Genomic DNA, 72,089 nt, shown 5'->3' with positions numbered 1-72,089 from the left:
GTAGTACTAAGAGACACCCTAGGGGAACTCCTGTATTCCAGGAAAACTCTTCTTTACTTCCATTGTGTAGTTGCAGTGCTATTTCCCCTTGATAGTCAGGATCAATCACCCCAGCCAGGACAGTAATCCCCATCTTTGCCTGTTGATTCAGAGGCATAAGAAGCCCAAAGTGGCCAGATGGCAGTCTTAACTTCCAGTTCAATGGAATTATTGTTGTGTTTCCTGTTGAAAGCACTCCTTCTTTTGGAACAAAAACTTGTAGACCAGCAGAGCTTAAGCTTGCAGAGACAGGGAGTAAAAATTTTCCTAATGGATCACTAGGAATGATAGTAAATGATGCCACTCCTGTTTCCACCCTTTGATTCCTGGACCCATGAATCCTGGCTATGGGAGAAACAGCACCATAGAGTGGATACAGATTCAGAGCATATACAGCCTCCTGGAAAACACTGTCCCAGCCCTGCAAGGTATTGCCACCTAGTTGGTGCCATAGTTGAGTCTTCAACAGGCCATCCCACTATTCTATCAACCCAGCTGCCACTGGATGATGGGGAACATGGTAAGACCAGAGAATTCCATGAGCATGTGCCCATTCACTCACTTCATTTGCTGTGAAGTGGGTTCCTTGGTCAGAAGCAAAGCTGTGTGGAATACCATGATGGTGGATAAGGCATTCTGTAAGTCCACAGATGGTAGTTTTGGCAGAAACATTGAGTAAAGGGAAGGCAAACCTGTATCTGCAGTATGTGTCTATTCCAGCAAGAACAAATTGCTGCCTCTTCCATGATGAAAGTGGTCTAATGTAATCAACCTGCCACCAGGTAGCAGGCTGATCACCTCAGGGAATGGTGTCATATCGGGGACTGGGTATGGGTCTCTGCTGCTGGCAGATTGGGCAATCAGTAGTGGCTGTGGCCAGGTCAGCCTTGGTGAGTGAAGCCCATGTTGCTGAGCCCATGCATAACCTCCATCCTTACCACCATGATGACTTTGTTCATGAGCCCATTGGGCAATGACTGGAGTGGATGGGGAAAGAGACTGATTGGTATCCATCAAATGGGTCATTTTATCCACTTGGTTATTAAAATCTTCTGCTGAAGTCACCTTCTGAAGGTCCATCCACATACCTCTTCCCCAGACTTCTTTGTCACCAATCTTCCAAACATGTGCCTTCCAAGTCTCTGACCATTCAGCCAAACCATTAGCAACAGCCCATGAATCGGTATGCAAACATACCTCAGTCTAGTTCTCTTTCCAAGCAAAGTGAACAACCAGGTGCACTGCTTGAAGTTCTGCCCACTGGGAGGATTTCCTCTCACCGCTGTTCTTCAGGGACATCCCAGAAAGGGGCTGCAGTTCTGCAGCTGCCCACTTTTGGGTGGTGCCTGCATATCATGCAGAACCATCTGTAAACCAGGCTTGAGTTTTTTCTTCCTCAATCAACTGATTGTAAGGAACTCCCCAAGATACCATAGCTGTGGACTGGGAAAGAGAAGGTAAGGTGGCAGGGGTGGGGGCCATGAACATTTAGGCCACTTCCTCATGTAACTAACTTTTGCTTCAGGACCTGCTTGAGCTCTATCTCATATATACCATTTCCATTTTATGATGGAGTGATGCTGTGCATGCCCAATTTTATGGCTTGGTGAGTCGGACAATACCCAGCTCATGATAGGTAACTCAGGTCTCATGGTATATTGGTGGCCCATGGTTAAGTGCTCTGTCTCTACTAAGACCCATTAGTAGGCCAACAACTGTTTCTCAAATGGAGAGTAGTTATCTGCAGAGGATGGTAAAGCTTTACTCCAAAATCCTAAGGACCTGCATTGTGATTCCCCTATAGGAGCCTGCAAAAGGCTCCAATCAGCATCTCTATTTGCCACTAATACTTCCAGCACCATTGGATCAGCTAGATCATATGGTCCAAGTGGGAGAGCAGTTTGGACACATCTTGTTTTGGTCCCCACTCAAAATTAGAAGCTTTTCTGGTCCCTCAGTAAATAGGCCAGAGTAGCACACCCAAATGAGGAATATGTTGTCTCCAAAATCCAAAGAGGCTAACTAAACATTGTGCCTCTTTTTTGGTCATAAGAGGGGCCACATGCAACAGCTTATCCTTCACCTGAGAAGGGGTATTTTGACAGGCCCCACACCACTGGACACCCAGAAATTTTATTGAGGTGGAAAGCCCCTGTGTATTTTCATTGGATTTATCTCGTGTCCTCTGCCATGCACATACCTTACCAATAAATCTTGAGTAGTTGCTACTTCTTGCTCACTAGGTCCAATCAACATGATAGCATCAATATAATGGAACAGTGTGATGTCTTGCGGAAGGGAGAAACATTCAAGATCCCTGCGGACAGTATTATGACATAGGGCTGGAAAGTTGATGTACACCTGAGTAGCACAGTGAATGTAAACTGCTGGCCTTGCCAGCTGAATGCAAACTGTTTCTGGTGGTCCTTAGTAACAGCTATTGAGAAAAAAGCATTTGCCAGCTCAATAGCTGCATACCAGGTACCAGGGGATGTGTTGATTTGCTCAAGCAATGATACCACATCTGGAACAGCAGCTGCAATTGGAGTCAGCACCTGGTTAAGCTTATGATAATCCACTGTCATCCTCCAAGACCCATCTGTTTTCTGCACAGGCCAAATAGGAGAGTTGAATGGGGATGTGGTGGGAATCACCACCCCTGCATCTTTCAAGTCCTTAAGAGTGGCATTAATGTCTGCAATCCCACCAGGAATCTGGTATTGCTTCTGATTTACTATTTGGCTAGGAAAGGGCAGTTCTAATGGCTTCTATTTGGCCTTTTCCACCAGAGTAGCCCTCAATCCACAAGTCAGGGAACCAATATGAGGATTCTGCCAGTTTCTGAGTATGTCTGTTCCAGTTATGCATTCTGGAACCGAGAAAATAACCACAGAATGGGTCCGGGGACCACTGGACCCACTGTGAGATGGACCTGAGCTAAAACTCCACTGATCACCAGACCTCCATAAACCCCAACTCTGACTGGTGGGCCAAAGTGACATTTTGGGTCTCCTGGAATTAATGTCACTTCTGAACTGGTGTCTAATAATCTCCCAAATATTGGATCATTTTCTTTTCCCCAGTGCACAGTTACCCTGGTAAAAGGCCATAGGTCCACCTGGGGAAGGCTGGGAGGAAGATTAACAGCATAAATTTTTGGCGGTGTAACAGGGTCCTTCCCCAAGAGTACCCGGCCTTCCCCTCATTCAAGGGACTCTGGATCTGTAAACTGTCTCAAGTCTGGGAATTGATTAAGGGGCTGGGACTCTCTATTTTTGTAATTCAAGGTAGCCTTTTGTTCACTTGACCTAGAGTTCTTCTGCTTATACAGCGCAAACAAGAATTTAGTAGACTGCCTATCAATTTTATGGCAAGGTACTCCATGATCTACTACCCAATGCCATAAGTCTCTGCAAGTCAGATTATTTTGACTGCTGCCTTGAGCCTATTTTCCATTATGGTAGCCATGCCCACCTTGTCTCTGACAATTAACTGCTGCCATGTGGCTTCTGCCAACTTCCAATCCAACTATCTCCATTGTGTTTAAAGATTCCAGCTCAGTCACAGCAGTTCCTACAGTAATATCTGACCTACAGAGAAGGGTGACTACAGAGCTCTTCAGGGATGGTGGAGCTAGTCTCACAAATTTATTCCTCACAGTCCTGATACAAGGTGTGTCCTCTGGACATTCCAGAGGTGTGTGAGCATGTCTTCCATGATAAATCCACTCTAACATTCCAATCTCTCTAAGCCTTTGAATCCCCTCCTCTGCATTATACCAGGGCAGTTCTGGCATTTCAACCTCAGGTAATGCCAGCCACCTTTTGAACCATGGTTCAGCCAACCACCCAAACAAACTGTTAACATCCTTTCTAACCCCTCGAGTTTCAACATTGAATGCAGAATCTCTGCTTAGTGGGCCCATATCAGTAAATTCACCTGATCTAACTTTATATTCCTTCCACCATTATCCCACACCCTTAATATCCATTCCCACACATATTCCCCTTATTTCTGTCTGTATAAGTTGGAAAACTCATACAGTTCTTTTGGAGTATAGTGTACTTCCTCATGGGTCACAATTTGTGCCTCACCCTTTGGGGCCTGTTGGGACTTTAGTTATAAGTCTTGAAGCAAAGACTGGTGGTGGGGGTGGGTCACTAAAAGAATTAGAAGTATTCTTCAAGTCATTTACCTCAGCGCATTCTGTTGCAGTTTCATCTCATGAAACGGGATTAATCTCTCCAGACAGAGGAGTGAGGGCTGCTTCCTCAGGGGAGGTGATTACAGGATTAGCAGGCACTGAAGGGTGGAGGTTGGATGGCAGGCTCCTCAGGGCAGACTGGAGGTAGGGAAGCTATTTCCTCAGGGCAGACCACTACAGGTATATTTAATAAAGACTCAGCAGACTCCAGGGTTCCAATGTCCTCACTGCCATTATTATCAATCCCCATATGCCCCCATTCCAAGTTTCAGGATCCCATTCTTTTCCAATCAATGCCTTTACTTTAACAGCAGACACCTTGAGAGGTTAAGATTTTAGTTTACGTTGTAAATCTGCTACTCACACAATGAAAGTCTGCATCTGGTTTTCAGAAATCTCAAGTCTGCAGCCTCAGGAAATAAGATTTTCTTTCAAGGCACACATAGAAATGTTTACGTCTGTCATATGGTGCTTAAGTTTTAAATTTGAAGACTTTAGCTCATCCCTTTCTCTTGTAACTTTATGCAGCATATCTAAGAGCAACCAGCCAACATCATTATACCACTTAATTCTGCAAAACTCTGTTAAGGTGTCAAAAACACTGTCACCCAGAGCCTTGCTTCATACAAAAGTATGATTAGGAGAATCAAATGGTGATATTTTTGCGTATCTCCATTGCCAACTCACACCATGGACGGTCAGTGCCATCTCGATTACTGAAATGGAGTCATGAGTGCCTTTGAATCTAATCAGAGTAGAAAACCAATTGTAAAAGCCCATTTTAAGATTCTGTTTCTCAAGAACCACTCCCAGTACCAATTTGTATTAGTTAGGATTCTCTAGGGAAACAGAATCAACAAGAGATATCTATAAATATAAGATTTATAAAATTGTTTCGCACAACTGTGGGTACACGAGTCCAAATTCCATAGGACAGGCAGCAGACTGGCAACTCCAATGAAGATGTTTGATGAACTCCTCAGGCACCAAATTGGCAACTCCGATGAATGTGTTCTATGAGCTCCTCAGGCAATGAACTAGCAACGGCGAAAAACTCCTCAGGAAACACTTTCCTGGTCAGCCAAAGAAGTGAAGGTCCTCTATCTGTCTCGTTTAAAAGTCTTCAACTGATTGGATTAAATCCAGCTGATTGCATTCTCTCATTGTGGAAGACACGCCCTTCATTGATACAATCAGTCACAGCTGCAGCCAATTGACTGATGATTTAATAAACCAGCCACAAATGTCCTTGCAGTAACGGTTAGGCCAGTGCTTGCTTGACAAGACACCTTGGTACCATTACTTGGCCAAGTTGACGCATGAACATAACCATCACAGGGTCTTCAGTGGGATTGAGCCCCTATTGCCCACAGCACTAATTTCTCATGAACGCTTCTTTCTCATCTCAGCTTCTCACACTTTTGCAGTGGGATCATCTACCAAATAAACTAATTTATCCATTTCTAAGAATCCAGACTAAGCAACTTCTAATCAGCTATTGTTCTCCATTTTCTTATCATAAGAGTTGCCTTTTATTGATCACTTATGTGCCAGGTAACATGCTAAGCACTTCACATAAGAGATCTCATTTAATCTTCACAACACAGATTGAGAAGAGCAAACTGAAGGTCAGAGATGTTAAGTGACTTATCCAAGGTCACATGGCCTATAAATGGAAAAATCTTCCATTTGAACTCAGATCTATTTTATTCCAATGTCCACTGTACTATAACTATGTTATATTTTTTCCCCCAAGGTACACTTTCCAGACCATAAAAGTTATAGCTTTCTGGGCCAGTCCTTAGCCTGTGCCATTAATTTCTTCCATAACCTTTCCTTGCTCTGCTCTGTATTACAGGGAGCCAACTCCCATAGGTTGCATTCCCCAGGCTCCTGAGTCAGCTGGCTTCTTTCTGGGTTCAGGAGATGGGAGGGACCAGCAGGAAGTTGGAGGCTGGGAGGAAGAAACAAGGGTATTTCTCCCTCTCTTTCTTTCTCTGTCACTGATCACATCTCCAGCATATATATATCTTCAACTCCAGCTAGTTAGGCATGTCATAGTTCCAATTTCCCCTGCCGTTGTAGATTGCTAAAGCTGATGAAATGCAGTATACCAGAAATGCGTTGGCTCTACAATGGGGATTTATTAAGTTACAAGTTTACAATTCTGAGACTGTGAAAATGTCCAAATCAAGGCATCAACAGGACAATGCCTGGACTCCGAAGACAGGCTGCTGGCATCGTCAGCTTCTTTGTCACATGGGAAGGTACATGGTGCATCTGCTGCTCTCTCCCTTCTCTCCTGGGTTTCATTGCTTCCAGCTTCTGGCTTCAGTGGCTTCCTCTCTGAGCTTCTGTGTATTTCTCTCTTTTAGCTTTTGTCTCTCTTAGCTTCTGTGTGTCATCTTCTCTAAGCCTCTCTGGCTCTCTCTCTGAGCTTTTCTGGCTTTCTTCTGTGTCTTCTCTTTGTCTTTTATCCTCTTATAAAGGACTCCAGTGAGAGGATTAAGACCCATGTGGAGCAAGCCTCAACAGAAATAACCTAATAAAAAGGTCACACCCATAATAGGCCTACACCCACAGGAATAGATTAGCTTAAATAACATGATCTTTTCTGGAGTATATACAGCTTTAAACCATCACACTTCACCATCTGGACCCCCAAAAGATATGTTATATTCATATGCAGGATACTATTCACAATATCCCAAAAGGCTTAAATCATTTCAGTAACAGTATTAAGTACAAAGTCTCATCAAAATCAGTTGTAAGTGTGATCTGCCCTGGGCACAATTCCCTTCCATCTGTGGACCTGTGAAATCTAGAACAAGTTATGTGTTTCCAGTATACAGAAGAGGAACAGTCATAGAACAAATGTTCCCATTGCTATAGGGAGAAATTGGAAGGAAAACAGGGGCCACAGGTCCCAAACAGTTCCAAAAACCTACAGGGCAAACTCCATTTGATTTCAAGGTATGAGAGTCATCTATAGAATGATGCCTTGTCCATGGGTCTTGACAGAGCAGTAGCCCAACCCTTTCCAAGGGCTTGCATAATGGCCCTGCTCTCAGCACCACCCTCATCAAGCATCTGGGTGGTGGCCAGACTCTCTGCAATCTCTGGGGCACAAGCTCAACCCCTCATAACCCCTCATCATAATATGATAATAGCATATCATAATATGCTGTTATGAGCATATCCCCAGGGAATATGCTCCATGCTCTGCGAAGCCTGGGGCAGCAGCACTCTTCCTGAACTTTGGGGTGGCCAAGCTCTCCGCAATCCCCTAGGCATCTAAGAACCGTGGGGTAGTAACACTCTTTCTGAGCAATTCTGTGGAAACTCCAGGGCAAACTCACCCTTTCCACATACATGGGTGGGTCTGTGCTCTTGGCCCAAGAAGTCTTCACTCCAGACTTCAGCTTCCATCGTTCTGCCTTTGAAGTCATTTTTCCTTTAATCTGTCCCTTTTCTGTCCTTTAAATCCAGGCTGGCAGTGGTTCTGTTCATATAGATCTCATAAAAAACTTGGTTTCACATGCAGCACCCAGGGGTCCCAACCATCTGACAATAGGACTTTCCACAGATCCTTCCTGGATAACTGCTCTTCCAATCCTGACTTGCACTGAAATGACTGGATCTGTGTTCAGTTAAACCCTCATGTGGGGCACTATTCACTGGGGACTCACTTTCTAGAAACTCAGAATTTTCCAAACCATTGATATCTGGCTTCTTTGTGTCCAGTAGTTTAGTCTCAGCTTATCACTTTCTTCTTGCATTTTACTATAAGCTGCAAGGAGAAGACAGGCTGCATTTTCTATGGTTAGTTTGGAAATCTCTTCAAACTTGTCATTTTTTATCATATTTTTTATTGTAGACTGTAACACATATACATAAAAGTGATAACTTTCCAAGTGCAATTTAATAAGTATTAGAAAGCAAATTTCAAAGAATATTACAGGTTACAATTCCACAGTTTCAGTTATTTTCTTTTTTTGAAATACAACATATATACAAAAAGGCAATAGCTTTCAAAGTATGATTTAACTAGTAGATATATAGGAAATTTCCAAAGTTATTATGGAGTTTTAGTACCATAGTTTCATTCATTTCCTTATTGTGAAATCTAACATATACTACAAAAAAGGTATAGCTTTCAAATTACAATTTCACAAGTAGCTATGTAAAAAATTTCAAAGGATTCCATGGGCTACAGTGTCACCATTTCAATTTTTCCTTCTAACTATTCTAATACCCTAGCAACTAAAAAAAGAAAGTTATATATAAAGAATCAGTATTCAAAATCCTTTGTTAAATTCCATCTTGTCTGTTGTTACCCCTTCCTCTAGTTTAATCACTTTCCCAGTTTCCAGGAATGTCTAGGCAGTGACCACCCCAACCTGCTCATGTTGAAAAGGGGTGTCAACTTTATGAGCAAAGGGGACATACCTAGTTGATGTTCTTGAAGAGGCTATCACCTCTGGGTTTCGGGACTTAGCTGCATAGGGGCACTCTGAAGGATTTATGTTTCTGATGTATAAACTTAGTGAGTTTTACAGAGTATGGTATTTCTATTCATTATAGTGCCCAGTATGCAATGTGCAGATTTTTCCCATGTGCCCTTCTGTTGTCAACTCTCTGTGCCAGTGCCATACCTTAAAAGTATATCATGCTATCTATATTTGTGGTGCTGATCTGTGAGATACATGCCTTTAAACAACCCCTTTCATTCCTATTCACCTTCAATACAGCTCTGACACTTATAATCCCATTAACAATCTTCACCCCTATCCATTACCACACATTTGAATTCACCATCATTAACATATCTGAACATATTAGACTATCATTCCCCCTCATTAGCTACTGCCTATTGCTAAGTCCCCAATATTCTTACATTATAAGACATTGATTTTACATTGTTCATATAGTTCATAAAAATGGTAACATACAATATCTCTCCTTTTGCATCTGAGTCATTTCACTCAGAGTTATATCTTCAAGTTTCATCCATATTGCCATATGCTTCAAGACCTTGTTGCTTCTTACTGCTGCATAGTATTCCATCATATGTAAATACCACATTTTGTTTATCCACTCATCTGTTGAAGAACACTTGGGTTGTTTCCATTTCTTAGCAATTGTGAACAATGGTGCTATGAACATTGGTGTACAAATGTCTGTTTGTGTCACTGCTTTCAAACCTTCTGGGTATATATCAAGAAGTGGAATTGCCAGATCACAGGGTAATTCAATATCTAGTTTTCTGAGAAACCGCCAAACTGTCTTCCAGAGTGGTTATACCACTATACAGTCCCACCAACAATGAATAAAAAGTTCCAATTTCTTCACATCCTCTCCAGCGTTTGTAATTTCCTGTTTGTTTGATGGGAGCCATTCTTATTGGTGTGAGATGATTTCTCACTGTGGTCTTGATTTGCATCTCCCTAATAGCTAGTGAAGATGAACATTTTTTCTTGTGATTTTTAGCCACCTGTATTTCCTCTTCAGAGAAATGTCTTTTCATATCTTTTGCCCATTTTATAATTGGGCTGTTTATACTATTGTTGTTGAATTGTAAGGTTTCTTTATATATGCAAGATACTAGTCTCTTATCAGATACATGGTTTCCAAATATTTTTTACCATTGAGTTGGCTGCCTCTTCACCTTTTTGACAAATGAAGCTCATCACTTTCAAATGCTGCCTTCCATCCAACATCCAAACTCAGTTTTGTCAAATTCTCTGCCATTTTATAAAAAGGTCACCTTTCTTCCAGTTGGCAATGACACATTCATCATTTCTGCACAAGGCCTCATCGGAAGTTTCTTTAGTATCTATATTTCTACCACAGTCTCTTCAAAGCAGTCTAGGCCTTTTCCATTAAGCTCTTCACAATTCTTCCAGAATCTTCTCCTTATCCATTTATAAAGCTGTTCCAGCATTTTTGGTATTTGTAATCTCAGCACCCCACTCTTCTGATACAAAAATCTGTTTTGGTTTGCTAAAGCTGATGAAATGCAATATACCAGAAATGGGTTGGCTCTATAATGGGGATTTATTAACTTACAAGTTTACAATTCTGAGGCTATGAAAATGTCCAAATCAAGGCATCAACAGGACAATACTTGGACTCTGAAGACAGTCTTCTGGCATCCTCAACTTCTCTGTCACGGGAAAGTACATGGTGCACCCGCTGCTCTCTCTCTTCTCTCCCTGTTTTTGTTGCTTCCAGCTTCTGGCTTCAGTGGCTTCCTCTCTGAGCATCTGTATGTTTCTCTCTTTTAGCTTTTGTCTCTCTTAGCTTCTGTGTGTCCTTCTCTCTAAGCCTCTCTGGCTTTCTCTCTGAGCTTTTCTGGCTTTCTTCTGTGTTTTCTCTTTGTCTTTTATCCTCTTATGGACTCCAATGAGAGAGTCCTGGAGCATGCCTTAACAGAAATAACCTAATCATAAGGTCCCAACCAAATAGTTCTACACTCACAGGAATGTGAGTGATCTTTTCTGGGGTACACTGTTCCAGTTTGCTAAAACTGCCCTTACACAAAATACCAGAAATAGATTGGCTTTTTAAAGGGGATTTATTAGGTTACAAATTTACAGTTCTGTGGCCATACAAGTGTCCAAACTAAGGCATCAACAAGAGGATACCTTCACTGAGGAAAGGCTGATGGCATCCAGAACACCTCTGTCAGCTGGGAAGGCATGTGGTTGGCATCTGGTGGCCCTTTGCTCCAGGGTTGTGTTTCAAAATGGCTTTCTCCAAAATGTTTCCAGGTTTCTGTCTTTGTTAGCTTCTCTCTGTCAACTCCTGTGCATCCTTGCTTGTTCTCCCAGGGCATTTTTCTTTAAGTATCTGGGGGTCCTCTCTTAACTTCTCCGAGGCAAACTCTGGGCTTCATCTCTTAGCTTAGCATCTCCAAACGTCTTTCTGTCTGCATCTCCAAGTGTCTGGGGCTGTGTTGGCTCCAGTAAACTAATCAAGACCCATCTTGAATGGGCAGGGTCACGTCATCATGGAAACACCCTAATCAAAAGATCCCACCCATAATAAGTCTTCCTTCCCCCTCAAGATTGCATAAAGAGCATAGTCTTTCCTGGGGTATGTAACAGTTTCAAACCAGCACAACATATAGCTTCAAACTGTCACTCTCAGGGACTCTGAGCTCTGGAAACACTGATTCATTCCTTTGTCTCTCTAGCTTAGGGATGGGAGCAACTTTTTGCTTTTGCAAATCTCTGGGTTGCTTCATAGTCCTCTGTTTAGCATCTCAGCTCTTCATGATGTGTGTAACCAACAGAAGCTAACAGAGACAGAAGACTAGAGACATTTTGGAGAAAGCCATTTTGAAACACAACCCTGGAGCAAAGGACCGGCAGATGCCAGCCACATGCCTTCCCAGATGGCAGAGGTATTCTGGATGCCATCGGCCTTTCTTCAGTGAAGGTATCCTGTTGTTGATGCCTTAGTTTGAACACTTGTATTTAATTCTTTGAGTGGTTTCTGTCTTTCCAATTGAAACTGAATGGTACAATTTCTAATCCTATATTTCATAAAGTGTGGCAATTACTCCTCTGATCTCAACCTGTGTAATGCAGGAACATGTCATTGATAAAATGATAATCAGCTCAGCATCAGCCCCCAAATTCCATGTCAATGTTTATCTCTAATTAACATGTAGTTTTTCAGTTTCATTTTATAGCTGGCAAGTCTGCCAGTGTCCTAGGCTGAGTTCCCTAGAAAATAGAGTCTGAGTCAAGGATTAAGTGCTGATGCTGTACTGGGGAGGTGCAAATCCATGAGTGAGGAACAAGGGGAGTTAAAGAGAGAAGGATGAGGAGCAATGCAAGGTGATGCATAACTGTGCTGGTGATGGCTTCAGGATAAAACCATAAGGGGACCCATCAGGTTGCTGGGCACATCTATTGACTCTGCTGGGCACCACAGGACAGGCTGTGTGAAGAAATGAGGCCTGCCTGGCTTCCTCTTGTCTCCATGTCTCCGTTCAACAAAGTTTGCCTCATGTAGAATCAATAACTCCACATTTCTGGATTATACCCACCAACCCCTTCAGACACTCAAAAAGCCTGATGCCATACTTTTGCAGGGTGGTGTACCATATGAGTACAAAAGAGGTAGAAGAAGCCCGAGACTCCTGCATATAGCTATCTGCATGGAGATGGTCCTCCATTGTGGAAGCTGCAAACCTGGGAGTCAGGTTGAATGGAGAGAACCTGAGGGGGCACATAAGATATTTTTGATACCAGTTCCCAAACCAGTTCCTAAAATTTCTTTCTTTTTCCCAAAGGATAGGATTGGTCATATACAACTTTGACATGGTAATTTTGGAGAGAAATCCAACCAGTGGAGGGGTGGATTCATTTGTATGTAAATATATAAATATTAGGGCTTAAGTGTTTCAAAAGCTGTAGTAGAAATTGATAAGTGATGTGCTGGTTTGAACGTATTATGTCCCCTAAAATGCCATTATCTTTTGATGTAATCTTGTGGGGCAGACTGATTGGTCTTTTTGATTAGGCTGTGACCTTTTGACTGGATGTTTCCATGGAGATGTGACCCACCCAACTGTAGGTGATAACTGATGAGATAGTTCCATGGAAGCATGGCCCCACCCATTCAGGGTGGGCCTTGATCCGTGGAGCCATATAAATTAGCTGACTAACAGAGGAAACTCAGAGCAGCTGTGAGTGACGTTTTGAAGAGGAGCTACAGCCAAGAGAGATACTTGAAGAAAGCACAGGAGCTGAAGATGAGCGACATTTTGAAGACAGCCGTTGAAAGCAGACTCTTGCTCCGGAGAAGCTAAGAGAGGACAAATACCCCAAGTGCAACTAAGAGTGACATTTTTGAAGAACTGCAACCTAGTGAGGAATGTCCTGGGAGAAAGCCATTTTGAAACCAGAACTTTGGAGCAGACACCAGCCACGTGCCTTCCAAGCTAACAGAGGTTTTCCGGACACCGTTGGCCATCCTCCAGTGAAGGTACCTGATTGCTGATATGTTACCTTGGACACTTTATGGCCTAAGACTGTAACTGTGTAACCAAATAAACCCCCTTTTATAAAAGCCAGTCCATCTCTGGTGTTTTGCATTCTGGCAGCATTAGCAAACTAGAACAAGTGAGGAAAACTGCTTTGCGGTATAGATTTGTAGTGTATCCCCTTATAGATCCCAGCACTGTGAACTCAGTATATCTCTTCCTCTCCCAGATGAGAAAGCCAGTAGAGCTGATGTGACCAGTATGAATCAGGCAAAACCTGAAGCTGTGGGTGGGTGGAGACCCTAGATGGTACCTACCTATCATGTCTCAAAGAGACTGCTGAAAGTGAAAGCCAAAGAAGCATGTTCCAGCAAGTCATAAAAGCAAGGGTGCCCTGAGGGTCATTACTCTGCAGTACTACACCAAGGGGAGTTAGGCACCTGAGGTGGAGGAGGGAGAAGAGTCCACAGCAGGTCAGAAGAAGTGAGCTATAGGGCTGCCTGACTGCACCCTGGAATCAGAGGACTGGTGTCCATGGGGGGGCTTCCTGGTTGGTGTATTGCATGGGCAGGCCCAATACAACCAAAGGCCCAGGTAGGAATAATTTGTAAATGAAAAAATAAATAAAAGATCCTTCCTAATGATGGATGGTGGTGTTTATCGTCATCATTATTATATAACTTAGGTCATTTCTCTCCATGGAAGTGGCTACAGTTGAACTAGATCCTGGTTCATTCATTCCACAAAGATTTACTGAGTGTTCACTGTGGGCCAAGCACCATCCTAGGCCAAGGATATGCAAGGAGGGACTGAGATGGACGTCGTCTCTGCTCTCTTGGCCACTATCTTTTTTTTTTTTTTCCTCATTCATTCTCTCTTTACTTTTTTTTTAATTCAATTTTATTGAGACGTAGTCACATACCATAAAATCACCCACAGTGTACAATCAACTGTTCACAGTACCATCATATAGTTGGGCATTCATCACCACAATCAATTTTTGAACATTTTCTTTACCCCCAAAAAATAAAAATAAAAAAGAACACACAAAGCATTCCATTCCCACCCTATTTTTCATTTAGTTTTTGCCCTCATTTTTCTACTCATCTGTCCATACACTGGATAAAGGGAGGGTGAGCCACAAGGTTTTCACAATCACACAGTCACACCATGTAAGCTACATAGTTATGCAATCGTCTTCAAGAGTCAAGGCTACTGGGTTGCAGTTCGGCAGTTTCAGGTATTTGCTTCTAGCTATTCCAATACACTAAAAACCAAAAAGGGATATCTATATAACACATAAGAATGCCCTCCAGAGTGACCTCTCGACTCCATTTGAAATCTCTCAGCCACTGAAACTTTATTTTGTTACATTTCACTTCCCCCTTTTGGTCAAGAAGATTTTCTTAATCCCATGATGCTGGGTCCACTATCTTTTAGGTACTGTATAGTTTGGATTATTTTCCCTAATGCATTGTTGTTAGTATAAAGTTGATCTGATAAACATTTTCCTTTTATCCACTTTCACAAGTTATTCCAAAAGTTAGGTCCCTTAGTTTAGCATGCCCCTTCCCCCTCTCCCAAAAGAGAGATTGCTTAGTCTCATTCATAATGACCAAGATTACAATTAAATGCTATCTTTTTAAAAAATGGATCTTGGTTTACCATTAACATCTTGATACGAAGAAAAGAGGCTAAGTTTTAAATTCAAGGAGACCCGGGCCCAAATTTAGTTCTGCTGTTTACAAGCTGGGTAAATTTTAATTTCTCTGAGCCTTGACTTCCTTATCTGTAAAATGCGGACAATGATACCCACCTGAAAATGTGGTTGTGAGGATTCTATGAGATAATGTGCACCTAATAGGTAGTCAATAAATGTTTGTAAAGTGAAATCACACTGCGTTTACCTTCAGTTTGTGCAAACCTGTGATCTAAAATACCACAAAATTTGTTGCTTAAACAATAGGAATTTACTGGCCCAGGGTTTTGAAGCTGGAAAAAGTCCCAAATCAAGCTGTCATCAAGGTGATGTTTTCTCTCTGAAAACTATGGCATTCTGGGGCTGGCTGCCGGTGATCCTTGGGTCCTCAACTTTTCTGTCAAAAGGCAATGGACATGGCAGCATTTTCTCCTTTCTCTTCCAGGTTCCATTGACTTCCAGCTTCTTGCTCTTTCCTGTGGCTTTCTCTCTCTATGTCTGAATTTTTCATTCTGCTTATAAAGGACTCCAGTAACCCCGATTAAAACTCAGCCTGATTCAATTGGCTACACTGTAACTAAAAATAACATCTTGAAAAGTTCCTATTTACAATGGGCTCATATCCAGAGAAATGGATTAAGACTAAGAACATTTTTCTCTGGTATACATAATAAAAAATAACCATTTAAATGGCATATTTCTTGCTTTTCCGGATATATTTCGTAACAATAATTTTTAAAGAAATTAAACATTTTTTTTAAAAGCCTTAAGAAAGTGTCACATCAAAAGGGGACACACACTTATTTTCACTATTTTTGGTACAGGGAAAATGTTCAAAACATAGAGTGGGGTGATGAATGCACAGCTATATGATGGCACTGTGAACAATTGGTTGTACCCTTTGGATGATTGTATGGTATGTGAGTAAATCTCAATAAAATTGAATTTTAAAAAAAATTCAATTTTAAATTCACAGCCTCTCAAAGAGTCCAACACAGTCAATTTTCCTCCAGTATTGAGTGTTTCTTTAGTGGAACACCAGATGAAGGAATTAGCTTTTATTTTCAGGCCATGCTGTTAAAAAAAAAAGTATAACTTTAAACACTAGAATTATGCTTATTGTAGCAAGATGGTCACACCCTGAGAATCAAAGCAAAAGTACAGCAGATCCCATCTCAAACTAAACTGAGCAACCTATTCATTGAGTGCAATGGAGAGCAAAGTAACTGGCATTACTTAAATTGTACCTTCTTTTTTCAAGGTAATCTTTACAGCTGTTCAATACATCTAGTTCTGCTAAAACTTGCCTTGGGAGGTGTTAATGGTCTTTATTTAACCTTGTTCTAGAATCCCATCTCAACCCCATATCTCCAAACTGGTTGCCCCAATTCCTTTGTGCTAAAATTCTTAAATTGTCAAGTTAAATTTTTTCAAAACTTTCTCTAGGGTCCATTTGGATGCAGTACAGCAGAGAACTATGAAGCAGTTGTCAGTACTTATGGTTGTTTTGCTCAGCCTGTTTTGGTCAATCTTAGAGAAGTGAATTTTTTTTATAATTAGAAATATAGATATGAGGTAAGATATAGATATTTAGATAAAAGATGTAAGAAGTAATCTTCACAGTATTTTTTGGACATATACATTGTAATCAAAGAAATATAATAGGCTTTTAGGCCACATATAATACATGTCAAATCTTCCTGTCTGTCTTTATTTGCCAGGGCTGCTATGACAAAATACCACAAACTGGTTGGCTTAAATAACAGGAATGTATTGGCTCCAGTTTGGAGGCTAGAAGTCTAAAATCAAGGTGTGTGCAGGTCAGGCCTTCTCCAAGTCTGTAGTGTTCTGCTGGGGGCTTGCTGGCAATCAGTTTCTGCCTGTCACATGGCGATCTGTCTCTCTCTTTCTTCCTGTGGCTTGTATTCCTGCTACTTAGTCATTGGGATCTCTGTCAATATTTCCTCTCCTTATAAGGACCCCTGCCATATTGGATTAAGCCTTGATTCCATTTGGCCTCACCTTAATAGGATCTCCAAAGCTCCTATTTACAGATGAATTCACACCCCAGGACTTGGGGTTAGGACTTGAACATGTCTTATGGGGGATATGCTTCAATCTCCAACACTGTCTTAGGTATATGTTAGTAAGGGTGAAGCATGATGTTAGGAATGGAGTATTTTGGTCCTTGCCAGGATTTTCTGGAATCAGATATAGTGTATCATAGAGTGTAGGTAGTAAAAAGGATAGCAATTCTCATTTAACAGCTTTCTTTCTTTTACCTCTTGACCATTGTCAAAAAATGCATTGCTTTCGAAGGAGCATCTGGTAAAAGCAAAGTTAAGACGTCAGCATTGGTAAGAGATATTAAACACTATTTAAATTCAGGCAAATATTTTCAATTCTTCTCAGTACTCATTTGTAGGCAATGTCTTTAGCTGAGAAGAGATGGAAATGTTTTCAAAGACTTCCATAATTCTATGAGCACTGAGTAAAACTTATAGATAAAAATTTTTATATCATTTCATCTTATGAAATGGTTAATATTTTTCCACTTCCTATGAAAAATATAATGACAGGTTAACTACTGGGCTGGTTATTTTCAGCAGTATATACATTTCTCTATCACCAAATATGCAAGAAAAGTTTGAACATAAATGAAATTTATAGAGTATTTTTAAATTTTTACTCATAATTCTTTTTATCCCCAAAGCATATACCAGAGTTCAATACATACAAAATCACATTTGACAAAGGAATAGTGTGCCTTTTATCATATTCCTTACATAATAAATAACATAATTTTTAGCTACACATTACATTGTATTATAGTAAAGTAAGTAACGAGAAACTATATTTATTCTAATTTTTATAACATTGTAAAATTGATAAATTACTTCTATTAGATCTTACAACTTTTAATCTTGACTTGTCTGCTTTTGTAATCTATTTCTTGTAATATGTGTTTTGTAATTTATTTCTCAGTAGGTTTTAATATGCCTCAAAATAAGAATTAGCATACTCATTAGAACTGAAAAAGCAAAGTCAAACTTTTTCTGAAAGAAAGCAAGTCTGACTTGGTAGTTTGGTTTAACAAAGGGGACAGCCTTTTCTTGTTAGGTTATGGGGAAGACACTCCCCACAAACTGAAAGGGCTAAATCTGCAGTTCCATTTAAAACCTGTGATAAGATGAAAGCAATTTATTTTAAAAACTGTCTTGGTCAGAGACTACTGAAATTAAGAATATTTCCATTTTTATTTATTTTTCTGAGTGTGTTATGTTGTATAGGTGCCTCTAAGTCAGGAAAAAAAACTTGGTATAATTAATAGTCATTTTATCAGACTTGAAAAAGCCTTTTGATGGTATTCTTTATCAAAATTGATGTGAATTATACTGAAGAACTATAAGGGTAGGGTAACAAATCCTTTCCCAAGTCAGGTAGCTTCTAATTCTTTACTTTCAAAGAAATTGAAGGAAGACAATTAAAAAGCCATTGTATAGGGGGGCAAGATGGCAGACTGGTGAGCTGTAAGTTTTAGTTACTCCTCCAGGAAAGTAGGTAAAAAGCCAGGAACTGCGTGGACTGGACACCACAGAGCAATCTGACTTTGGGCATACTTCATACAACACTCATGAAAACGTGGAACTGCTGAGATCAGCGAAATCTGTAAGTTTTTGCGGCCGGGGGACCCGCGCCCCTCCCTGCCAGGCTCAGTCCCGTGGGAGGAGGGGCTGTCAGCTCCGAGAAGGAGAAGGGAGAACGGCAGTGGCTGCTCTTATCGGAAACTCATTCTACTGATTCAAACTCCAACCATAGATAGACTGAGACCAGACACCAGAGACTCTGAGAGCAGCCAGCCCAGCAGAGAGGAGACAGGCATAGAAAAAAAACAACACGAAAAACTCCAAAATAAAAGCGGAAGATTTTTGGAGTTCTGGTGAACATAGAAGGGGGAAGGGCAGAGCTCAAGCCCGAGCTCAGGCCCTGAGGCGCATATGCAAATCCCGAAGAAAAGCTGATCTCTCTGCCCTGTGGACCTTTCCTTAATGATGCTGGTTGCTTTGTCTATTAGCATTTCAATAACCCATTAGATCTCTGAGAAGGGCTGTTTTGTTTTTTTTTTTTTTTTTTTTAAAACCTTTTTTCTTTTTCTAAAACAATTACTCTAAGAAGCCCAATACAGAAAGCTTCAAAGAATTGCAATTTGGGCACGTCAAGTCAAGAGCAGAACTAAGAGAGCTCTGAGACAAAAGGCAATAATCCAGTGGCTGAGAAAATTCAATAAACAACACAACTTCCCAAGAAAAGGGGGGTGTCCGCTCACAGCCACCATCCTGGTGGACAGGAAACACTCCTGCCCATCGCCAGCCCCATAGCCCAGAGCTGCCCCAGACAACCCAGTGTGACGGAAGTGCTTCAAATAACAGGCACACACCACAAAACTGGGCGTGGACATTAGCCTTCCCTGCAACCTCAGCTGAATGTCCCAGAGCTGGGAAGGTGGAGCAGTGTGAATTAACAAAGCCCCATTCAGCCATCATTTGAGCAGACTGGGAACCTCCCTACACAGCCCAGCAGCCCAGAACTGCCCTGGGGGGACGGCACTCACCTGTGACATAGCACAGTCATCCCTCAACAGAGGACCCGGGGTGCACAGCCTGGAAGAGGGGCCCACTTGCAAGTCTCAGGAACCATACGCCAATACCAAAGACTTGTGGGTCAGTGGCAGAGACAAACTGTGGCAGGACTGAACTGAAGGATTAGACTATTGCACCAGCTTTAAAACTCTAGGATCATCAGGGAGATTTGATTGTTAGGGCCACCCCCCCCTCCCCGACTGCCCAGAAACACGACCCACATACAGGGCAGGCAACACCAACTACACACGCAAGCTGGGTACACCAATTGGGCCCCACAAGACTCACTCCCCCACTCACCAAAAAGGCTAAGCAGGGGAGAACTGGCTTGTGGAGAACAGGTGGCTCGTGGACGCCACCTGCTGGTTAGTTAGAGAAAGTGTACTCCACGAAGCTGTAGATCTGATAAATTAGAGATAAGGACTTCAGTAGGTCTACAAACCCTAAAAGAACCCTATCAAGTTCAGCAAATGCCACGAGGCCAAAAACAACAGAAAATTATAAAGCATATGAAAAAAGCAGACGATATGGATAACCCAAGCCCAAGCACCCAAATCAAAAGACCAGAAGAGACACAGCACCTAGAGCAGCTACTCAAAGAACTAAAGATGAACAATGAGACCATAGTACGGGATGTAAAGGAAATCAAGAAGACCCTAGAAGAGCATAAAGAAGACATTGCAAGACTAAATAAAAAAATGGATGATCTTATGGAAATTAAAGAAACTGTTGACCAAATTAAAAAGATTCTGGACACTCATAGTACAAGACTAGAGGAAGTTGAACAACGAATCAGTGTCCTGGAAGATGATAGAATGGAAAATGAAAGCATAAAAGAAAGAATGGGGAAAAAAATTGAAAAAATCGAAATGGACCTCAGGGATATGATAGATAATATGAAACGTCCAAATATAAGACTCATTGGTGTCCCAGAAGGGGAAGAAAAGGGTAAAGGTCTAGGAAGAGTATTCAAAGAAATTGTTGGGGAAAACTTCCCAAATCTTCTAAACAACATAAATACACAAATCATAAATGCTCAGCGAACTCCAAATAGAATAAATCCAAAAAAACCCACTCCGAGACATATACTGATCACACTGTCAAACACAGAAGAGAAGGAGCAAGTTCTGAAAGCAGCAAGAGAAAAGCAATTCACCACATACAAAGGAAACAGCATAAGACTAAGTAGTGACTACTCAGCAGCCACCATGGAGGCAAGAAGGCAGTGGCACGATATATTTAAAATTCTGAGTGAGAAAAATTTCCAGCCAAGAATACTTTATCCAGCAAAGCTCTCCTTCAAATTTGAGGGAGAGCTTAAATTTTTCACAGACAAACAAATGCTGAGAGAATTTGCTAACAAGAGACCTGCCCTACTGGAGATACTAAAGGGAGCCCTACAGACAGAGAAACAAAGACAGGACAGACAGACTTGGAGAAAGGTTCAGTACTAAAGAGATTCGGTAGGGGTACAATAAAGGATATTAATAGAGAGAGGGAAAAATATGGCAAACATAAACCAAAGGATAAGATGGCCGATTCAAGAAATGCCTTCACGGTTATAACGTTGAATGTAAATGGATTAAACTCCCCAATTAAAAGATATAGATTCGCAGAATGGATCAAAAAAAATGAACCATCAATATGTTGCATACAAGAGACTCATCTTAGACACAGGGACACAAAGAAACTCAAAGTGAAAGGATGGAAAAAAATATTTCATGCAAGCTACAGCCAAAAGAAAGCAGGTGTAGCAATATTAATCTCAGATAAAATAGACTTCAAATGCAGGGATGTTTTGAGAGACAAAGAAGGCCACTACGTACTAATAAAAGGGGCAATTCAGCAAGAAGAAATAACAATCATAAATGTCTATGCACCCAATCAAGGTGCCACAAAATACATGAGCGAAACACTGGCAAAACTAAAGGAAGCAATTGATGTTTCCACAATAATTGTGGGAGACTTCAACACATCACTCTCTCGTATAGATAGATCAACCAGACAGAAGACCAATAAGGAAATTGAAAACCTAAACAATCTGATAAATGAATTAGATTTAACAGTCATATACAGGACATTACATCCCAAATCACCAGGATACACATACTTTTCTAGTGCTCACGGAACTTTCTCCAGAATAGATCATATGCTGGGACATAAAACAAGCCTCAATAAATTTAAAAAGATTGAAATTATTCAAAGCACATTCTCTGACCACAATGGAATACAATTAGAAGTCAATAACCATCAGAGACTTAGAAAATTCACAAATACCTGGAGGTTAAACAACACACTCCTAAACAATCAGTGGGTTAAAGAAGAAATAGCAAGAGAAATTGCTAAATATATAGAGACGAATGAAAATGAGAACACAACATACCAAAACCTATGGGATGCAGCAAAAGCAGTGCTAAGGGGGAAATTTATAGCACTAAACGCATATATTAAAAAGGAAGAAAGAGCCAAAATCAAAGAACTAATGGATCAACTGAAGAAGCTAGAAAATGAACAGCAAACCAATCCCAAACCAAGTAGAATAAAAGAAATAACAAGGATTAAAGCAGAAATAAATGACATAGAGAACAAAAAAACAATACAGAGGATAAATATCACCAAAACTTGGTTCTCTGAGAAGATCAACAAGATTGACAAGCCCCTAGCTAGACTGACAAAATCAAAAAGAGAGAAGACCCATATAAACAAAATAATCAATGAAAAAGGTGACATAACTGCAGATCCTGAAGAAATTAAAAAAATTATAAGAGGATATTATGAACAACTGTATGGCAACAAACTGGATAATGTAGAGGAAATGGACAATTTCCTGGAAACATATGAACAACCTAGACTGACCAGAGAAGAAATAGAAGACCTCAACCAACCCATCACAAGCAAAGAGATCCAATCAGTCATCAAAAATCTTCCCACAAATAAATGCCCAGGGCCAGATGGCTTCACAGGGGAATTCTACCAAACTTTCCAGAAAGAACTGACACCAATCTTACTCAAACTCTTTCAAAACATTGAAGAAAATGGAACACTACCTAACTCATTTTATGAAGCTAACATCAATCTAATACCAAAACCAGGCAAAGATGCTACAAAAAAGGAAAACTACCGGCCAATCTCCCTAATGAATATAGATGCAAAAATCCTCAACAAAATACTTGCAAATCGAATCCAAAGACACATTAAAAAAATCATACACCATGACCAAGTGGGGTTCATTCCAGGCATGCAAGGATGGTTCAACATAAGAAAAACAATCAATGTATTACAACAGATTAACAAGTCAAAAGGGAAAAATCAATTGATCATCTCAATAGATGCTGAAAAAGCATTTGACAAAATCCAACATCCCTTTTTGATAAAAACACTTCAAAAGGTAGGAATTGAAGGAAACTTCCTCAACATGATAAAGAGCATATATGAAAAACCCACAGCCAGCATAGTACTCAACGGTGAGAGACTGAAAGCCTTCCCTCTAAGATCAGGAACAAGACAAGGATGCCCGCTGTCACCACTGTTATTCAACATTGTGCTGGAAGTGCTAGCTAGGGCAATCCGGCAGGACAAAGAAATAAAAGGCATCCAAATTGGAAAAGAAGAAGTAAAACTGTCATTGTTTGCAGATGATATGATCTTATATCTAGAAAACCCTGAGAAATCGACGATACAGCTACTAGAGCTAATAAACAAATTTAGCAAAGTAGCGGGATACAAGATTAATGCACATAAGTCAGCAATGTTTCTATATGCTAGAAATGAACAAACTGAAGAGACACTCAAGAAAAAGATACCATTTTCAATAGCAACTAAAAAAATCAAGTACCTAGGAATCAACTTAACCAAAGATGTTAAAGACCTATACAAAGAAAACTACATAACTCTACTAAAAGAAATAGAAGGGGACCTTAAAAGATGGAAAAATATTCCATGTTCATGGATAGGAAGGCTAAATGTCATTAAGATGTCAATTCTACCCAAACTCATCTACAGATTCAATGCAATCCCAATCAAAATTCCAACAACCTACTTTGCAGACTTGGAAAAGCTAGTTATCAAATTTATTTGGAAAGGGAAGATGCCTCGAATTGCTAAAGACACTCTAAAAAAGAAAAACGAAGTGGGAGGACTTACACTCCCTGACTTTGAAGCTTATTATAAAGCCACAGTTGCCAAAACAGCATGGTACTGGCACAAAGATAGACATATAGATCAATGGAATCGAATTGAGAATTCAGAGATAGACCCTCAGATCTATGGCCGACTGATCTTTGATAAGGCCACCAAAGTCACCGAACTGAGCCATAATGGTCTTTTCAACAAATGGGGCTGGGAGAGTTGGATATCCATATCCAAAAGAATGAAAGAGGACCCCTACCTCACCCCCTACACAAAAATTAACTCAAAATGGACCAAAGATCTCAATATAAAAGAAAGTACCATAAAACTCCTAGAAGATAATGTAGGAAAACATCTTCAAGACCTTGTATTAGGCGGCCACTTCCTAGACTTTACACCCAAAGCACAAGCAACAAAGAGAAAATAGATAAATGGGAACTCCTCAAGCTTAGAAGTTTCTGCACCTCAAAGGAATTTCTCAAAAAGGTAAAGAGGCAGCCAACTCAATGGGAAAAAATTTTTGGAAACCATGTATCTGACAAAAGACTGATATCTTGCATATACAAAGAAATCCTACAACTCAATGACAATAGTACAGACAGCCCAATTATAAAATGGGCAAAAGATATGAAAAGACAGTTCTCTGAAGAGGAAATACAAATGGCCAAGAAACACATGAAAAAATGTTCAGCTTCACTAGCTATTAGAGAGATGCAAATTAAGACCACAATGAGATACCATCTAACACCGGTTAGAATGGCTGCCATTAAACAAACAGGAAACTACAAATGCTGGAGGGGATGTGGAGAAATTGGAACACTTATTCATTGTTGGTGGGACTGTATAATGGTTCAGCCACTCTGGAAGTCAGTCTGGCAGTTCCTTAGAAAACTAGATATAGAGCTACCATTCGATCCAGCGATTACACTTCTCGGTATATACCCGGAAGATCGGAAAGCAGTGACACGAACAGATATCTGCACGCCAATGTTCATAGCAGCATTATTCACAATTGCCAAGAGATGGAAACAACCCAAATGTCCTTCAACAGATGAGTGGATAAATAAAATGTGGTATATACACACGATGGAATACTACGCGGCAGTAAGAAGGAACGATCTGGTGAAACATATGACAACATGGATGAACCTTGAAGACATAATGCTGAGCGAAATAAGCCAGGCACAAAAAGAGAAATATTATATGCTACCACTAATGTGAACTTTGAAAAATGTAAAACAAATGGTTTATAATGTAGAATGTAGGGGAACTAGCAGTAGAGAGCAATTAAGGAAGGGGGAACAATAATCCAAGAAGAACAGATAAGCTATTTAACGTTCTGGGGATGCCCAGAAATGACTATGGTCTGTTAATTTCTGATGGATGTAGTAGGAACAAGTTCACTGAAATGTTGCTATATTATGTAACTTTCTTGGGGTAAAGTAGGAACATGTTGGAAGTTAAGCAGTTATCTTAGGTTAGTTGTCTTTTTCTTACTCCCTTGTTATGGTCTCTTTGAAATGTTCTTTATTGTATGTTTGTTTTCTTTTTAACTTTTTTTTTCATACAGTTGATTTAAAAAAGAAGCGAAAGTTAAAAAAAAAAAAAAAAAAAGAAAAAAGACAAACAAGGAAAAAAAAAAAAAAAGATGTGGTGCCCCCTTGAGGAGCCTGTGGAGAATGCGGGGGTGTTCGCCTGCCCCACCTCCATGGTTGCTGGCATGACCACAGACATAGGGGACGGGTGGTTTGATGGGTTGAGCCCTCTACCATAAGTTTTACCCTTGGGAAGACGGTTGCTGCAAAGGAGAGGCTAGGCCTCCCTATATTTGTGCCTAAGAGTCTCCTCCTGAATGCCTCTTTGTTGCTCAGATGTGGCCCTCTCTCTCTGGCTAAGCCAACTTGAAAGGTGAAATCACTGCCCTCCCCCCTACGTGGGATCAGACACCCAGGGAAGTGAATCTCCCTGGCAACGTGGAATATGACTCCCGGGGAGGAATGTAGACCCGGCATCGTGGGATGGAGAACATCTTCTTGACCAAAAGGGGGATGGGAAAGGAAATGAAATAAGCTTCAGTGGCAGAGAGATTCCAAAACGAGCCGAGAGATCACTCTGGTGGGCACTCTTACGCACACTTTAGACAACCTTTTTTAGGTTCTAAAGAATTGGGGTAGCTGGTGGTGGATACCTGAAACTATTAAACTACAACCCAGAACCCATGAATCTCGAAGACAGTTGTATAAAAATGTAGCTTATGAGGGGGTGACAGTGGGATTGGGAATGCCATAAGGACCAAACTCCACTTTGTCTAGTTTATGGATGGATGTGTAGAAAAGTAGGGGAAGCAAACAAACAGACAAAGGTACCCAGTGTTCTTTTTTACTTCAATTGCTCTTTTTCACTCTAATTATTATTCTTGTTATTTTTGTGTGTGTGCTAATGAAGGTGTCAGGGATTGATTTAGGTGATGAATGTACAACTATGTAATGGTACTGTAAACAATCGAAAGTACGATTTGTTTTGTATGACTGCATGGTATGTGAATATATCTCAATAAAATGACGATTAAAAAAAAAAAAAAAAAAAAAAAAAGAATTGGGGTAGCTGGTGGTGGATACCTGAAACTATTAAACTACAACCCAGAACCCATGAATCTCGAAGACAGTTGTATAAAAATGTAGCTTATGAGGGGTGACAGTGGGATTGGGAATGCCATAAGGACCAAACTCCACTTTGTCTAGTTTATGGATGGATGTGTAGAAAAGTAGGGGAAGGAAACAAACAGACAAAGGTACCCAGTGTTCTTTTTTACTTCAATTGCTCTTTTTCACTCTAATTATTATTCTTGTTATTTTTGTGTGTGTGCTAATGAAGGTGTCAGGGATTGATTTAGGTGATGAATGTACAACTATGTAATGGTACTGTAAACAATCGAAAGTAAGATTTGTTTTGTATGACTGCGTGGTATGTGAATATATCTCAATAAAATGATGATTAAAAAAAAATAAAAGGGATTAAGAATAAAAAAAAAAAAAGCCATTGTATAGATAATTAAAATTAATGTTTGACAGAAAATCACAACATGATATATAACTATTAAAGAATTGAGTGATGGTTTAATAACAAAAGCCTTCTATTCCTATCTATCTATTTGTATGGATGTGCTTTCTCAGAGCTTACTTCTATAGAAACCCAAAAATATTAGAATAGAATTGATATTAAACTCTGTCTCATTTTGCGGTAAGTAATATTCATCCACAGGCAAATGGACTAATTTTTACAAGGCCCCATTCATCTTTTTAAGAGATGTATTTGCAATGCAATTTTGATTTTTGTTCAATATGTCCTATTCAAAATTTTTAATACACATATATTCTTTTGATAAATTTGAATTAAAAATAATTGTACTAACAATTCAACCAGAAGGAAAATTATTAATCTTGAATGTCTATTTACAGAGATATTTTTGTTGCAGAAAAAGATATAGTAGGGTGTGAATAAGACTTCCAAGTGTTATACTTGGATAAAGTTCTTTGGAGGAAATAGAATGGGATTACAAGTTCAAGGAGATGGAGTTTCCAGAAAGGATTTGTGGAAAAGTCCTACTGTCTGAAGGTTTCGACCCCTGTGAGCTTCATGCCAAGCCAGTGAGATTTTTGCAACATCTGTATAGGTGGAGCCACTGGCAATCTGAACTGGAGGGAACGGAAAAGGAACAAATTGAAGGAAAACTTTCTTCAAGGACAGAATCATGGAAATTGGGGTCTGCAGTCAAGAAATCTTGGGCAAAAAGAATAGAGCAACCCAGGCACATGGAAAAGGTGAGTGCCCCAGAGGTCGAGAGCTGGCTTTCCGCTTCCATGCTCAGGAAGAGTGCTGCCACCCCATGCCCCAGAGAGTGTGGAGCACATTCCATGGGGATTGGGGATAGCCTGGCTGCCACCCCACTGTTCAGAGAGGGGAGAGCCTTTGCCCCAGAGAGGCAGAGTCCAGGTGGCATCCCAATGTTTGAGGAGGGTGGGGCTGAGAAGGTGGTCTCCCCAATGTGTGGATATATTGGAGCACTCACCACAGTGTTTGGAGAGGAAAAGGCTGCCATGTAAACCTTTGGAAGGTGTGGGACTGCCACTCTCTCAAGCCTTGAGGATACAATATCATTCTGTAAATGACTCTTGGAACTTGAAATCTAATGGAGGTTGCCCTGCAGGTTTTAGGAAGTGTTTTGGTCCCTTAATCCCTGTTTTCCTTACTGTTTCTTCTTATGACAATGGGAACGTTTATATTATGACTGTCCCTCCTTTGTATATTGGCAGCAGATAACTTGTTCTAAGTTTCACAGGTCCACAGCTAGAGGGGAATTTTGCTTTAGGACAAAACCATGCCTGTAACTGATTTAGATGGGATCTTGTACTTAACTATTGTTACTGAAATGATTTAAGTTTCTGTGATATTGTGATGGAATGAATGTATATTGTATATGGACAGATCATGTCATTTTGGTGTCCAGAAAGTGGACTGTGCCAGTTTGGGTGTACTATGTCCCTGCAAATGCCATTATCTTTGATGCAATCTTGTGGGGGCAGGCATATTAGTGTTGATTAGGTGGGAACCTATTGGTTCACTGTTTCCATGGAGATGTGACTCAATAAACTGTGGGTGAGAACTTTCATTGGATTATTTCCATGGAAGTGTTGCCCCACCCATTCAGAGTGGCTCTTAATTAAATCACTGGAGCCATAGAACAGAGGAGCCATGAGTGACATTTTAGAGCTGCAGCTGAGAGACACATTTTGAAAATGGCCATTGGAAGCTGACACTCACATTTTGGAGAAGCCATTTGAAACCAGAACTCTGGAGCAGATGCCAGTCATGTGCCTTCCCAGCTAACAGAGGTTTTCCAGACCCCACTGACCATCCTTCAGTGAAGGTACCTGATTGTTGATGCCTCACCTTGGCCACTTTATGGCCTTAAGACTGTAATTGTGTAACCAAATAAACCCCCTTTTTAAAAGCCAATCCATTTCTGATATTTTGCATGATGGCAGCTTTAGCAAACTGAAACAATACCAGAGAAAAAGTTAGAAAAAGATTATGTAGGCCAGGAAGTGTAACACAGAATATTGGAGTTAAATCATAAATTTGGCTTAGAGCTTTCTGGCAACCAAAGCAAAAATGGGAAATAAATAAATTGATTGATTCTCATTTTCTTTGAGGAGAAATATGCAAATCCTTCAATGAAAACAATACTTTTCAGGACATTTTAAAAGAAATGTGTTGCCTGAGCTACATAGTAATGGTAAGATCAGGGCAAATATCCTCCACCAGGTCCCCAAACACACCACTGGGTTTTATAATGCTATTTCTTTTTTTGTTTTTGTTTTCTTTTTTCATTTTTAATGCAATTTTATTGAGATATATTCACATGCCAGATAATCATCCAAAGTGTACAATCAATGGTTCAGAGTATCATAGTTGTGCATTCATTACCACAATTTTTGAATGCTTTCATTACTTCAGAAAAATAAAGAACACCCCAAACATCCCATACTTGTTATTCCCTCCTATTACTTATTTTTTGTCTTTGCATTCTTACTCATCTGTCCATACACTGGATAAAGGGAGTGTCGGTCACAAGGTTTTCACAATTACACAGCCACACCTTAAGAGCAATATAGTTATACACTCATCTTCAAGAATCAAGGCTTCTGTATTACCATTCAACAGCTTCAGGTATTTCCTTCTAGTTATTCCAATACACAAAAAACTAAAAAAGGATATCTATATAATGCATAAGAATAACCTCCAGAATGACCTCTTGACTCTATTTGAAATCTCTCAGCCAGTGAAACTCTTTTGTTTCATTTCTCTTCCCACTTCGGTCCAAGAAGGCTTTCTCAATCCCATGATTACCAGTCCAGGCTCATCCCCTGGAGCCATGTCCCAGGTTATCAGGCAGGTTTGACCTTGGGAGTCATGTCCCATGTAGCAGGGAGGGCAGCGAGTCCACCTGCCAAGATGGCATAGAGACAGAGGCCACATCTGAACAACAAAAGAGGTTCCCTGGAGATGACTCTTAGAAACAATTATGAGTAGGCTCAGCTTCTCCTCTGCAGGAATATGTTTCAAAAGAGCAAGCCCCAAGACTGAGGGCTGTACCTATTAAATTGGTAGTCCCTAATGCTTGCAAGCATACCAGGAATTCCCTGGGTAGGGAATTTTAATATTTCCACCTTTTCCCCTGTCCCTCAAAGGGGCTTTGTAATGCTATTTCTTTTACTGACCATCATGAAAGTTAAGGGAATGATACTAATGCATGACCTACTAAAAACGATTTATGAATAGGGCCAAAGTAATACAATACAAATATTTATCTTTCTACAGATTTCATCTAATCCAAGGGAAAATAATAAACTATCCAAAGCTAATGTCTCAATTTCAAATGCCTATAATAGTTGGGCAGGCACAATGAAAGAGTGAAGTCAGCTAGTGTAAAGATAAAAAGGGAAGGCAATAGCAAACTGGAAAGGGTTTATCCTGCCCAAATGGGCAGCCCCTACTTAATCTCAGCAGACTGGCTCATGCCTTGTGAGCATGTGGGCCCAGTGCTGCCAGACATTCTAACTTTCTGAGAATAGCTGGAAAATTGGATTTTTATTTGAAGTTTCCTTGTTTTAAAAACTTGGAACCTAATTAACAATTTTTTAAACACAGTGCAGGCCAAATGGATCATGTAAGGAAATCATGTTCAACCAGTGACATAAAACATCCTCCTAATATTGCCTTTCAACATGACTTTGGATAAGACTGTAATACCAACAATTCTGCTCAAAATGGGATGGAACTACTGGCATTTTTCTAAATATATTCACCTTTCCTGTGTGATACTCAATTAAATATTTTTTGATGTAATGAATGACCAATTACTCTAAGAGAAAGCTAACTGATTGTAATAAGCTTCACCTAAACAAAGATTGTTGACAGAAGAGAGACGGTCTGTATGGTAAATAAAAACAAAAGGAGAGTTCACAGAGATGAAAAGGGAGAGTATCTTCTTGGTTCAGCCCAAAAGAGAAGGGATTTTGGTCCATAAAAATGAGCATCTATCTGACCCATAAGTCTTGCAATAAGATACATACATTCTTGAGCAGACCCAATATATCTTCCAAATCAGTGGTTTTACATCTAAGGAATATTCCCAAAAGAATTTAGAATAACTGTACTTTTTTCCATATATTCAAATTGACATCTAATTTTTACCTTATTTTAAATAGTTACAATGGATAGAATTTCCAACATATTATAATGATTTTCATTTAAAAATAATGTCACAAATATACTTGTAAATAAATAAAAAATTAAGCCACATACAACACTAAAATGTAAGCAATGGAATCTAAATATCATAGCAATTTGATATGCTCATCATTCTTTTAAAAATACATGAACATGTTTCTTCTTTTAACAATAGGAAATTTTACATGATTTCTTTTTCTCCTTGAACTTGTAATCCCATTCTATTTCCTCCAAAGAACTTTATCCAAGTGTAACACTTGGAAGTTTTATTCATACCCTACTATATCTTTCTCTGCAACAAAAATATCTCTGTAAATAGACATTCAAGATCAATAATTTTCCTTCTGGTTGAATTGTTAGTACAATTATTTTTAATTCAAATTTATCAAAAGAATATATGTGTATTAAAAATTTTGAATAGGACATATTGAACAAAAATCAAAATTGCATTGCAAATACATCTCTTAAAAAGATGAATGGGGCCTTGTAAAAATTAGTCCATTTGCCTGTGGATGAATATTACTTACCGCAAAATGAGACAGAGTTTAATATCAATTCTATTCTAATATTTTTGGGTTTCTATAGAAGTAAGCTCTGAGAAAGCACATCCATACAAATAGATAGATGGGAATAGAAGGCTTTTGTTATTAAACCATCACTCAATTCTTTAATAGTTATATATCATGTTGTGATTTTCTGTCAAACATTAATTTTAATTATCTATACAATGGCTTTTTAATTGTCCTCCTTCAATTTCTTTGAAAGTAAAGAATTAGAAGCTACCTGACTTGCAAAAGGATTTGTTACCCATCTCCAATCCTGGCTTATACTAAAATGGCAGTTGGCTTCCATGTTTGATTAAATCCTCATGTGGGGCTGTAGCCATTGGGGTTTCACTTTCTGGAAGACTAGAATCTTCCAAACTATCAGTTTCTTTTTTCTTTGGACCCAAGAGTTCAGTTCTTAGCTCATCTATCTCTGCTTGCATTTTACTGTAAGCTGCAAGGAGAGGCCAGGTCACACTCTCGATATTTAGTGTTGAAATATCTTCAGCTAAGTATCCAAGGTCATCATTTTCAAATTTTACCTTCCATCCAACACTGGTACTCAAATTTGCCAAATTCTCTGATACTTTAAAACAAGGATCATCTTCCTTTCAGTTTGCAATGACACATTCAACATTTCTGTTCAAGTCCTCATCAGAGCTATCTTTAGAGTCCATATTTCTACTAACAGTCTCTTCAAAGCAGTCTAGGCCTTTTCCATCAAGCTTCTCACAATACTTCCAAAATCTTCCCCTTATCCATTTAAAAAGCCATTCCAACATGTTTGGTATTTGCAAACTCAGCAGCACCCCACTCCTGGTACCAAAATCTGCTCTGGTTTGCTAATGCTGTCATTATGCAAAATATCAGAAATGGATTGGCTTTTATAAAGGGGGTTTATTTGGTTACACAGTTACAGTCCTAAGGCCATAAATTGTCCAAGGTAAGGCATCAACAATCAGGTATCTTCACTGAAGAATGGCCAATCATGTCTGGAAAACCTCCATTAGCTGGGAAGGCATGTGGCTGGCATCTGCTCTGGAGTTCTGGTTTCAAATGGCTTTCTACAAAATGTCAGTGTCAGCTTCCAATGGCCATCTTCAAAATACGTCTCTCACCTGCAGCTCTAAAATGTCACTCATGGCTGCTCTGTTATATGGCTCCAGTGATTTAATTAAGACCCACCCTGAATGGATGGGGCAATGTTTCCATGGAAATAATCCAATAAAAAGTCTTGCCCACAGTTAACTGAATCACACCTTCATGGAAACACTGAACCAATAGGTTCCAACCTGATCAACACTAATACGCCTGCCCCCAAAGACTGCATAAAAGATAATGGCATTTGGGGGGACATAGTACACCCAAATTGGCACAGGTATTAACCTCCTAGTCTAATTAGTTTCATTGGTCCTAATTTAAAAATTTTATATTTTCTTATTTTTTTGCATGTATTTATTGTAAGCCACCTCTAATCCCACATTTATAGATACTCTTTGTCAACTCATTTCATTTCTATAGAAGGCTGGTGTTCTGGTTTGCTAAAGCTGCAATTATGCAAAATAGCAGAAATGGGTTGGCTTTTTAAAGGGGATTTATTAGGTTACAAATTTACAGTTCTAAGGCCATAAAAGTGTCCAAACGAAGGCATCAACAAGAGGATACCTACACTGAAGAATGACTGATGGGGTCTGGAACACCTCTGTCAGCTGGAAAGGCACATGACTGGTGTCTGCTGGTCCTTTGCTCCTGGGTTCTGGTTTCAAAATGGCTTTCTCCAAAATGTCTCTGGGCTTCTGTCTCTCTTAGCTTCTTCTCTCAGCCTCTATGCATCCTTGCTTGTTCTCCCAGGGCATTTCTCTCTTAAGCATCTGGTGGTCCTCTCTTAGCTTCTCTGGGGCAAACTCTGGGCTTCATCTCTTAGCTTAGCATCTCCAAACATCCTTCTGTCTGCATCTCCCAGTATCTCCAAACATCTGGGTCTGTGTGGGCTCTCAGCTCTCTTAAGGACTCCAGTGATCTAATTAAGACCCACCCTGAATGGGCAGGACCATAACTCCACAGAAATAATCTAATCAAAGGGTCTCACGCACAGTTGGGTGGGCCACATCTCCATGGAAACAACCTAATCAAAAGGTCCCACCCATAATAAGTCTGCCCCCACAAGACTGCATTAAAGAATGTAGTCTTTCCTGGGGTACATAACATTTTCAAACTGGCAGAGCTGGTGAGGTCTATTACATTTCATTTTTCTTAGGGGGTTACCATCATTTCAGCTCTGAGTTTTCCTGGCTCTTGCCCCCATCTACCACCTACAGGAATTATTTGGCTTTATTGCAAGCTTTTAGGGGGCAACAAATTTATGGTGGCCCCATAATGCCCAGCACACAGCATAGGGCTTACTTTGTGTATAATGCTATTTATTATGTAGTGAGAGGCTAATAAGAGCAACAGTAAAAAAAAGTATTTTTATTTCCACACCCTGAAACAAGGGAACTTTTTATCTATGCCAACTCCTGGAAGTCTTATCATCAAATGGATGAAAGCTCCATCTATATACAGTAAACTTTACATACTTTATCATAAAAGGAATGTGTTGTGTAAGACTGGGTGGTGAACATTTTTTCTAATGACCAGAAAGAGAAAAGTAGCTCTGCTTTCTTAAACTACTAATTAATTTAGCTTCATTTATTTTTCTATGAATCTTTAACTCCCTGGGCATAGATTACATCAACTATGTAGTATGAAAAAGAACAGATAAGAAGTCAAAGTTAAAAATGCCTATACAAAGTCTTCTTTACAAGTTGACAAAAAGAATCTGCAGAAACTCTACCAAGTGAGTGCAAGTGCGGAAGTGTATTTCTCAGAACTAGCTAAATGGAATCTAAGACCCCACTTATAGCTTGAATTACCCAAGTTTTGCTACAAAGAAAACATTTCTCCAAGTATGAAGGAGGAAGCAGGCTGTTAGAGACACTTTCTTCCCAACCCTGAGCCAGGTCAGTCTGTAGTCATGCTGCTCAGGGCTCTGTTTAATGGCTTTGCCCACAGAGCATGCTCACTATCACACTTCCGAAGTTAATCACTTGCACTTAATTTCAGTCATTTTTTACTTTGAAAACTCTGAATGCCTCGTTCGGGACAGTACATACAACGTGTGCCAAGCCGCTGGTTTCAAAGTTCAGCTGTTTTTGAGTTATTTGACTGGACAAAAGGTCATAAGATATCTTTCACAGCAGGGGAAGTGTAATTTTCCATGTCTTTATGATGTTTTTGAAATGGTTGAAGTGATTTTCCCCTAAAATTTCCATAAATAAATGACTTTTACTGGTGGTGTAAATTTAATTTTGAGATGCCTTGACAAAAAATTTTGAAAGTAACTTCCTCTCCTCCCACAAAATAGTCTCAAGACCTATCTTCAGTATGCACCCTGTGGGTGGTGAATAGGGGAAACTGGAAGAGACCCCAGTTTAAAATACAGAACCTTCACATTTGGACTACAAGTACGGAAAGTTTTAGCTTCTAAAAAGTCTCTCAATGTGTGAGATGAAAAAAATCTCAACTCTAGATCTGGTCTCTTCATTCTCCTCTCCAATTCTTGTAGAGCATTGCATAATTCTCTGATTCTGTTTGCACCTCACTTATCCACGTACCTTACAGCAGATTTTACTTTTCCACAATTCCCTGGCTTCCTTTGCCATATATATGGATATTTCTAGCCTCCAATCTCAGGAGCATCACGTGTGTCTTCCAAATATGCCAGGGCAAACCAGCATGCTGACTTTAACTTTTTGCAGGATTAACCTCTGTTGACCACCAGTAATGACTTGCTAGTGCCTATTTGTGTGTACTTTGCTCAAAGATGTTAAGTGTGGACCCACCCGGGGTTAGACTTACATCCCCCAAGAAAGAAGAGCAAATGGCCATGAGGCAAGAGTAGGAGCAGGGACACCTGTTGCTTTTCTCCCTGCCTTCTCCTCCCTCTTCCACTGATCCACTTGCTCACAGGACTAGTCCCCTTGTTTGACCCTAAACAAATGTTTGGCCTTTTTGTGGTGAACAAGGACACAGAGCTGTCAATTGAGCACCTCTGATATACTATCCTGCCCTTCAATGGGTCTATCAAGTGTGCACCTCTGGGTCATCTTCTGGACTATTTGGTCATTAACAACCCCAAGGACTGTTCTTTTTTTTTTGGATGCAAGAGCTTTTATTTTACTTGCGTCTTCTTTGGAATTTGTGCAAGTATGTTCATCATTTTTCTGCCCAGTTGATCTTCTGCCTTTTCTTCTGTACTGTTAACTACCTTCCAGAGTCTCTTTGGCAAATGACCACTTCCACTTTCCACTCCACAAGCCCGCTGTATTCTTATTCCTGGAGATCCTGTTCTTCTCTTCAGGGAAGCCTCAAAGAGTCTGGTCACTGTCCTTTCATACTGGACTGATCCTGCGGTCCATCAGTCACTTCTCCCATTTCCAGGGCTTCCTCCTGTCCATCAGTCTATTCCATCGATCTCGTCTCTTCTTACTTAGGGAAGTCCGTAGAATTGTCCCTCCGCTGCCGTTCAAGTCTCCTGCCTTCCCACCCCACACCCTACCGGACCCAAGTGTCCGTCCGTCGGTTTCCAGTCACCCCCGCCCAGCTCTTCGGCCTCAAGTGACTGGACGTGGGTCCATCCCGTCCCGTCTCCCAGTTACCTCCAATTCGGACACCGGTGGCCGGAACTTTTTTCCAGCCGGGAAGCGAAGCCCGGCGAGTGCGGGGTCGAGCTGGCGGCCGGCGGGCGCGGGGCGCGGCGCGGCGGGGTGGGCGTGCGAGCCGGCCGGGGGCGTCGCGGGCCGCCCTGCCCTATAAGGGGCCGAGCCGCCTCCGCCGCCGGGCGGGTGCCGGGCGGACCGCGGCGGCGGCTGCGATTGGCTCAGGCGCCCCATCCGGGGACTGGGCTCGGCGCTGCTCGTTCGCCCTAAAGGTACCAATATGGCGGAGGTGAGCAGAGAAACCGGGCAGGAGCGGCTGGGCTGGAGCGGGCGTCCGGCATTCCCCGGCGGCTCCCTGCGGCCGCCGACCCCACCCGGGGGCTCCAGCGCCCTACCCGCAGCCTGGCGGGGGACGGCGGGGTGGGGTGGGGGCCACCGGGAGGTGGCGGGCCGCGGCGGGGCCGGCCGGGGGGCGGGAGCGGGCGCGGGAGCGGTCTCCCTCCGGGAGTAGGCCGCGGCAGCTCCGGCCCCGGTCCGACTAAGGCACGGACCCGAGCGGGAGACAACGGACGGTGGCAGCGAGCCCTGGTCCGGATTCGGCGCCATACCGGCCCCCAGGCCGCTGACGCGGGCCGCCGGCACCTCGGTGCTGCCTCCGGGGTCCAGGGTGGGTGGAAACCGGCGTAACTCCCCCCCCCCCCTTCCCGGACCGATTGCAAAGCAGGGAGCGGGCTGCGCCACTGCCCCGCGAGAGGAGTGCGCTGCGCCCCCGGCCCGCAGGGCCCGGGCTGCGGCTTGAAGGGGCCTCACGTTCCACTTTGCTCTGGGCGCGGAGGCAAGCGGGATGCGCGGCCGCCGGGCTCCGCGGGAGGTGAGCGGGACTCCCCGCCTCGTAGCCAGGGAGGTACGGAAGCCCCTGGGGATGAGGGGGACAAACCGAGACCCTTTTGCCTTCTCCTGGAGAGCAGGTCGATAGCCCCACTTTCCTCTGGGCTGGAGAGGGGAAGCAGGGCGAGAGAGGCTGCCCCGGCCATTTCCCCGGGGGCAAGTGAGATGGGGGAGGGGGGTTGCGCAGCAGAAGCCCCTTCGCCCGCGCTGGCTGGGCCGAGGGGCGTGCTGCTGGCGGGTTTGGGGAGGGGCCGCACACCCTAGGAAGAACCAGCATCTCAGGGACTGAGGTACTGCGTGTCTGGACTTGGGGAGAGGATGAGGGGTTCACTCTTTGGTTTAGGGGCCAGTGTCGAACTGGTCCCTTGATTGCGGTCTTGGGCAATGGACAGCCCCGGACTTGGGGGTCCTGGGCCCCGGGGGCGAACTAGGTGCGCGGAGGGCGAGTCCGTTTCAGGAAAGGGTGTTGAGTTGCGTGGAGTTGGTTTGGGTTGCGGAGAGCCTGGTGGGATTTGAGGGACTCTCAAGATGCCGAGGTGGGAGACCGATGCTGCGAGCTGAGTGCTCTAGATTTTGCTTCTCCACTTTGTAACTTCTTGAGCTCCAAAGGGTGGCTTGCAGTTGCCTGTTGGACTCCAGGCTTAGTTCGGGGTCTGCAAGTTTATACACTGGGGACTCGGGGAGGAAGGCGAGGCGGCCAAAGAGGGGGCCCGAAAGGGGCCGGGAGCGATTGCAGCGAAGCTAAGTCTTGCACTTTTGGCAGCTGCGGAGGAGCGCTCGGCTCCGCCTCCTTTGAGCCCTGTTGCCGGCGCTGCTTCTTTCCTGGGCTGCGCGATCTAACCGCACGTTTTCTTCTTTCTCTCCTAGGCTTCTTTTGGAAGTTCGAGCCCAGGTTTGTCCTATTTTCTTACCTTTTTGGTGGGCCCCAGAGGGAACCCTGTGTGTTGGGGGCTCAAAGATCTGTTGCTAAAGGTTTCACTCCAAAAATTTATCCCGCAAGTGTTCCATTATTTGTCCTTAAGAGTTTCAAAGTGCATTTGGTAATTAAGTTATTTGAGGAACGAACAGTTGTATTGTTCTTTTCTTTCTTTTTACTTGCATGTTGGAAAAATACCTTGTTACAAAGCCGGTAACAAACAAGTGTCCTGTTATATTATGTCTTTAATTCTCACATATATTTTTTCTCCAAGCCTGAAACGGTTAATCCCAAACCAACTTTCCGTTAACTTTAGCTATTTAGTTTAGATTTTAATTTTGGTTTCTTCGAGAGATTGACTCTTTAGTATGTCAGAAATTTGGGGCTGCTTAGATTAACCACGACTCCCCCTTTTCCCTTTATTTTGTCTCTTTTTTTCATAATTGCGTAAAGGCTATAGATTGTGTTAAAACAGCCAGTTGAGAGTTAGGTAAAGCTGGTTTATTCAAAAGAAACAGAACTTTCAAGTTTGCACAGAAAAGTGGTGATACAGAGTTTTTGAACTGAGACGATATTAGATCATCTGGAAGTGTTTCTTAATGTTTTGGGAGTCAGGGACCTTTTTAGAATCTGATGAAAGCAGGGACTCTCTCCCCAAAATACTGCATATATGCATAATTGCACACATTTGAGGTTTGTGGGACCTCTTGAAGCTGGTACATAGTAAGGACCTTTCTATGTGTGGTAAAACTGTAAGGCCTGATTTGTTCCAGTTTACCCAAGTCCAGTCTCTGTTTTGGTTGCCTCTTTTCCCTCTCATAATCTTCAGGAAAAAGTAGTCTGAAGTAGTCCAACTCCCTTATTTTATTTGTCAAGGAGACAGACTTTTTTTTTTTTTTTTAAATCTTCATTTTATTGAGATATATTCACATACCACGCAGTCATACAAAACAAATCGTACTTTCGATTGTTTACAGTACCATTACATAGTTGTACATTCATCACCTAAATCAATCCCTGACACCTTCATTAGCACACACACAAAAATAACAAGAATAATAATTAGAGTGAAAAAGAGCAATTGAAGTAAAAAAGAACACTGGGTACCTTTGTCTGTCTGTTTCCTTCCCCTATTTTTCTACTCATCCATCCATAAGCTAGACAAAGTGGAGTGTGGTCCTTATGGCTTTCCCAATCCCATTGTCACCCCTCATAAGCTACATTTTTATACAACTGTCTTCGAGATTCATGGGTTCTGGGTTGTAGTTTGATAGTTTCAGGTATCCACCACCAGCTACCCCAATTCTTTAGAACCTAAAGAGGGTTGTCTAAATTGTGCATAAGAGTGCCCACCAGAGTGACCTCTCGGCTCCTTTTGGAATCTCTCTGCCACTGAAGCTTATTTCATTTCCTTTCACATCCCCCTTTTGGTCAAGAAGATGTTCTCCGTCCCACGATGCCAGGTCTACATTCCTCCCCGGAAGTCATATTCTACGTTGCCAGGGAGATTCACTCCCCTGGGTGTCTGATCCCACGTAGGGGGGGAGGGCAGTGATTTCACCTTTCAAGTTGGCTTAGCCAGAGAGAGAGGGCCACATCTGAGCAACAAAGAGGCATTCGGGAGGAGGCTCTTAGGCACAACCATAGGGAGGCCTAGCCTCTCCTTTGCAGCAACCGTCTTCCAAGGAGACAGACTTTTAAATGACTAAACTGAGAGTCACCTAGTCAATAGCAGAGCCTGGATGAGCACCCAAGTCTTCCATTACAATGTGGTGCCTTCCTTTCCCTGGAATATTGCTTTTTGTGTTTAGTAGACTCTCAAGGCCTCACTTGAAAATTTTTTTAAGGTGTTATAAAATAATTAATCAACACCAAGTTGGAGAAATTGTGGCTATTTTAAAAATAGCTATGTCTTTTCATTTTTAAAATTGTTTTCAAAAGTTTCTCTAATTTTGAGATAAACATTTCTTTGCCATTACTGATTTCAGGAAAAGAATGTTTATCTAACTGATGCCAAACATCTGGATGATAATGGAATTTTTCCATTTTGCATCACTTTCTGCTGTTACGTTGTGATCTAAATAAAAAAAAAAAGTGTGGTTTTGGTGTCTAAACTGAGGTTTATACCCTGCTTTTAATCAATTAGCCTGTTTTTAAAAGAATTTTAGAGCTAGAAGGGACTCTAGAGATCATTTAAGCCAACCCTCTGTGTTTTACCAGTGAGGAACTGGACCAAGGCCCACAAAGTTTAAATTATTTGCCTCAGGTCCTACAGAAAGCCAGGAACAAAACTGGTAGACCCTCAGGCCCTCCAATTTCTGGCCGTTATTGAATACCTTCCACATTAAAGGGGAAGGCCTGCTCTGTCAAGTGATATGGGGATAACAAAAGAAATATAACACAGCTTACACTCAAAGAGGTGGAAAAGTTACGATCTATTTCATTGCTGACACTTTAGCATGCCACAGATCTATTTCATTGCTGACACTTTAGCATGCCACAGACGTTTTCAGGAATTCCTCAGAAAAACATAATTTGTAATGATACATGTTCTGCTTTTCAGGCATTTAATAAATATTTATCTTTGTCTTAAAAAATTAGGTTAAACTATTACATCTCAACAGGTTTTTAAATGAGCAGATAATATCTTTCAGATTATGAGTAACGTCATTATAGTGAAAACGTCTTAAAGAATTGGTCCCACAGAAATTGCATTATTTTAGGGCCAATGATTAGGGATCCCTGAACTCAGAATCAAAAATGTTGAGTTCTTTCTTTGGCTTTTCCATAGTGAAAAATCTTTGACCTAGTAATGATCTCACACTGTCCTTAAATGTTGTTTGAAATTGTAAAATATTAAATAGTTTGACTAAAAACTGATCGAATTTATTATGTTCAGTATGCTTTCTTCCACATCTCCTTTTTCCCACCCCCCAGATTTTGATACTCCTTTCCTTCTGCTTCAAGAGTCACAGATCTAAGTGATCTAAGTAGATACTGGAATAAAACAAATGCAGAAAATCCTGTTTTTCAGAAATTTGTTTTCATTCTCTTGGGATTATGGGTCTTATCCATTTTTCCTCTTGGTTTTTGGAGCGTCTTGTTGACTAGTGCTTGGTATAAAAATGTTACCAACTTATAAACACGTGTGAATTGATGAAGACAACTTACAAGAATATTGCAATGGCATACGTCTTCCAGATCTTTAGATGTGGCTTTCTATCTTCCCTTCACACATCCTAAGAACTTTATTAGAAATCTAAAGTAAAGCATGCTCTTACAGTTTGTTTGTCTGATTAATACTAAGGAGCTTGAAATCCTGTTGTAGAAATGAAAAGTGATACAGTGCTTTCAAGACTGAATTGCTATATAGCTGCTTCATAGAAACTTTTATTTGTTCTATAAACCAGGCTTTTATTTGTTTTGTGTCTCTTTTTGAGGAATAGAATTTGGGTAAAATTTATATTCTCTTTTCATGAACTGTTAGTATATAGTGGATTCTTATGAAGTCTTCTATTCACAGAGATTTAATGCTTCTGGCATTTTGCTATTGCTTTTAGACAAAAGTACTAAACTAACTGAAATGCAAGTTCGACTGCTTTTCTGTCAGAACATTAATTTAGGACCACTCCATTTAAACCACTTTGCAGCTATTACGGTTGTTTTCTGATGCACTGGATCCCTTATAAAAGCCTTTATTAATTCTTTTTTTGTTTGCTAATATGGATAGCTTTTCAGAACCACGTGGTCTTACTTTATAACCTGTAAAATATATAGTAAATGGATTTAATAAAATCCACATAGAAAATAAAAGGAACTGGCAGAAGAACACAAATTATTTTCTTTTGTAAATAGCCTTGTGAATGTATAAAGTGATTCAGGTTGTTTTGTTCCAGTTGGCTCTTTGTCTTCTGAGGATCATGATTTTGACCCCACTGCTGAGATGTTGGTTCATGATTATGATGATGAAAGAACTCTTGAAGAAGAGGAATTGATGGACGAGGGTAAAAACTTCAGTTCCGAAATTGAAGACTTAGAAAAGGTAAAGGAGTTTATTTTAGTATTTTAACACAAATTGGTAGTAAAGATTTAGAAATTCTATTAAAAGGAAATTATTTTACTATGTAAAATAAAAATAGGATCAACATCTTTATTTTTGAGCTAACGTTTGCCAAATGTCACTGATTTTCTCATTATTGACGGGGGTTTTCGTTTAATTTTTGAAAATTATTTTATATCCATTAACCAAGTTTTTAAGCTTATACTAGCACAAAGAAGTAGGTACATCTGGTCATCTTAACAATTGAGAAAATTGAGATACAGAGAAATGTAGGCTCTAAACTCAGTTCTGAATGCTAGCCCAGTCCTCTTTCTGTTACACCATACCAGTGTACTGAGGTTTAATCTTGAGTTTAAGCACTATGGGAGATACAGGGAGAAGTCTTTTCCTTCGAATAACTTATAATCTGGTAGAATATTGTAAGAAAATTGAAAGAGAAAAGGTTACTATATCAATGCATCTTAATAATAGTCCATCTCCTTCTCCCCAGTCATCTTTTGAAAGGTTGTCAGGGATGAGTAATTCATAACTTTTTAAACCCAAAATCAACATAAATTCAAATGAACTGTATTTTAAAACATACATTTATATCAGGACTACAGAGAGAGGCTTCCAGGACATCACCTTGAAAAAAATGTAAGATTATAGTTATCTGTAAATTAACCTTATTTGCAAATTTCTACCAACCCAGAATTAACAACAGCTTTTAGGAGTAATATTGAATAATACTAATCCTATGCATTTTCACACCTCTTTTTCTTAAAGAAGACAAAGCACATTCTTGTATAATCTCCTCTACTTACTATCTTTGGGATACACGAGTGGGTTATTTTTGCGTTTCTTCCTTCGTGTTAATACATAGGGAAACAGAAGGCAGTGTCTTCAGGGACAAGACCCCAAGGCTTGCTCCAGAAGATGTGAAGTTTCTAAACACATTTATTCATTTCTCCAGTCAATCAAACACAGTTGCAGTTCGATTTATTTACTTTTTAAGTGTATTTGCTGTAAAATCCAAATAGATTTGGGAATGTAGAGATAAAATTATTAATGAAATACTCAAGTGATAGAAGAAGAAAAGTCTTTCTTGCCCATCATGCCTTTCAGGGGTGATGATAAAATGTTGCCTGTTATGAGAAAAGATACCCCAGAGTTTTTAGCTCTGCCTTGGCCATATTCAAGCAAATCCTTCCTACCTCTTATGAGTGGGTAAACCTAAAATAACTGAGAATTACAGTCAAGTAACATTATTGCTAAGCAAAGACTGTGGTAGGCCCTGGGATTGCAAAAATGAATAATTTGACAGTGTTTCTGAACTCTAGGAATTTACCATCTATTGGGGGGGGTGGGAGCAACAAATGGTAACAAAGATTTTTAATATCCTATGCTAAGAACTATGAATGAGGCAAGCAATGAGAGTTATGAGAAAAAGAGTGTTTATAATTAGTGAAAGGTATTCAGCCTAGTGTAGAAGTTGGGGGAGGACTCCTTAGAGTAGATAATACTTCTCTCCTATAGTACTCTAATCTGTAGTTTTTAAGTCAGGATACTGCTGTGGACATGGGGCAAAAGTGTCCCAAGTAGTCCTATTATGCATCTTCCTTGATAATGCATTTATTGTTAAAGGAGGAGAGACAAAAGTATATTTACAACATGATAAAAGAAAATGCTGGATGTGAATGTGTGAGATAACATTTTAGCCATGCAAATCTCCATTTTGTCAGTAAAATAATAAGAATTAAAAATTTCATTTACTGTGTTAACTTACTGCTTGGGTGTGGGTAATTCTGGTAGAGATTTTTATGGGCTGGTAAAATTTCGTTTTTCAGATATGTAGGTTTAGTTCTAGAGCTCGCAGTAATAGCTGCTTTGATCTGTGTTTAGTGAGTTTTAAAGGAAATTGGGGAAGATACAGAGAAATAACTGCAAAGAATTACTCACTTAACTATTCATAGAAATACCTAGTCCCTATTCTGTGTTTTTCATTTTGTTTAGTAACAGCTAGTAATTAAATCTTTGCTTTGTAATGATATCTATCTGAATTTGTAGATTCAGAAAAATTACTTATTTCAGAAAAATTAAACATCTCAACTTATCTATACTTGGACAGTTTTGCTTTTTGGCATTTTGTCACACTCTTGAAAATTGGATTAATACAGGTGACCTAGAGAAGACCCAGCTGTGTGTCTCCAGTCAGAGGCTAGTCCTTACATCATTTAGCAAGTGACATGAGTTATTTCTAAGAGTGGCTAACTGCCCACTTCCTCTGGTTCTTATCTATAGTAAGGCATAATAGTGCAGATGTGGTCCCTATTCTTTATTGATGAATAATGAAACATGAAAATGAAAAAGTAGTAGTAGATAGTGACATAAATATTAATAGTAAGGTTCATTTTATTTTTAGGAGAGATTTTAAGTTAATCTTTTATTATTTGAACAGTGATTAGGTATTCCTAGCTGTTAACAGAGTTAGGGTTTGATGTTAATGTTCATTTTCAAAAATTATAAAGAAGTTTTATGCTCATAGTATACAAACAATGAAGTTTATTTAGTATCTATGTGGTCTGTATTTTGGCACTTATAAATTTTTAGTATGTCACACGCTGTGGAAAATAAGAGGCATACAAAATCTGTTTTCTTTAGTAGCTCTTAGAAAGAGCTACTTTGGAGAGGATAGATAAACCATGTGATGAGATTTTAATTTTTAAATATAGCAAAATAAAGTTTGTCATATCTTTATATTAATTTTATTCATGTTACTGTTTCTTGAGAGACTTTAACTTAATATTCTTCGATTTAGAGGTAGAACATTTATTAAAGAGTTCTTTACATTCCTGCTTTTATTAATATAAAGAGATATTTTTCCTCCGGTGTTCATTGTGGGAAAATTTCAAAAATTCAGAAAAGCATGAGCAAGTGAGAAAGTAAAAATTACCTTTTTTGCCACTTGGAATTTGGTATGGGTTTTTTTTTTTAGCATTTTGAAAAGGAAAGATTATGTGTAGGTTGTTTTGCAACTACATTTTCAGGTATCAGGCAGGTGTTGTATTGGTCACTGAAATTGATCTACACTCACTTAAGTGATTTCCAGCAACCCCCATCAAGTGTGTCAGACAGGTATTGGTATTATTTCCTTGGCTCAGAGGTGAACTTGATTGTAAGATGTACCATTGATTTAGAAATAGCATGGATTAGGGGGTTGGAGTTGACACTAATTTTGTGAAATTTGTACATTGGTAATGGGATACATCCTGATTTCCATTATGTAAGGATGCACTTCACAGAATCAAGGAGATAATAGTATGTTTCTGTTTTCAGATGAGGAGGTGGGAGAGAGAGGGGTTTGGTATTTGCCCAAGGGTAATGGCTAGCAGTTAGTGAGTCCTCTGTCCCCAAATCTTGTGCCCTTCTTTTCATAAACCCTTCACTTTACCCAGTCAGTTTATAAATGTGAGCAGACTCCAATGTGTCCCTTAAAACTTAAATAGAGTCAGTGAAATACCTGAGAAAAAGAAAAGAAAAATCCTTACAACAGGGATAAGGGCTAAGCTGATCTAGCTACCACAGATACTCAGACTTTGCAATTTAACAATTCAATTTTGAAAAAAATTGTTTTTATGCTTCAAAGGACTGACTGTTTTATTCTTATGCTCTAATAGAAATCTCATTTATGAAGTGCTTCATAGGCTGTATTCAACTTTTCCACTGTTGCTTAAATTTTAGCATAGATATTTTCTATGTTTTAGTACCAGCTTTCTCTAGAGGACTATACAGTGTCACCCTTGAACTTTCAAGGTTTCCACTAAGTTGGTCACCTTTTTCCTCAATAGGTGATCATGCACGTCTTTATAGAGAAAGCAGGGGTTTTCACTTGTGGCTGTGTGGAATCTTCTGTACCTTTCACACAAACTTAACTTTTATACTCATTCTTCCTTCTTTCCTTTCTGTCCCAGAAATACCTACTGCATCCCAGGCTTACTTCTAGATTCCATCCTTCCTGCCTTCAGTTTATTCTTCTACTTCTTTTTTCCTCTTATTTTTTTTTTTTATTTCAGCACAGAATCCTACACACTTGTTTCCCACATTTGGAAGAAATTCTCTTTTCACCATGAATTGCCTTCAAGTCTCCTTTCGTGGCCAGGTTTCAGAGATGTATCCGTACTTTCCCCCCTTCCATTCAGGTTTCAGTTCTGCTGCTTCCACCGGGCTGTAAGGTAAACAATATTATTCTTGATTGCTGAACACAAAGAATTTTTATCTGACTTTATCTCCCTTGATCTCTTTGTGATATTTGATCCAGGTGGTTATCCCCTGCTTTCTCCACCCTTGCTTCTTCCTTAATTTACTTAAACTGCTTTATCCCAGTTCTACTTCTACTCTCTGATGTCTTCCTCTTATTTATGGGCTTCTTTTTCTTTGTCCACATTTTAATTCAAGTATTTCCCAGGGTTCTTTCGCTTTTGTCTTCTTACTCTGTATGCTTTTTCTGGGTGATCTCATCCAAGCCCATTGCTTCAACTTTCGCTGTAAACTCTTCATCTACCATCCTGCCCTCCACCCTCAAGTTTGTTTCTGTCTCATAATGGTGGTGTAGTTATCTACCCTCTCAGGCCAGAAATCTGCCAGTCCAATTAGACTTCTATGTCTCTTTTATTTACTCTGTCAATAAGTCAATAAATAGTAGATTCTTTTCCTAAAAAATTCTCTCAGATAATTTTCTTCCTTACCTCAAGACTCTCATTCTTCTGTTTTCCCTAGAATGCTATTTCCAATATGCAAGTCATGTTTAAAAATTTTCAGACATACTCCATTGCCTATAAGGTAATAGAAATAGTAAGTTCTAATAAAGGGTAGATCCCCTTCTCTTTTCTCTCTACCCTCTCCCTGGGTGAGCTCGTTAACTCCTGTGGCTTTAAATATCATCTAGATGCTAATGAATTCCAGATTTGTATCTTTAGCCCGGTACAATCCTCTGAGCTCTTAGGCTCCTGGCCAATTTGACTTTTCTGCTTGGATGTTTCATAGTCCTCTAAAATTTATCTGGTGTCTTCTGCAGAATTCTTCATTTTCTCCTTTAAAACCCTCTTCTTCTTTCAGTCTATTCTGTCTCAGTAAATTTGCCACCTTTGAAGATGTGGCAAACATGAAAAGTTGGTAGACCTGGGAATCTGGGTGAGAGGGGTATGTTGGAATTTTCTGTATGGGGTTTTGTATTATTTTGCAACTGTCCTATAAGTTTGAAATTATTTCCAATAAAAAGTTAAAAAAAGAAAGAGTTACCACCTAGGAGGCAGTTGCTCAGATAGAAATCTGGGAAGTCATCCTTCGCTTTGCTTTTCACCCCCACATCTAATAGTCACCTGTAAGTCCTTTTTTCCCCCCTTAACTTTTTATTTTGAAATAATTTCAAATGTACAGGACAGTAGCAAAAATAATACAGACAACTCCAAAATACCCACTACCCTCCTCCAGATACTCAGATCCACCAATTTTAGCATTTTTCCATTTTTGCCATCTCTCTCTCTCTCTCCCTCTCTCTCCCTCCTGCCTTTCTTTCCCTTTCTTGCTTGCTTGCTTGTTATCTTCTGAGCATTTGAGAGCAGACCACAAACATACTCCTTGAACACATAATACTTCCATGTACATTTCCTACAAACCAAGAATGGTCACTTATGTAATCACCTTAAATGCATGCAGTATTAACTTCAGGAAATTTAACATCAATATAAAGCTTACATTCTATATTCCAGTTTTTTCTTATGTCCTAATAACATCTTTTTTAACCTTTTCTCCTCCATTCTTAGGTCCCATCCAGTTTCATGTATTGCATTTATTTGTCATTTTCTCTTTACTTTTTCTTTCTTTTCTTTCTTAAATTTTGGAAACAGACATACAATATGTATTTTCTCATCCCAACCCCTCTCAAGCATACCAGTCAGTGAGAATAATCACATCCACAGTGTTGCAGTACCCTCACCACCATCTATTTCTAGAACTTTCCCTTCACCCTAAACAAACCCTACACCCATTTTGTATTAACTTACTATTGCCTCTGCTCACTACCTGGTAACCTGTACTCTACTTTCTGTCTCTGAGTTTGCATATTCTGTGATATTTTCTTTGTGGTTACCATGGGGCTTAAATTGAAGTCCCTAAATCTGTAACAACCTCATTTGCTTTGATACCAGCTTAACGTCAACAGCATGCATAAACTATGTTCCAGTACCCCTCGGTCTTCCCACTGTTATGTAGTTCTTGTTACAAATTAAGTATTCATTATGAGTCTAAAACTGGTGTTTTATCATCATATTTTATGCATTTGCCTTTAGATCCTGTAGGAACTAAAAAGTGGAGTTACAAATAAAAAATACAGTAGTACTGATAGTTTTATTTACTCATGGCGTTGTCTTTACTGAAGAGCTTTATTTCTTCATGTGGCTTTAGTCAATTGTCTGGTGTCCTTTCCTTTCAATCTGTACAACTCCCTTTAGCATTTCTTGTAGGACTGGTCTAATAGTGATGAAGGCCCTTAGTTTTTGTTTATCTGGGAATGTCTTAATCCCTCCCTCATTTTTGAAAGACAGTTTTGCCAGATAGAAAATTCTTGGTTAACAGTCTTTCGCTTTCAGCATTTAAATATGTCTTTCCACTGCCTTCTTGCCTTTAGGATTTCCAATGAGAAATTGGCACTTGATCTTATTGAGGATCCTGGTATCTGACTTGTTGCTTCTCTCTTATGGCTTTCAGAATTCTCTCTTTATCTTTGGCATTCAGCAGTTTGATTTTTTCATGGTATGGTGTGAGTCCATTGGGGTTTATCCTGTTTGAAATTCATGGAGTATCTTGGATGTGTATATGCATGTTTTTCATTAAATTTGAGAAGCTTTCAGCCTCTATTATTTCTTAGACTATTCTCTCTGCCCCTTTCTCTCTCTCTTCTCTTTCTGGGACTCCCACAATATATATATTGGTGTGCTTGATTGTGTTGCATGGGTTCCTCAAGCTCGGTTCATTTTTCTTCATTCTTTCTTCTTTCTGCTTCTCAGACTGGATTTCACTTGTCTTAACTTCAGGTTCACTGATTCTTTCTTCCGCCAGCTCCAATCTGTTGTTGAACCCCTCTAGGGAATTTTTAATTTCTGTTACTGTGTGGTCTTCAGCTCTGTTTGGTTCCTTTTTATAATTTTCATCTCTCTGTTGATAGTCTCTTGTGTTCATCTCTCATTTTCCTGATTTCCTTTAGTTCTTTGTCCAAGTTTTCCGTTAGCTCTTTGAGCATGTTTAGGACTGTGCTGGGTTGAATTTATTATGTCCCCCACAAAAGCCATGTTCTTTTAATCCAGTCTCGTGGTGCAGACTTATTATGAGTGGGATCTTTTGATTGGGTTGTTTCCATGGAGATGTGACCCATTCAGGGTGGGTCTTGATTAGTTTACTGGAGTCCTTAAGAGACCTCAGGAGCCAGCACAGCCCCAGACACTTGGAGATGCAGACAGAAAGATGTTTGAAGATGCTAAGCTAAGAGATGAAATGCAGAGTTTGCCCCAGAGAAGCTAAGAGAGGACCCCCAGATGCTTAGAGAAAAACACCCAGAGAACAAGCAAGGATGCACAGGAGCTGACAGAGAGAAGCTAAGAGAGACAGAAGCCCAGAGACATGTTGGTTCTGGTTTTGAAACCAGAACCTGGGAGCAAAGGACCAGCAGACACCAACCACGTGCCTTCCCAGCTGGCAGAGGTGTTCCAGAAACCATCAGCCTTTCTTCAGTTAAAGTATCCTCTTGTTGATGCCTTCGTTTGGACACTTTTATGGCCTTAGAACTGTAAATTTGTAACCTAATAAATCCCCTTTATAAAAGCCAGTCCATTTCTGGTGTTTTGCATAATGGCAGCTTTAGCAAACTGGAACAAGGACCATTTTTGTAAAGTCTTTGGATGTCTCATGTTTGATCCTCCTCATTATTGTTTCCAATGCTTTAATCTCCTTTGCCTGGGCTATTCATTGCTGCCTTTTTTTTTTTTCTTTTTTTTTTTTGTATATATTGTAATCTTTGGTTAAAACTTGGACATTTTGATATGTTAACATGTTATCGCTGGAATTTAGACTGACACATTTGTTCCCTAATCTTACATTCAGCTAGTTTCATGACAGAGCTTTCCTTGAATGCCAGGAGCTAACAACAACAACAACAAGAATATGCCTTTCCCAGTCTTTGCAGATTGATCTATGCTGTTGCTCTCCTTCATAAATTATCCATACGTTTGGCCCTAGGAATTCCCCTGATTACATTAATATAACTGCTCCTTCTTCCCTAGAAAACAGTTTCCTCACAGGCCTGGGCATGGCACTGTATGTCCTACAGCCAGCAATCCCTTGCCCCAGGCAGGCACTTGACTACTCTCCCAGTGTTTGTACATAGGGCAAGATTTGGTATAGCAAGTCCCTCAGACCACCATTAGATTCAACCAGACATACATGCTCTCAGTTTGTGCACTAGGGCCACTCTCCTTCCTCTGGAACCAGAACTCGGGTTCCACACTGGGAGCGCTGCTAGCTCTGCGCTGAGCCAGTGAGGGGATGGAGGATGGGCCAGCCACGGTGCCAGGAGATCCTGCTGCTTTTAAGTGACCTTTTTCTTGGTTTGGCACTCGCCCTGTTACTGTAGTCCTTTAACTTTTTCTGGAGATTTGAGAGAGATGTTTCTGCCAGTTCTTGCTGGTTGGTCAAAGCTTCTCTGGGGGAACAGAGTTCTGAAGCTTCTTACTCCATCATGTCGATTGGGATGGCCCATAAGTCCTTTTGATTCCCCTCAGAGTATATTGCATGTTTGCTTCTCTCTATGCCGGTGTCACTTCCCTAATCCCAGCATGAGATTCCTAAGTGGTCTCCCTTTTCCTTTTTTGTTTCTCTACCTCCTAAGTTTTTCTTCATGCAGTTGCCTGACATTTAAGAAGAAATAATGTCTCCTTTTTGTAATTCTCCAGTGGTTTCCCCTTGTCCTGTGAATAAAGTCCAAGTTCCTTTTCCTGACCTTGAGACCCTTCATGATCTGTCCCGACCTCTCTTTCCATTCTCCTTTTAAGCCACTCTTCCCTTAACTCATCATGCACTGGCCACTTGGCCCAGTGGGAAACCCCCCTTCTCAGGTCTTGGGTGCTTTGTTTCTTCTACCTGGAATGTTTTTCACAGGACTGGGCACTTTCAAACTTTAGGCCTCAGCTGAGGGTCACTTATTGTCTTTCCCTGCTAATCTACTAAAAGTTGGCCCTCCTGTATTTCAGCACCCTGTTTATTTCCTTGGTGCTTACCTTAATTTACAGTTCTATATTTGTTTAAGTCAGTCATCCCTGCCACACTGTAAGTTGTGGAAAGACAAGACCTGTGTTTTTGATATCAATACTTGGCACAATTGCCTCCTGGCACCTAGTCAGTGCTCAGTCAGTGTTACTGGGTGGTTGAACATGATTCCTTGCTACACAGCCCTCATCTGGCAGTCACCTCTTCATCTTTTAAGACTTAGCTCAGTCTTCCCCCTCTCTGTGTGCTTTCTCCCCGCACCTGCCATTATTCCTGGGGTGTGGGTCGTCCCTTCTCTGTACTTACCAGTTCATTGCCAGAGGCTCCCTAGGAATCATCACTGGCTCCTTAGCTCACTTTATGAGTGCATTTTACACATTCTGCTCTAGATTTTTGCACTGATTGCCTCATGACTTAGGTATTTTGTCTTAAAGAGAAAACTAAACCAATAAGCAAGCTTTAAGAAGAAATCTCTTAATAGATGGACACAAACACCATTAAAATATTTAGCAAATTAACTGGTGCTTGGGTATATTGCTTTGAAGTTATTTATTTGCATGATAATTATAAATAGTTCTAACACTTTAGTAATTAAAATATTTGAAAAAGGAATATAGTATTTTTAATTTCAGATGTTCATTTTAGCTTTCTTTTTATAACTAAAAAGCAAGGGACTTGTTGTCACAGTGTGGCATGGCATAGGTATTCGTAACACAGGCAGCACAGGAGCCAGAGGTATATAACTTAACTAAGGCAGTGCAGCCACTAAGAGAACTGGGGGACCTAGGATTTGAACACAGAACAGAGCCTCAATTTTCTCACTCGTAAGATGGTGGCAATAATGTAAACTTCATTAGATCATTGGGGGGAGGCGGGGACTGACATAAAATATCATAGATATTTAGTATAAAAAAAAGGATGTTACTGTCTTTTGGTTGTTAATATGTCAGTGTTGCGGATGTTAGTAAATATTCAGCAAAGTTTTCTGATGAGGTATCTCCTAATTAATTTGAAGTCTGCATCTAGTGGTTAACTGTTAACTGCAAGGAAACAAGTTTAAAATTACCCAAAGTGATTAATTGATTAATTGGAAATGTTTTCAAGACAAATCTTTATGCTAATGTGAAAATTAAAAAAAAAAGTCTGCCCCAGAACAAATATTTAGGGAATTTTTTTAAAAAGTGAAATGGAAAATTAAAAGTAAGGTATTAATTGTTAGGTTTTTGTTAATTTGTTAATTATAGCTCTAAATGTTTGGTCCCATTTTCTGGCAATAGTATTAAAAAAACAAGTAAAACTTGGTTTTGATTTGGTACTGCTGTTTTGAAAATGTGCTTTATGAACATTAAGGTCATCACAGTTTTCCTGCAGTTCACCATTGTAACATCTTACTGAGTTTATGTTTGTGTCCTGGATGAATAGGAAGGAAATATGCCTCTGGAAGATTTATTGGCATTCTATGGCTATGAACCTGCAATTCCAGCGGTTGCAGATTCCAGTGCAAATAGCTCTCCAAGTGAACTTGCAGATGAGCTACCAGATATGACACTAGACAAAGTAAGTACACAGCCACAGTCTCTGCTAATATATCTGTGGGATGGGTTGAGCCTGCCCTCCTTGGAAATCTTCCCTTGCCTTGCTTCATCTCAGGAAGAGAAAAGAACCCACATCTTGGAACCTCTCCTTTGAGTTATGTTGTTCCCATTCCTGTGACAACAGTTTGACAGTCAAATTTGATATTAATATACTACATATCTTAATGGTCATATTCATCCAGCAGATACTTGTGTGCCTACTGTGTACCAGGCTCAAGGATGACTGAACACTTACATAAAAATTAATTCAATACTTTTTGTTTCTTTTATAATTATATCAGTAGTCAGTGCTCTTCATTAGTTGGACTTTTAAAACTGTTGGAAGAGTAGACTTTGGAGGCATTTATTGTTTTGTTTTATTTATGTTGGCAGAAAGTGAGTGTAATTGTTAATCACTTAGAGGTCAGATTTTTTTTTTGTAAATTCACTAGAAATTAACTTACAACTTTGGATAAGCTCTCTGCACACCCATAAATTAGGCAAATTGTTTCTGTTATAAGGGTTAGTGTGTAATAGTGTAGTTATTAAATATTATATGTAATTAAATATTAAACTTAATTAAATATGAACATGAAGTAAATTATAGGAGAATTGTAAATTTACTTCTCTCAAAACCAAGAGTGCTTCAACTAGTTCTTTTTTTTCTTTTCAGCTAGTTCTTAATTATGTGATGTGTTATAAACTTTTCTTAATTGATGAGATATAATCATTTCCAACTCTAGCACTGCCTTCTTTTCTTCCAGGAGGAAATAGCAAAAGACCTGTTGTCGGGTGATGATGAGGAAACGCAGTCTTCCGCAGATGATCTGACACCATCTGTGACTTCCCACGAAACCTCTGATTTCTTCCCTAGACCTTTACGATGTAAGAAACCCAAGCGCTACTTACTGGTTAACAGTAGCCTTGATAGTACAGCTTGAGGACATTTTATTGAGTTCAGTAGTTTATGTTTTAATATTCTAAGTGTTTTACTTAATTAAAATAAACTACTATTGTAATCTGAACAAGATTATAACTTTTTTATTGGAATATAGGTGAACTAATATGCTATTTAAAAATTAAAAATATTCACTTAGATTTGCAAGGCCCCCCTCTTTATTTTCTTTCCTTTGACTTATCTGTTATTCTGGGTAACCAGTCTTAGTTCAACAATGAAATTTTATAGGAATTTTTTGGTTTTTGTTGGAAGACCTTGCTCTGCTGGTTTTGAAAATTAACTGCTCAAAAAGTATTTTTATTTTTAATGATTGATTTAACACTTTTTTTTTTCCCTTTTAGTTCTTGATGTTACCCTTTATTGTATTTCACTAATATTATAAAGGTCTGTAAAATGAAATAGTTTCTTTAGATAGTATAAGACTGAATCTCACTCTTTGGGTATTTTTATGGTAGATAACTGTTCAGTTAGCAAGTTCAAATACACATACATGTATATGCTGAAACATAATTTTTTTAGAAAACGTAATTTTGATTGTCTTAACTGCGGTTCTCTGTGTATTTCATTCTGGATTTGTGTAATCAGCACTCACATTCTTTACATTCTTTGTAAGGTGACTGTAGTGGTTTTCCTCTTACCTTCCCAACCTATTTAATGGTACCCCACCCTAATTATCAGGATATTATACACTTTTTTAGTATTTTCATGTCTTGTTTTGATTAATATCAAAATGTGAGACTGTGCAGTGTATTTATACTGATTGCATTTCTTCAATAAATTTTTATAAAATACCGTATGCCAAGTACTCTCCCACATGCTGCAAAAAAAGTAGGCAATAAAAGCCTTTTTTGAAATTTAATTTTTTTCTTTTAAGCAAATACTGCATGTGATGGGGATAAGGAATCAGAGGTTGAAGATGTTGAAACAGACAGTGGTAACTCACCTGAAGATTTGAGGAAGGTAAGTTGAATTATCATCATAACCTAGTAGACCATTTGAACTAAAGTAACTTCTAAAAATATTTCTGAAATAATTTAAGGTAGGTTTGTTGTTGCAACATAAAGTTCATTTTGATTTGTAGTAACTGATTAAGGAATTGGGACTTTTTTTTTTTTTTTTTTTTTGGTAATAAATTGATTTTACTTCTGAATTTTCCTACAGGAAATAATGGTCGGTTTGCAATATCAGGCAGAGATTCCCCCTTATCTTGGAAAGTACGATGGCAATGAGAAAGGTAAGGGAGGCTTTTGGTTTTGATAATGTTTGGTAGACCAAATTACTCCTTAATATGTTTATTTAAATATCTGATTGTCTACCAACATCAGCAGTATAAACTTGAGTTTGGGGTCAAGGATAACCTTCAGCATCAAGATATTCCGATATGACTTTGGAAAAATATATAAAAATTAACCAGGAGAGGAGGAACCTAAGATGGTGGCTAGGTGAGACAGGGCAAAGGAACACCTCCATGAAAAATACTAGATAAAAACCAGAGGGTGACCCAGAACACCATTTCCAGCGATGCCCCAGCCAGACGAGGTCTGCCAAATCCACAGGGACCGTGTGTTTGGTAAAACCGGGAGTCTGCGTTCTGAAACGAGTGAGTGAGCTGGCTGAAAGTCCGGCGGCTGCTCTGCGGTGTGAGGAAACCATGGGTTGGTGTTTGGAGACGGACTAGTTCTTTTTAAAAAAAAAAAAAAAAACCGGGAGCAGCTGCAGATACGACGGGGAGAACTGTGCAGTGAAGCACGGCAGGAGCGGGCCCTATCAACGCCTCGTTGTCTAGCATGGAGGCTAGCTCTTCCCACACCCGCTGCTGATTGTGTCGGGGCCAGGGCGGGCAGAGGGGAGCCAAAAGGAGAAAGAAACTGCCCCCCTTGCAGCCATCTTCCCGGTGGGCTAGAGATGCTCCTGCCCAGGGCCAGACCCACAGCCCAGAGCTGCACCAAGAAATCAAATGTGACGGAGTGTTTCCCACAGCACCGTGCACATGGCACAATATTGGCCGTGGACAGTGGCCTTTAGTGCACTCACAGCTAATTGTCCCGGAGCTGGGAAGGTGGAGCTATGCAAACGGGGAAATTAACACGCCCCATTCAACCATCTTTACATCAGGCTGGGAATGCCCCTGCACGGCCTGGTGGCCCAGGGCTTCCCTGGACAGCCGGCGCGCACTTGTGACGTGACACAGCATTCCCTCAGCAGAGGTCCTGGAAGAGCACGGCTGAGAAGGGGAACCTGCTTGGAAATCCCAGGGACCCTACACCAATACCAAGGACTTGTGGGTCAGTGGCAGAGACAATCTGTGGCAAGACTGAAATGAAGGCTTAGACTCTTGCAATAGCCTTAAATCTCCGGCAACACCTGGGAGGTTTGATTATTAAAGCTGCCCTGCCTCCCTAACAACCCAGACACACACCCCACATTCAGGGCAGACAGCGCCAACAACATACCCAAACTTAGTGCACCAATTGAACCCCACAAGAATCAGATCCCCACACACCACAAAGACAGAGTTGGGGAGAACTGACTTGAGGGGAATAGGTGACTTGCAGATGCCATTTGCTGGTTAGTTAGAGAAAGTGTACGCCACCAACCTGTAGATCTGACAAATTAGAGATTGGTATTTTTTATAACCTGAAAGAACCCTATCAAGTAAAGCAAATGCCAAGAGGCCAAAAACAACAGAAAATCTTAAAGCATGTGATAAAATCAGATGATATGGAGAATCCAAACCCAGACACCCAAATCAAAGATCAGAAGAGAGACAGTACTTGGCACAATTAATCAAAGAACTAAAGACAAACAGTGAGAGCATGGTACAGGATATAAAGGACATGAAGAAGAGCATGGCACAGGATATAAAGGACATAAAGAAGGCCCTAGAAGAGCATAAAGAAGAGATTGCAAGAGTAAATTAAAATGTAGAAGATCTTATGGAAATAAAAGAAACTGTTGGCCTAATTAAAAAGACTCTGGATACTCATACAAGGTTAGAGAAAGTTGAACAACAACTCAGTGTCCTCAAGGACCACAGAATGGAAAATGAAAGAACAAAAGGAAGAATGGGGAAAAAAAATCGAAAAAATCAAAATGAATCTCAGGGATATGATAGGTAAAATAAAACATCCAAATTTAAGACTCATTGGTGTCCCAGAAGAGGAAGAGAAGGGTAAAGGTCTAGAAAGAGTATTCAAAGAAATTGTTGGGGAAACTTCCCAAACCTTCTACACAATATAAATACACAAAGCATAAATGCCCAGCGAACTCCAAATAGAATAAATCCAAATAAACCCACTCCAAGACATTCTGATCAGACTGTCAAATACTGAAGAGAAAAGGAGCAAGTTCTGAAAGCAGCAAGAGAAAAGCAATTCACCACATGCAAAGGAAACAATACAAGACTAAGTAGTGACTACTCGGCGACCACCATGGAGGCGAGAAGGCAGTGTCATGACGTATTTAAAATTCTGAGAGAGAAGAATTTCCAACCAAGAATACTTTATCCAGCAAAACTCTCCCTCAGATTTGGGCAAGAGCTTACATTTTTCACAGACAGACAAATGCCGAGAGATTTTGCTAATAAAAGACCTGCCCTACTTCAGGTACTAAAGGGAGCTCTACCAACAGAGAAACAAAGAAAGGAGAGAGAGAGATAATTTTGACAGACATATATAGAACATTACATCCCAGGTCACTGGGACACACATTCTTCTCTAGTGATCACAGATCTTTCTCCAGAATGGACCGTATGCTGGGATATAAAACAAGCCTCAATAAATTAAAAAAAAAAAAAATTTTGAATTTGTTCAAAGCACATTCTCTGACCACAGTGGAATACAAATAGAAATCAATAACCATCAGAGACTTGGAGAATTCGCAAACACCTGGAGGGTAAAAGTGAGGGGGAGATGAAAACATTCCCAGATAATCAAAAGCTGAGGTACTTCATCACCAGTAGATCAGTCCTATGAGAAATGCTAAAGGGAGCTGAGCAGGCTGAAAGGAAGGGACACTAAACAGTTGACTGAAACTACATGAAGAAATAAAGATTTCCAGTAAAGATCACATGGTAAATATAAATACCAATACTACTGTATTTTTGATTTGTAACTCCACTATTTACTTCCTACAGGATCTAAAATACATAAACTGTAATGATAAATCAGTGGTTTTGGACTGAATGTAAAATATGTAATTTTTGACAAGACCTGCATAAAGGTGGGGGAATGGAGGAGTATAGGAACATAGTTCATGTGTCCTATTGTAGTTAAGTTGGTATCAAAGAAAAACAAGATTGTTATAGATTTAAGGGGTTAGATTTAAGCCCCACAGTAAACACAAAGAAAGTATCAGAGAATATGACCATAGAGATGAAAAGCAGAGTATGGGTTACAAGAAGTGGGGGAAGGGGCAATGGGGAGTTAAGAAATGGGTGTAGGGTTTCTGTTTGGGGTGAAGGGAAATTTCTAGAAATGGATGGTGGAAAGGTGATAGCATTGCAACGTTCTAAATGTGATTAATCCCACTAATGGAATGCTAGGGAGGGTTTGGAATGGGAAGATTTAGGCTGTATGTATATTTCTACAATTGAAAAAAAAACAAAAACAAAAAACAGTCCAAATAGATAATGACAGTTAAATGCCAAGGATGATCCTGGATGGGATCTGAGGATGGAGGAGAGGAGGCTCAAAGGGACACAGATGGGACATAAGAAAAAAAAAAAGGAAATATAGAATCTAAGCTTTGTATCAATGTTGAATTTCTTGAACTTCTCAACTGCACTTAATGGGATTGCATAAAAGAATGTTCTTGTTCATGGGAAATGTATATGTGAATTATATTGTTTGTTCAAGGATATGTGCAGCTTGCTCTCATATGTGCAGAAGACAGAGCAATAGATGATGGATGATGGATAGGGAGGGGAAGAAAGAAGTGGTGGTGTGACAGGATGTTAAAGTTGGTGGATTGGGGTATCGGGGGAGGGGGTTTGGGGTATGCTGGAGTTCTGTATATGGGGTTTGTATTGTTTTTGCAACTGTTCCTGTAAGTTTGAATTTATTTCAAAAAAAAAAAAACAGAAAAAAAAAACCAGGAGACTCAAACCCCTGTTACAGTGCTTCTTGGCCAGTATGCTTAGCACCTGTTAAAATAGTAGAGCACCTTTTACAGTGCAATCTGTTGGCCTTCATCCTGCTCTAGTAGGAGCTAAGAGTCTCATCACCTAAAATGATGAGAATGTTAGAGGTATAATCTTCTCAGAAAGAAAACTCTTGAGGGAAAAGAAGAGAATAGAATTCCCCTGCCCTAGCCCCTGGAAGAGAGCAGGAGGTGGAATATAAAAATTCTGTTGCTTTTGCTGTATACCCCTACTTGATGTGTAATCAGTTTTTCCTCACATTTTTTGTAGATTGCAACTATGGTTGGCTCTGAAAGTATGGAGGGAGGAGGTAGTGGGAAATAAAATATAGGTATATTTTCCTAGCTGAACTTGAGAATTGAGTAGGTTTGGTATATTTCCATGGGCATTGGCCTTTTCTTTTAAAGGAGCAGTTCTGGTTACCCTGGAGTCATTAGCCTTGGCAACCACTAGCAATACCTTTTCCTAAACTGCTTCCTAAACTGACGCTCCTCCCTCATCCAAGTCCACACACATCCTTGGAGCCAAATACGTGCTTAAAACCTGGCAAGCCTTGGTTAATAGAGATACTGTTCTCTCACTTTAGCAAATTCAAGAGGGAAAGTATAGCTTCTCTATCTTTTGGGGGAATAAACCCAAACTATTTTACCTATTTCAGTTGTGACCAAAGAGTAATTGAACTGGTTCCAGAAAGTTCTCTGAAAAGTCAGTCTTATTAAACTGGTTCCAGAATCTTTTCTTAATCCCTGCCTCATACAGTTATGAAAATAAAGCATTTACCACAGTCCCTGGTACATAGTAAGCTCTTAATAAATTATTTTGTTAGCTATATTTAGTATTTATTATACACATGAAGAATGGATTCTATTTGAAGCAATGGGATAAGTGGTTGGACCATCTGTATTACTTTATTGTTAAGAGATTTTGAATAACATTGGCAGTATGTACATTAATAAAATACAAACCTTATTTTAGTGACATTTTGCTTATTAGTGTATTAGCCTCTTTTAGAGATTGTGCAAAGTTTGCTTCTCTTTTTTTCCCAAAATGTCCCTAGGGAGGGCTGATTAATGTTTTCTCCTTTAAATAAAAATACTTTTGGGGAAGAAATCAGTAAAGGAAAAATATATCTTCTTCAAGATATTTCATTATTGGCAGATATTTTTGGTTTTTATGCTGTTGGCAATTTTTTATTTTTAGAGATTTCATAGAGCCATTAGGACATTGAAGAGAAAATTCTAGTGAGGTTATTAAAGAATTTATATAGATGATTTTTACGCCTTCATTAGAAGAGTACAAGACACCTCTGTTGGGTTTTCCGTCAGACATTACGAGGCATGGAGAGCCTTCTGATGGGTCAGTAAATCCAACTTCCCCCAAAAGTTACTTTCTGTAGCCACTGGAACTCTTGGCTTATGATAAAACATTTTTTAAACCTTTGCTAATAAAAGACTCTACATGTCAGACAGTCAAATCACTGGTACCCTCGAAGTTAGTTACTTTTCCCAGCCTATAAATATCAAGAAAGAGGAAGAACAGTTTGTGTATATCTTGGTGTTTGTGATTTTAATGTGTTAATGGTATTTTCTTCATCAGTGTATGAACATGAAGACCAGTTACTTTGGCGTCCTGGTGTAGTTTTGGAGAGCAAAGTTAAGGAGTACCTTGTTGAGACTTCATTAAGAACTGGAAATGAAAAAATAATGGATAGGATTTCTGCAGTAACACACACAAGGGACAATGAACAGGTATACTTCAGTTTCTTCTGTTGAAACACCAGCTAATTAGAAGTATCCTCTTGATTTTTCCAAGTATTATGATTCAAATATTTCTTACATGTGAATTAGGATACCTTTCTTCCGATAGATTTTTAGAATTTGGAAAATATTGATTTAAAAAAAAACCATAATCCAGAGACCTCCAGGTGACTATTCTAAATAATTTTGTGTCTTTTTTTCTGGTTGTTTTGCTAACATACAAATAATTTTTATCTTAATGTAAAAATTTTTTATTCTTTTAATCACTTATTTTCTTTAATCGTTAAAAATTATTTAATAACCTAGTTCTTGATGACTCTATATTCCATTCCATAGTTGTGGTATCACATATTTAAGCATTCCTTGTAATTGGACTTTTAGATTTCATGGTAGTTATTCTTTGCATTATTCTTGAACTTTATTCAGAAACAAAGGTAATGTCTATTAAGATTGTATATATTTGATGTTAGGAGCATTGTGTACCTGTAGGTGCAGAACATTCTGATTATGTATGGGACTGAGGGAGGAGGTGGGAATATTGCCTTTTAGTATTATTTAAATGTGCCTAGTTTTGTCCTTCTGACATCATTTTACCCCTTTCATATACCTTTTTCACTCCAATGTAGGTAATCTTGACTAACGAGTACCCAGCAATAGTAAGCTCAAACTTGAATTCCCAAATATAGAAGTTGTAGTACCTGAATTTCAGAGTGGTTTTGTCACCTGTCAAAAAGAAATTCCATTGGGTTTTGTCTATATATTTTATTAAGTCTTTAAATCATTTTTGAAAGAGCCTCCTTGATACATTAAACCTTTTACTCCAAGAACATGGTCTGACTCTCCACTTTTTTTACTTTTTTTAAGTCACTCAAATGTTTTTGTTTTCCTGAACATCACATGTATCTCATTAAATTTCTTCCTTGATATCTTATGTTCAGAATGTAAATGAAATCTCTATTATATTTACAGTTGTATATTGCCAATACAGAGAAATATCAATTATTTTTGTATTTATTTTGTTTCAGGTTAATGAAAATTTATTTAATATAATTATTTTCAATTATCTCACAAGTTTTCTAGTCCTAAAGACATTATCAAAAAATTTGTTCCTTCTTTGCCATTATTATCTCTCTTCTTCCTAGTGTAAATCTTACTGCATTAGACATAACTCTTAGAGCTCTTCGGTAGTAACAGTGATTTGGGACCTACTTTTGATGGAAGTAACGCATCTGAGATTTTTACATTAAGAATAATACTGGCTCTTGATTTGATGTAGGCTGTTTTTATTATAGCAAGGTAGTTTCCATCTATTTATACTATTATAGTTTTTGTCCTTTTTTCCCCATTAGAAATGGATATTGATTTATCAGATGCTTTAAAAAAATTTTTTTTTTTATCAAGAGAGTTACAGGTTTATGGAGCAATCATGCAGAAAATATGTATTTCCCGTTTACCCTCCTTCTCTCCTCCTCACTGTTTTCCCTGTTAACATTTTGCATTAATGTAGTACCTTTTTTATAATTGATGAGTCAGAATTATTATAATATTATTAACTGTAGCCCATAGTTGTACATTAGGGTTCATTCTTTCTGTTGTATAGTTCTGTGTTATTTTTTTTAATCAGATGCTTTTTTCACGTTTAGATGATTTTTTTTTTATGTAACCTATTGATAATATATTAGGTTTTTAAGTATTGAGCCATCCTTACCCTCCTTAAAACTTATTTAGGAAGGTGGATTGTTATTTTACTTTCAATTGAATTCTGTCTGGAGCTATTTAGAATATCTGATAATTTAGAATATCAGATAATTTCAAACAGATTCAATAGGAAGAAATTATAACTGAGGCTACTGTTAACCGTAGTCAGTAAGTATCAGTCCTTCTATTCCAAGCCTGCTGCTCTTTCCTTCTATAAAAACTCTAAAAGAGAGATGACAGGACCATAATTCTGAATTTTCCTAATTGGAAAAAGTAATTAGAAAAAGTAATCTAAAATAGGGGATTTCCCCCGGCTCAGAAAGTCTGGCAATTAAAAAAAAAAAGTCAAGAATGATATTGGTGGATGACTTCTGAGAGGTGGATCAAACCCGTGGGGTACCAAAGTCAGTCTGCAAGATTGCAAAGAGTAAATGCTTGGGCACACATAGTTTCAAATGTCCTGAAATTGGAGAGCATTTTAGCCAGTATTTGTGAAGACTCTTACACTATGCCTGTTTTTAAAACATGCTGTTAGGTTTGAACTTTTGGTTAATTTTTATTGAACTTTTTCCCCCCTCTGTCTCTCGTAGGCATTATATGAACTTCTTAAATGTAATCACAATATAAAGGAAGCAATTGAAAGGTACTGCTGCAATGGAAAGGCATCTCAAGGTAAGAAACACTTGGGATCAAGAGAGGGAGATGGCAGGGGATGGTCATTTGGGGATTCAAATAATCAAAGTATCATAAAGGACAGAACAATCCTATAACACTTTTATAAGATCTGTGTTCATCTTCATAGCAAATAATTTTTTCCTTTTCTTGCCCTCTATTTTTAGACGTACCAGAGATTGTCCAAATACAAATTAGTTACCCCCCTGTCACCTCCACTTTCTTGAAGAAATAGTTACAGAACAAAGCAGACCCCAGAGATGACAATATATTCAAAGTAATTAAAAAGAATGATTTTATGATTTCATTAAAAAGAAATTGTTTTTTTCTTTTTCTTTTTTCTTTTTTTTAAACCAGACAGGAAATGAAAAGGAGATTAAGGATTAAAAAAAGAAACGTGTATAATATATTCCATTGAATTTATTGTAAGAAGTATATTTTTAGTAGTCATGAAGTAACATTTTTACAATGCTTAGGTTTTGTTTTGTGTATGTCAGGGAAAATGGTTAACTTTTATTTTAGTATTTTTTGTCATTATATAAATGGATTGCATGCATCATAACTTTCATTAAGTAATGTGTAGAGTGAAAATGATAACTATTTAAATGACTTGGAAAAATATGAAAGCTGAAATAGTACATTTGAATTTGTAGGTTGAGATAAGTCTACTGAAATGTTTCCTTGTAAAAGCTGCTTCTTTGAAAAAATTATTTTAAGCTCTCAAAACTCAAAAGCTAAGTACTGATTTCTTCTTTAGTTCAAATTATTATTCACCTTTATGGTAGACTGCTGTTATTGACTTTGGGGATCTGGTTCCCATTGTCATTGAGTGGGGCCCTTTAGAGATAAAGAAAAATAATAAAATAACTCAAGTCTGGGCCATGGCCCTCTGAAGACCTTTAAAGTCTCCTTCTCTGCTCCCAGAAACATCTGCTGGGAAGTTGAATGGGATTTAGTCTTTTGAGAGCATGGACTGTTTTTTACTGCCTTTAAATTTCCAGAGTTGAGCGTAGCACTCCACACACCAACTTTAAATAAATACATGCTGATTATACTTTTTTAATATGATTGATAACATATGAGTTTATGGTTTTGATGTAAGATCAGAGTAATACTATTTTTCCATGAAGGTAATAGCCTCTTTTTTCCTAATAGAAAAATAATATACACTCATTGTTTAAAAGACAACGAGCATAAATTATAGAAAACATTAAATTCTTACCCCACCATGCAGACAAAAAAAAAAAAAAAAAAGTTTTTTTCTTTTTGTTATTCTAGGCTCTTTTGTAAGATTTATAGAATGCATATTCTTGGTGATCCTAACTGAAATCTCCTAAATACAGAACTCTTTTTTTTTTTTTCCTGAGTTTATGGCCTTTTACAGGGAAAACATACTGAAAATAAATCAATGATTCATATAAAAGAATTTTGAGGCTAATGAATTTTGTTCTGAAATTCCTTTAGAAGGAATGACCGCATGGACAGAGGAAGAATGCCGAAGCTTTGAACACGCACTCATGCTTTTTGGAAAAGATTTTCATCTTATACAGAAGAATAAGGTAAAAGTTAGGCAAATTAGTAGAAAGAAATTACTTACTAGTTAAAGTGAATATAAGAAACTAATTTATAAGTCACTGCCATGAGTAGAAAAAATTAGCAACAACTTGCTAATGTTTTACTGCCATAATATTGTAATATTGCTGTAAGCCTGCCAGAAATTTGCTCTTATATGCCACAGCTTGCTCGAGGGATCACTGATAGTATATTCACATGTCTTTTGGCATATGCAGTCATCATACCATTCTATTCACAGAAAATGAATTCACCATAGTTTTTAGGAAGTCTTACTCTTCTTCCTTGTTCCTTGACTTTCATTTCTTTCCTAGCTATTCAAAAGTTTGTGGCCTCAAAAATGTTTCTCTTTAGCAGTGAGAAGTGCAGTTCTTTTGCTGAAAGACGAAACATTGATTACGTTAAAAAGCAACTTAAAAAATGTATAATAATAGTTTGGAATACTTAAGTCCCATTGAAAATGTGTCTTCTTCATTATTTCTCCTCTTCATCCTAAAGGAAGACAAAGTTCTGAAGTATTTAGGTGGATAGGTCAGTATTCTATGCATTTTTGTATGTGAAAAAACTAAGATTTTCTCAAAGATGAGATTGTTTAGTCAGTAGATAAAAGTTTTTAAGAAAATCTCAGTTGGCCTTTTAAGTCAAAATAAAACCATCAGTTTTGCAATGATTTCAGTCCTACTACTTACCAGACATTGTTTTAGGCACTAGAGATACATCAGTGAACAAGCCAGAAAAGGTCTCTGTCCTCAAGAAGCATACATTCTCTGAGAAGACTTACATAGTTAATGATGGTTATTGAAAGGTATATTGTATTTCTTGGTTTAAAAAACTTATCCCTGTGTTAGTGATCTTATATCATAACAAGTTCACTAATCAGGATAGGGATACTGAAACTTCCTTATTGGATACTCAGCAAGCAGGAGAGAAGAAAGTGTTCACTGGATAAGGATACAGAATTAAGCCTGTATGTCTGAACTCATACCTGCAGCTGTTATGTAGTTAGACAAGCCCCTAGTCTATGTGTGGTGCCAAGTTGGTAAGGCTAGAGTTTTATTGCTGTTGGTCTTACCACTGTGTTGGAGCTAAGAGCCAACTCATGCTGGAAGGGAAAACCCTGCCTTTAGCTAGGAAATCATCTTAAATTCCAGATGCAATAAAGCGCTTTTCCCTTTCCCAAGGGTTTTTCACCTCTTTTGGACCATGGAACCCTTTGAGAATCTGATGAAGCTGTGACCCTTCTCCAAAAAGTAATTTTGGCCCATTCATGGACCCCTCAGAGGTTGATTATCCCAACTTAAGAACCCCTGCTGTAGTCAGAATCCCAGTGAGAGTTCAGTGAAGAAAAGTAAAGGGTGCCAGTGTTTTAGAAATTTCAGTAAAGGGGCAGGATAATTTCTGGATGCATAATACATTCCAATTTAAAAGTACCTTGGGCTTTTGAAAGTAGCCTCATTATTTAATAGTGTAGATTTAAAAACATTTCTGATGGTTACTGATAAAGTATTCAGAATTTCACATTGGGAAAATAGAAAATAAGACCCGTGTATTAAAGTTACAGTGTTAAAAAAAAATTACTGAAAAATGGGCTGAGTTTAATCCACTTTTTTTTGGTTAGGTGAGAACTAGAACAGTTGCTGAATGTGTGGCATTCTATTATATGTGGAAGAAATCTGAACGTTATGATTACTTTGCTCAACAAACGAGATTTGGAAAGAAACGATATAACCATCACCCTGGAGTAACGTAAGTACCACGGACTTGACTTCAGTGGCTTTTTCTTTTTTACCTGTGATGTGCAATCATAAAATTATTGGGGTTTGTTTTTCAGGGATTATATGGATCGTTTGGTAGATGAAACAGAAGCTCTGGGTGGGACAGTAAATTCTTCGGCCTTAACTTCTAATCGAGCTGAGCCTATTCCTGATCAACAGCTGAACATTCTGAACTCTTTCACTGCCAGTGACCTGACAGGTAAAATAAACAGTTTTTTGTGTTCTTTAGTACAGCTTGGGGCAAAATTATGTCTTCTTCATTTCATAACATAGGACCACTTAATTAAACAATTTCCCATTTCTTTTCAGCTTTGACCAACAGTGTAGCAACCGTCTGCAACCCCACAGATGTCAGTTGTTTGGATGATAGCTTTCCTCCACTGGGCAATACACCCCGTGGACAAGTAAATCATGTGCCTGTTGTAACAGAAGACTTACTCACCCTGCCCAGCAATGGGGAAAGTGATTGTTTTAATTTATTTGAGACTGGATTTTATCACTCGGAGCTAAACTCTATGAACATGTGCAGTGAAGAGTCAGAAAGACCAGCGAAGAGATTGAAAATGGGCATTGCTGTCCCTGAATCGTTTATGAATGAGGTTTCTGTAAATAATTTGGGTGTGGACTTTGAAAATCACACACATCACATCACCAGTGCCAAAATGGCTGTCTCTGTGGCTGACTTTGGCAGCCTGTCTGCCAGCGAGACCAATGGTTTCATCAGTGCTCACGCTCTGCATCAGCATGCTGCCCTCCACTCCGAGTGAAGCAAGCGGGGGCCCAGAAACAGTGGGCGTGCAGGACCAGGAAACTTGAGGGGAGCTGTCAGGTTTGCTTAGTCTTTCACTGGAAGTTTGAACCTTTTTCACTATGACATCAGTGATGTCAGTATGTATAGAACTATATCTTGATTTATCAAGAGTATTTTCATTTTTCAATCCATAAATGTGGAAATGAACTATGATCAGCAGAGTGGGAACTAAGATTGAACTCTGTGGTGCAGCTTTAAGCTCTGCTTTTCTCTTCCTTATCCCCAATACCTCCTTCCTATTCCCTTCCTTTTCTATAATTTTCTGTTCCCCACTGCCCTCACTCCCACTTTTAAAACCTGTAGACAGGCCACCAGCTCAAAACCAGCACAGAAGTTCTGAACTGAATGGAGTGGCTTCTTTTTGTGTAAATTCCTTTTGCCATAATGGATGCAGTGGAATAACAATGTTTACAGGTACCGATCCTGATCCCTGCTCGATGTAGCATTTTTTTGGTTTTATTTTCTTAATTAAATAAAAGCAGGGGTAGGTTTCTTTAAACTGCACAAACATGCAAGGATTTTTTTAAATGGAAGCTTCTCTCATGTTATTCAACTAGAGCACTTCAGTTTACAAAACAGCAAGTCCATCTTTATGGAAGCCAGCACAAGGAACTGCGTGCAAATTATGAAGACACTTGCTTGGATCCTGTTTCAAAATTCTAGACCAGGGCTACCTTACACAGAATTGGTCATTTTACTGCCAGAAGTTTTCAGTGTAATTTTATTTATTGGCTAAAAATTTGGTGTTTGAAGAAATGGTATTCAGATGGGGTTTTGTCCACCATTGTTGAAGATTGTAATCTTAAAAATCATACCAGTCATTGTATAATTTAGTTTATCCTGAGGCAGTTGACTTGCGGAGGCACAGTCTACAAAGCCTTAAGATGTTGCCACTCAACGGTTTACATTTTGGGACACCTCTTAAGTTGTTTGCAGCACTGCAGTTCAAAGTGTTAATATTTAGGAGGGACTTCTAGATGTTATAGCTAATGCAGTAGAACCTTGAAGTATATTTAAACTTTTTTGTTTAGCTTGAACATTTGGAAGAAAAATATGAGTTCCTATGTGAAATAGATTGGTACTTTACCACTTTAAGTTTTAAAAAGTGATAGACCTTTAGATGCATCTCATACTTAGGTTTATTTTTATACTATACATTGTGAAAACAAAGCCATTGTCATAAACGTTGGCCATTTTGCATCTTTAAGTTGTACGGTGAATTCACACAATATATATTACAGTGTTAGAATGTAATAAGCTTTGCTTTTATAGTACAGTTAAAACAGAATTTCACTTCTTTTTGCTGTCTTAATTAAAACTCTCTGTTTCTGCTAGTTGTGTTGCTTTGCAAAAAACTTAAATGTTTAGTTGCATTGTTGATATTTATAAGTTGCTTCAAGGTTGTGCTGACAAGTAGATAGACTGTAGTGGGACCTTAGAACTGATTGAAAGGGAGGGTATTTATTATACAAACTGTGAACTGCAATGACATCCTTAGTTTTGGATGATGTGTATTCTTGTTTTTCTTGCAGCATTTTAATGAAGATTGCTTTGAAGTGTTTACGCAGTAGCACATTTATTATAAAATTTAGTTTATAGCCCAGTGGACAAAAGTAGTTAAGTTAATAACTTAAAATCAGTCTCTAATTTATACATTTAAAGTCTAGCATTCCTATATGCACACAGTGAATGATGGGTAGCCTGGGCCCTATGTTGCTTTCTAATACTTTTATCCAAGTTGTCAGTTTCTTATTGCTGTGTTGTGCTAAACTTTGAACCATGTTTTTTTTTTGTTGTTGTTAAAAATCAGTACATTTTCTGTAATTTAGTAAGATACTGGCCATAATCTTCCATTGTTACAACTTTAATTTTGACTCTGGGTTTACAGTGGCTGGTCTGTATAAAATAATTTACACAAAGATGACTGAATGCTAATACCAGTTGCACTTAAATAACATGCCCATTCTCAGTAGCTGATGCAGTAATATATTCAGTTTATCTATGCATTGCTGGGATCTTGATATAAGATGGAAACAGTGTTTCTTATCTAAAGTTTGGATTATCAGCAAGTTGAGTGGACACTTTAGTTATTTAATAAAGATTTTTGACCAAAATCCAGAAAATGGTATGAGAGAAATAAATTCCAGCTAGTTTGATAGATTTTTAAATGCCAATCTGATTTTAGCCTCTTGGAGAGTGCTAGCTAGCTGGTAATGTTTACTTTTAATTCTTTGTTAAAATGAGGCAATAATTTGCAAGATTTTTGTATATATGTGTAAATTTCTTCATATCTTTTTAGATCTAATTCAATATTTTCTGACTACTTCTGCCATGTATAATACCATTTTTGTGCATGCTTGATGTGACATTCATAAATTGTACCACTATGACTTTATCCATGTAAAATAGCTATTTATTGAATTTCTTTTTAAAAGCTGGATTTTTCTGGTTTTCTTTCTGTTTAAGCATCTTAGCAAAGAATTTGTTACTGTTTATTAGAAGAATTGCGTTTGAGAGCATGAAATAACCAATTTGCAATCATATGAAGAAACAATAATGCCTTTATTATCAAGTGTTAAGCACAATTCTTATAACAAACTGTGATGAATTCTTTTTGTTTTTCCTTTGCTGCAATATTTTCATATGAACAAACCAAAAATCCATGATGAGCAATTGCAGTGTTGGCTGATGTATCTTTTATGTACAGGGAATTTGAGAGGACAGTGGATTCATTTAGAAGTGTAACTGGTGCTGTGATTATAGCAATACTTTACTTTTGTTAGTCATACTTCATCTTTTTCATGCTAGCTTTTTAAATGTTTAGTTTTCCTCTTGTCATGGTCAGCTGCTGAATTTACTTGAAAGATGTAGAATACTGTTTAAAAAAATACTAAAGTGTGTACAATTAGGTCAAAGAATTGTGCAATTGTTTCCTTTTTAATTTTTAAAATTGAGGGTCATAAGTATTTGAGCACGTCAGATCTAATAGAGCATAGTGATACTATTTAATTTAACCAAAGTCTGTAGTGAATTTTTCAACTTTGAATGTAAACTAACAAATAAACGTGACCACCAAGGATATTGTTTGCCCAGAGTTTCAAAGCACATTGTCTACAAATGGAAATTGAAATTTATAAAAATATTGACGTTACTATGTTTTTAAAAATGTACCTAATTTTTTCACTAAAAGGAGGAAACTATTAGTTTTATTGTTAAATATGGTAGATCTTAATATTCCTCTTAGCTGACCAGTGATTCCAGTTTGAAATAAGTACCCTGTGAGTTTGAGATAAATTAGTGACAATCAGAACAAGTTTTAGTATCAGATGTTCAAGAGGAAGTTGCTATTGTTGCATCGATTTTAATATTTGTACATAAACACTGATTTTTTGAGCATTATTTTGTATTTGTTGTACTTTAATACCTGGTGTACAGTTCCAGAAATAAAAATCTGGAAATCTGTTTTTTTTTCCTTTTGGTTCGTGTGAGTATTTGCCACAAATAGATTTTTTTATCTAATGAATCTTGAACTTTACCAAATGGGTAGCTACTTTACTGCTGTTAAATTAGTTTCAGATATAGTAAATATGATTTTTGAGAAGTAATAAGGTCTGTTGGCAAAATAAGTTTTCTTTAAAACTTCTATAATTTTCCATTTATAATAAATTCTAACCATCCCAAGGTGAGGATTATACTTTTAGTTTAATTCAGGAAACACTTATTAAATGTCTGCTATGCTTTAAACACTGTTCTAGGCAGCCATATCTTTTAGGAAGAAATGATGTCTGAAATTTAATCAGATTATTATTTGACAGAATATATTTATGGAGAATTAAGGTTTTCCTTATCTATAATATTCATGGTTTCATAGACTACTCCTGTCTTTCTTAAGTCTTCATTTATTCAGGCTGAAGATCTTAGCTTAATTTCACAAGTTTTCCCCCTATTTCATTTCTCTAGTTCCATTCTTAATATGCAGTGATTAGACTGCCCATAAGATCCAGATTCTGTAGCAGGGCAAGAGGACAAAATGAAAGCAAAAACCTTGACACTCGGCCTTGGTTATTCATCTAAAACCACATTCCTTTGTTTGCAGACACGTGAGGGCATTACTCTGGGACTCGGGGAAACACAGATGCACAGAAGTGCCTTGGGGTGAGGGGAGGGGTACGGAGGACAAGCACAGGTATATTGAATATAGCCAAGTGTTATATGGGAGGTGGAGAGTGTTGGGGGTTTTCAGGGGAGGGAGAAGCCTCATGGAAGCACAATAATCTCTATAACTTGTAGACCGTCTCAATTTTGGCTATTAATTTCCATCAGTGGCACACTTGTTGAACCTGCAGCTTCTCTGACTTCTCACTTCACATTTCATCATATATACTGGCATTCATTTTCATTTAGACTAGTCCCTTGGACAGCACTTTGTTATTTCCCATCCAGATAGGTGATTCTTAGTCATTAGCCTCTGTTTTCATGCCTGTTTTAGGTTCTCTTGTCACAAAACTGCACAGGAGCACTGAATTTAATTCTCAAGTTTGTCTAGGTTTATTGTGCAACAGCTGATATTCACTACAGAGAGAACCCACTCTGTGTGCCTACCTGGATTTGATAAGGCATGTTTTTACAACCAGATAAAACTAATAACTAATATGCCACAAAGTTATTTTCTGGTGCAGAATTCATAAAAGCATTCCATGAGCATGTGAGAAATGAAGTCACATTTATAAA

The 72,089-nt window shown here is 39.0% G+C and overlaps 1 protein-coding gene across 3 annotated transcripts; it reads left to right on the top strand.

The window, feature by feature from the left end:
* The first annotated feature begins 36,513 nt into the window (after positions 1-36,513).
* Positions 36,514-70,820, top strand: MIER3 (MIER family member 3). 3 transcript variants are annotated; one of them, XM_037799294.1, is made up of 13 exons: positions 36,514-36,532; positions 37,999-38,023; positions 41,944-42,089; positions 52,824-52,958; positions 53,740-53,860; positions 54,808-54,893; positions 55,095-55,167; positions 60,670-60,821; positions 63,119-63,200; positions 64,668-64,759; positions 66,391-66,518; positions 66,604-66,746; positions 66,857-70,820. In XM_037799294.1, exons 1-13 carry the CDS (start codon positions 36,524-36,526, stop codon positions 67,312-67,314), a joined length of 1,650 nt encoding a protein of 549 aa, XP_037655222.1. In that variant the 5' UTR covers positions 36,514-36,523; the 3' UTR covers positions 67,315-70,820. The 3 variants fall into 3 exon arrangements, with proteins under 3 accessions (XP_037655222.1, XP_037655221.1, XP_037655223.1); XM_037799293.1 differs by having other exon boundaries at positions 64,665-64,759; XM_037799295.1 differs by lacking the exon at positions 36,514-36,532 and having other exon boundaries at positions 37,867-38,023; positions 41,929-42,089; positions 64,665-64,759.
* The last annotated feature ends 1,269 nt before the right edge of the window (positions 70,821-72,089 follow it).

Source organism: Choloepus didactylus, chromosome 11 (assembly GCF_015220235.1).
Source record: "Choloepus didactylus isolate mChoDid1 chromosome 11, mChoDid1.pri, whole genome shotgun sequence".
NCBI lineage: Eukaryota > Metazoa > Chordata > Mammalia > Pilosa > Megalonychidae > Choloepus > Choloepus didactylus.
The sequence above is the reverse complement of the archived record's forward strand: the minus strand, read 5'-3'. Positions and strand labels throughout refer to the sequence as shown.

What these genes read in the sequence shown, in the direction of transcription:
- MIER3 (XM_037799293.1), top strand. An exon ending in TTTTGGAAGTTCGAGCCCAG is followed by an intron (nt 38,024 to 41,943) that starts GTTTGTCCTATT and finishes GTTTTGTTCCAG; the next exon opens with TTGGCTCTTTGTCTTCTGAG. An exon ending in ATCTTATACAGAAGAATAAG is followed by an intron (nt 64,760 to 66,390) that starts GTAAAAGTTAGG and finishes TTTTTTGGTTAG; the next exon opens with GTGAGAACTAGAACAGTTGC.